This window comes from Lathyrus oleraceus, chromosome 1, assembly GCF_024323335.1.
Source record: "Lathyrus oleraceus cultivar Zhongwan6 chromosome 1, CAAS_Psat_ZW6_1.0, whole genome shotgun sequence".
Lineage (NCBI taxonomy): Eukaryota > Viridiplantae > Streptophyta > Magnoliopsida > Fabales > Fabaceae > Lathyrus > Lathyrus oleraceus.
The window spans coordinates 232,724,545-232,796,633 of record NC_066579.1 but is presented as its reverse complement, the minus strand read 5'-3'; the positions used below and the strand labels follow the sequence as shown (position 1 = coordinate 232,796,633).

At 38.2% G+C, this 72,089-nt stretch overlaps 1 protein-coding gene and 1 long non-coding RNA gene across 2 annotated transcripts; both read right to left on the bottom strand.

Moving 5' to 3' along the window:
- Nucleotides 1-39,924: 39,924 nt before the first annotated feature.
- Nucleotides 39,925-43,031, bottom strand: LOC127101224 (uncharacterized). Its single transcript, XM_051038588.1, has 7 exons — nt 42,364-43,031; nt 42,088-42,214; nt 41,860-41,985; nt 41,708-41,818; nt 41,500-41,601; nt 41,160-41,216; nt 39,925-40,416 (listed from the first exon to the last, which is right to left on the bottom strand). The coding sequence occupies exons 1-7, from the start codon at nt 43,029-43,031 to the stop codon at nt 39,925-39,927; spliced, it is 1,683 nt and encodes a 560-aa protein (XP_050894545.1).
- Nucleotides 43,032-43,067: 36 nt separating this feature from the next.
- LOC127115633 (uncharacterized) lies at nt 43,068-51,435 on the bottom strand. The gene is made up of 4 exons (XR_007800819.1): nt 51,322-51,435; nt 51,182-51,233; nt 50,974-51,090; nt 43,068-43,148 (listed from the first exon to the last, which is right to left on the bottom strand). It is a non-coding gene; the product is annotated as an uncharacterized LOC127115633 (long non-coding RNA).
- Between the last annotated feature and the right edge of the window lie 20,654 nt (nt 51,436-72,089).

Genomic DNA, 72,089 nt, shown 5'->3' with positions numbered 1-72,089 from the left:
ACCTTCCTTTTCTCTTGCCCTAGTTGCAATCGAGACCCTTGTTCCCGTAGTTAGCTGAACTACGTTTTGCTCTGATTCTCATTCCAGATGAGATACGTAGGCATAAGACGCGATGTCTTACCGAGCACATTTCTCCTTAACCCATAGGTAGTCGAGCTACGAAGACTCTGATTCTCATACTCAGATGAGATACGTAGGCAGTGGATGCGACATCCTTGCGAGTCATTTTCTTTTAACCTTCTTTTAATAAATAGTACATTAGATATACCTACACCCTTTAGACTAGAACAACAAGAGTGGATCCCGTAGAGTACTACAGATGCGTAGGGGTGCTAATACCTTCCCTTCGCATAATCGACTCCCGAACCCAAGATTTGGTTGCGAGACCTTGTCTTTTCCTTCTCTTTAGGTTTTCTTTGATCGTTTCCTTTCCCTCCTTTGGGATAAATAACGAACGGCGGCGACTCTTCTATTTTCTTTTTTTCATCGGTTGTCTTTTTCGCACCAGTTGCGACAATACTCATGTCAATTTTTCAATCAACTAGCCTTAGGATTTTGAGATATCATAGGCCAAATGGAATGAATGAATAAAGAAAGGGAATAAGATGAAGTGAGAGGGAAATGGATCAAAACACAAATTGGTCAAAGGAGGACTTTTACCAAATTAATATCATCCATTCATTTTGGGAGATGGAATGTACATTCCATCAATCCCCTAAATCCAATTATATTAATTTGACTTAGTCAAATCAACCTTGACCAAGGCCCAACAACAAGAGTCAAACATAAACAATTCACCACAATTGGTCAATAAATTTATTTGGCATTTATTCAAATTAAAAATACTAAAATAGTTCATTTAAATTAAATATGGTTTGTCCAATTCCTAAAATCTCATCAAAACACCAAAGAAATGGCCATGAGATTTATCATAGGTCAAACATGGTCAAAGGACCTTGGAGAAAAAATTTCATAATTTTTGGACATTTAAAAATATTTTTAAACAATTAAAAACAAATGCAAAATCAATTAATTCATGAAAAATATTAATAATGATCCAAAAATTAATTTTAATTCAGAATATGAAAGGGGAAAATATTTGAAATTTTTTGGTGAAAGTCCCATATTTTTTTGGATCAATATTAAATTTAATATGAATTATTGAAAATAAAGCAATTAAAATGAAAATTGAAATATTAGAAAAAACGTGGACCACTTAATCTCCCTCATTAATTGAGGTGGCAGATCAAGTTGATCAAAACATGTGTTCCACCGTGCACTTGAGTCAGCACGCCACACAGTTGGTATTCAAAAGGAACGCTCATGATTAGATCATTTTTAAAGGATCATATGGCTCAGAACCATCCAGCACACCACCGGCGGCCAAGGACCGGTTGTCTTCTCCGGCGAACCTCGCCGGACTGGTTCTGTCATAACCGTCACCAAAATTAAAAACAAGGACATGATTTCAAAGTAAAAATGGCACTGAGTTCGAATCTAGCCTCAATTCACTCTAACTCCAAGTATATAGAGAGATACATGGAGTTGAAATTTGAGGTACATGAATTGAGTTGATTTTATTTGGCCTCTAAGCAACTCAATCTTCTTGCCTACATTGGTAAGACTTTAGACAACCAAAGAATCAATGGAATTGAGCCAGAATTAGAGAGTATCTAAGAGATCAAAATTTCTGAAGAATACCTTCAATGGAGGTCTGGATTCAACTAATCTTGCTCTTGCTCGTGCTTGATCTCACTCCATATGCTTGCAGAAGAAGGATTAAATGCTCAAAAGGTTGTGGATCCCTGGTGTTTTGAATTTCAAAACAATGGAACTTCAAACTTAAATTCAAGTGAATTTTTCAGGATTATCCTTTGCAATGTGAGAGTTAGAGATTGGGGATCAAAGTTGGCGTGAATGTGTATCCAATGTTGAGCATATGAGGCTCTATTTATAGCTGAAACCATTGCTTTTTGCACACTTGAAATCCACTTTCCAAATTTGGTATTGATGATGCATGGGTGCATGGGTGCGCATAGGCCCATAAAATCATTGCCCTAAGTCCACAAATGAGTGTGAGATATTCTAAATTCAACTTGGGTTGCAAGGCAAGTGTACATGAAGATTTGAAGTTTGATCCTTGCCAAGTGATGATAACATGTTCATGCCATGCGCAACCTATGCATTCCTTGTCCAAAATGGATGAATTTGAGCTCTTTGGAAAAGTGAGATTGAGAGGAATAACTTTCATGTTCAACAATATTCCATTTGGAGTTTGTATAATGAAGAAATTTAAGGTGGAAGTTTGGAAATTTTTGACATATCAAATTTTTTCTAAGTGTCAAGCCATATGTCACAATGTTCCACCTTGCATAACTTTTCATATGAGCTTCAAATGAGAATAGTGTCTTCATCAAAGTTGTAGATATTTCAAAGAAATTAAAAATGGTCACCAATTTCATGTCATTTGGATTTGAAATGATAGATTTATGCATTTTTGAAGCTTGGAAAAATCACTTGATCAATGGTATAGGTCAAAAGTGACCTATAATGTAACCTCATATCACATGCTCAAAAAATTTGAATTAGCTCCCACTCTAAACATCAAAGTTTAGGTAGACACATTGAATTTGATTGTGCAACTTGGAAACCTTTCATCTCATAAAAATTGAGCAAGTTATGGCCTTGGGAAGTTGACTTTCAAATTAGGGTTTAGACAAAATGACCTATAATGTTTCGACATAGAAAATGATTTTCCAAGCAAAACTATCTCTAGGTCTCAACATGAAAGTTGTTTGGAATGTCATTTATAGTAAGTTTTCTCTTGGAATCATTTTCATATGGTGAAAATTGCAGGAGATAGGATCTAGGGAGACCTAGTTTGATCAGATGAATTCATCTGGCCAACCACCATCAACCAACTTGCTAACTTCCAATTCTCTTGACTTTAGTGGTTCATGGTAGATCATATATGCATAAGATGATGAATTTTGAAGTGTCCCTTGAGAAATTTTATCAATCGGTGAGATAGCTTGTTGGAGAAGTTACTCAAGATACTTAGTCAAACTAGGGTTTCCAAGGCAAATCACCCTCAAACTCTTGAAGAAAACTTGATCAATATAACATGTAGAGAACATTGGGACTCATATATGATGCTTATAACAATTCTTGGATCAATTCTTGGTTGTGCTATTTGTTCATGAGGGTCTCAAACCCTAGATGTGAACTTGATGAATCAATGGGATCATGTCGTTCCTACAAAAGAGTTAGGCAAATACAAAGACATATTTTGGGTATTTTGGTTAGTGAAATGATAAAATACAAGTATGTACAATCACAAAGTATTTGGTGATCTCTCCCAAAATAAACCCAATGAAAAATGGGGAAGGAGGATGCCAAGGTATAATCACATGCTAATGCCTATGATGAAGTTACATGAGGGATCTTAGGTTCAAAATTGGGGTCTTACACATACAACATATGATCCAGTTATATATTCAGCCTCACACAATGACAATGCCACCACATGTTGCTTTCTCGAGCACCATGCGATCGGGGCACCAAACACTTGAAAGAAATAACCAGTTGTGCTTCTTCGATCTTCCTTATCTCCACACTAATCTGCATCTAAATAACAAGTAATCATAGCTTCTTTGTTTTCAGATTCTATTCGAAATAGAATTATATAGTTTATCGATCCTTTTAAGTATTTCAGGATTCTTCTTGCAGCCTTTATGTGTGACACCCTTGGTTCACTCATGTATCTGCTCACAAATCCGACCGAGAACCCTATATCAGGTCGATTGTTTGAATAAAGTTGCATTGACTTTGTCTTCCTCTCCATACTTATCCAACTTCGAATTTGGTTCAACAAGTGAAGATGCAGGAGTCGAATCATCCATCATGAATCTCTTGAGTATCTCTTTGACATACTTTCTTTGATATAGCATCATACCTTGCTTCAACATTTGAAATTCCATGCCTAGGAAATAAGACAAGTTTCCCAGACCTGACATTTCAAATTCCTTCTTCATCAGCTCTTTGAACTTTGATAAGTTCTCCAAGCTACTTCCAATTACTAACAAGTCATCAACATATTAGCAGATGATTGTTATATCTTGTGTCATAACCTGAACATAGACACCATACTCATATTTGCATTTGACGAATCCCAGTTCAACTAAGTATGAGTTGATCTTCTTGTTCCATGCCCTAGGTGCCTGCTTGAGACCATAAAGTGCTTTGTGAAACTTGTATACTTTCCTTGCTTCCTTCTGAATCACAAACGCGGGAGTTTGTGTGATATACACCTCTTAATCTAAAGGTTCATTCAAAAATGTGATTTCACATCTAACTGAAATGTCGACCAACCATGCTTGTATGCCAAAGCAACTACTAGTCGAACAATCTTCAATCTTGCTACTGGTGTGTATACTTTAGAGTAGTCGACACCTTCTCTCTGAAGAAAACCTCGAGCTACCAATCTCGCCTTATGTCTTGCTATCGACCCATTATCATTGTGCTTCAACTTGAACACACACTTCACTTTGATAGCTTTTCGACTAACTCCCATATGTTATTCATTTTGATTGCTTGTAACTCTTCGACCATAAGTGGCTTCCACTTTTTATTGTTTAAGGCTTCACTGTAGTTGATTGGTTCAACACCTGCAAGTAAGGAGAAATGAACTAATTCTCCATCTGGTGTGACTTCATCATCACCAGTCACTTCATAGTCTTGAAGTCTTGTTTGACGAGCTCTGGTTCTTTTAGGTCTTTAACTAGTACTATCTACACCATCTTTGACTTGGACTGTGTTGGGTATGTCAGCAACTGATTCGACTTTGACTGGAATATCAACAATATCTTTGACTTCGACATAATTACTTGCTTCGTCGAAATCATAGCTAATTAATGGTTTGTCAATTTCATCACTATTCCAATCCCAAGCATAATTTTCATCAATCACAATATCTCAACCCATCACGATCTTCTGATTAATTGGATTGAATAACCTGTATGCACCATTTTTATGATATCCTACCAGAATCATAGTTTCACTCTTGTCATCAAGCTTCTTTCTTCTAGCATCAAGAACATGCTTGTAAAAAATAGAGCATGTTTTCACCAATGGCATCCTCTTCAAAAGGACCACATACATCTGAATTTACAACTTCGAGTATGCAGGAGGATCTCATAAGCCTAGTCGAAATGAAATAATTTCTGGACTACTTTCCTACTAGACAACCTTCACGAAATTTGTCGGGCATCTCCAGACTTGGTATACCAATTACCATATCTTGATTAATCAGTTGATTGAGTAGTCGAAAGTTCAAATGTCCAAACCTCAAATTCCACAACCAACTATGCTTGTGGTCGACAACAATTTTTAGACATTGTACTTCAGTTGAACTGATCATGGTCTTAAATGTCATGTTCTTCGACAAAGAAGATTTCAAGACTAAATTATTTTAAGTGTGGAATAGTTCCAAGGCTCCATCTTTCATAATCACTGAGAAAACTTTATCGACTAGTTGTCCAACACTTAGTAAATTGCACTTCATTTCAGGTACATAGAGTACATCTTTTATCATAGATTTTCCTTCATTTCTCCTTTGAATAACTATGTCGTCAGTACCTTCTGCTTGTAACAAGTTATTATCAGTAAGTTTGACCTTGATCTTCTTCGATGATTCGAAATCTTCTAACCATATTTTTCAACCAATCATGTGATTCGAGCAGCCCAAGTCGAGGAACCAGATCTTGGATTCGACATGGTCATCTACAATGCATCCATAACCACCATATCTTTATAATCATCTAAATCTTGGCGTTCAAGGTTTGCTCCTTCCTCTCGCGCCTCCAACGAAACAACCAAATCTTCCAGTTTCATGGTTTCAAGATTGTTAGATTCTTGAATAGATACGATGATGTGATCAAAGTGAGAGGTTAACATACATATTACCTTCTCAACTATCATCTTATCAGTTAGGGTTTCACCACAACCCTTCATGAGATGGACGGGATTCTGCACTTTCGACATATAACCTGCAATCTTCTCATCTTCTCCCATTTGCAGAAATTCATATTGCCATTGCAAAGTCTACAATTTGATGACTTTGACTTTCTCACATCCTTCATAGTACTTGACAAGAATATCTCATACCTCCTTCATCGATTCAACTTGAGAAATCTTGTCAAAATTTCCCAAATCTACCACTGATGGAATGCAATATATGGCCTTGCAATATTTCTTCTTCGCCTCCTTGTTAGCGACTCTTTAAGCATCTGTTGCATTCTCAGCAAGCTCAGGGACACCATTAGTAACCACTTCTAGGGTTTTATGAAAGTCGAACAAGTACTACATCTATTTTCTCCATCATATCCAATTCTTGCCGTCAAGAATTAGAAGAGAATTCAGAATTCCATTAGTACAATTCATCTTTGTAGTGATTGATTAACAACCCACAATCTAAAAAACACGATCATCGATGTTTAATTCTTGAAAACACGCTCAAGAACCTAACTGGAGCTCTCAATACCAATTTGTTAGCGTGCGATACACTTTTGTGAGGAGAGAAAAGAGAGAGAGAAAGAGAATATGAAAATAAGGATTCTATTATTGAAGAATGATTATGTTACAAACTGATTTACATATGCATGTATTTATATACAAAGTTACTTGAATACTAAGTAACAAACACTAAACCCTAATTAACTTTGGACTTAAGTCCCACAAAACTTGAATTATAGTTTACATTTCAACAATTGTATCATTTATTTATTTTTAATGTGTCTAAATATAAGTTAATAAATTGTTTGATTCAAAAATTAGTTAAAAACTCCTACAAAAGCGCATGTAAGGGTTATTGTATTATTTAGGATTATTATTATTAACTAGCGGATAATGGTAATATTATGCATAATTAAATTATAATAAAACTAACAATTTACTATTTACAATAATTCGGAAAATCAATATACGAAATACAAAAAATAATATATATGGTATAATTATAATTTTAAAAAATGATAAATTCAATGGAAATAATAAAAAATTTATGGATTTTGTAATGTTGCACACTATTTTTCATAGTTGAATATACATGACATCAAGTTCCTAAATCTTTGATCTCTATAAAACAATTTGACAAATGTAATTAATATCTCAATTATAATTTTAATGTGTTTCAACTTTATAATCTTTTAAATTCCAATTTTCTTCAACTCTTCTAAAAACCTGGTAAAAAAAGAAGCATGGTTTGATATGTTAGAAATAATATAAAACAAGTTAAAAAATATGTCAATAATAAAATATAATCACATCATCATAAAAGTGTCTATAGTCTACTCTCCCACAAATATAATGAATAAGAAAAGACAACTATTTTATTTAAACATAAAAGATTGTAAAATATTTATAAAACAAAGGTATGACATGAATAAAAGGTTAAATAAACTATCTATTATCTATTTAATATTATGAAAAACTTCTTTGAAAACAATATTTGTAGTATTACACAATGATCTTTTATCTTTGCCGTGTATTAAAATTATCAATTATTGTTGCTAAAATATCTTGACTTTGAAAAAAATGATCATCAATATAATGGTGCATTAAATCAGGATATATAATTTAAATAATGTGTCGATGAGGTCATTAAATTCAAAAATCAAGGGTTAATAAGGAATTGACATTTAATTAAAGTAATAAATAGAACAATGTTAAATCTTAATAAATAATCATATAAAAAATAGGAATATATAGAAAACTATAAGTTTGTACTTGTCAAAAAGTACATAATGTGTGTCACCTTATGCTGATAGGGGTGACCTTAGTGAATTTTCGTGGTTGATGGCTTGCTCACATTGGTGAAAAACCTTGTTCGGTGGTATTTTGGCTATGAAGAGAGCAAGTCCGCGTGAGATGAAAAAAATTGTATTCTTAGGGTATTTTGTCTGTGTTATTAATTTTCTCTCTCAACTCTAGAGTTGATATATTTATAGAGGTGAATGAGCTTAGGTTAAGGGAAATTTACTTCCTGTCCACGACTAGATCATGGAGAGGAATCAGTTATTCTTCCTTTGACCCATTCTTCTAATTCATTGTAATTGGAAACAACATCTCCCACATCTACGAGGTTTATTAAAGGGCAAATATTTAATTAACTTTGCGTCGGGGGAGTTTAGGCATGTAAGTGATGCATTCAGACAATCCTATATGTCGAGACTCTTAATCAAGTCCTTCAGGCGAGACATTTATATTAGCCTGTCTTGTGAGACTTTTTTGTTCCTTAGGCTAGACATTTAGATTATCCTTCCTAATGAGGCTTTTAGTCCCTCAAGTGAGGTGTTTAGATGAGCCTGCTTGATAGAACTCTAAGTCCTTCAAGCGAGATTATATATTGAGTTTGTCTGACGAGACTCTAAGTCTCTCAGGCGAGGCATTGAGTATCTCGGGAAAGACTTCGACTGAGACCCTCAAACAATGTTAAGTCTCTTGGGACAGGCTTTAGTCGAGTCCCTTAGGAGAGGCCTTAGGCTAAACCTTGTTTGAGGAAACTCTAAAACCCTCAAGCAAGGCGTTTAGATGAGGTTATTTGATGGGACTTTAAGTCCTTAAGGAGAGATTATATGTTGAGTATATCTAATGATACTACAAGTCCCTCAAACGAGGCGTTTAGTCTCCTGGGTAAGACTTTGGTCGAGACCCTCAGGCATGACTTTTAAGTTAAGTCTCTCGGGTCAGACTTTGGTCGAGTCCCTTTAGCGAGACCTTAGACTGGATATCTTTTGAGGAGACTCAAAGTTCCTCATACGAGGCATTTTAGATTATTTGATGGGATTATAAGTCTTTCAAGCGAGATTATACATTGAGCCTTTCTGATGAGACTTCAGGTCCCCCAGGATAGGCATTGAGTCTCGCGTGTAAAACTTCGGTCGAAACCCTCAGACAAGACTTTTAAGTTAAGTCTCTAGGTCAAACTTTGGTCGAATCCCTTAGACGAGATCTTAGGTAGGTCCTTACACGAGGAGACTCTAAATCTCTCAGACAAGACGTTTAAATAAAGAAAATTAAATATTAAAAGAAACTTGTGAAATGATGTAGAAATAAAATACCAAGTTGTCTTGGGTAAAAAGAAATTCTTATAATAATAATAACTTAGTATTTTTTTCAATAAGTTTTTTAAATGATTTTGTTTAGTTTTGTTTAGAGTAAAAGTTGAATTTTTATTTTAAATCAAATCTTGTTTATAACAACAAAAGAACTGACATCCATGAATCATTATTTCATTGTTTATTATTATTAATATGATTATTAATATTAGTTAAAGAGTAATTGTAATACTATGTGTAATTAAATTATAACAAAATTAATAATGTATTATTATTGGTTGTCGAGAATGTTAATATACAAAATACAAAAAATATTATGTACGGTATATATTTATAATCTAAATAATTACATCAATTTCTTAAATCTCCAATCTTCATAATCTAATGGCTTAATACATGTTTGAGTTCCTTAACTTAATTTAATATTTCGTTTTAGTCCATTAACTAAAAAACGTTACAAGTTAGTCTATTAACTTCGTTTATGTTACACTATTTGGTCTCTTTCGTCAATTTATAAAAAAAATTTGAAGTTATTGTGACATGGATATACAACAAGACTCAAGGTTCAAACGTGACTCAATATTTGTACTATAAAATAGGATTTTCACTTAAGTTTCTCTCCAAAATTTGTCACATTTGAACCTTTAGCCTTGCTCTACATTCACGTCACTGTAACTTAATGTTTTTTTCTCTCCAAAATTTGATGGAAGAGACCAAATAGAGTAACGAAAGTTGAGTTAAGAGAGTAACTTGTAACATTTTTTACTTAAGGGGCTAAAGCGAAACATTAAATTAAGTTAAGGGACTTGGAGGCTAAATATGCCTAAACTAATTTGACTAATATATTGAATATCTCAATTATAATTTTAATGTGTTTCAACTTCATAATCTGGAATTTTTTTAAATAACCATGTTTTTTAATTTTTTTCTCTAAAATAATCATATTTTTAGAAAAATTACCAAAGTAATCATGTTTCAAACAAAAAAATCCGCCCACAAGAGGAGAAGCCACATACAATGGCACATGCACTCATAATTTAAACTAAGGCACCATAGGGTATGGCGTATGCATTCATGTCATGCCACTGCCTATGGCGCATGCATGCATCCTCTAAGAGCATGTGCCATAACCAATGACTACTATGTTATATATATATATATATATATATATATATATATATATATATATATATATATATATATATATATATATATATATATATATATATATATATATATATATATATATATATATATATATATATATATATATATATATTGCATCTCCTCCCCATTATTTTTCACCCATCTTATAATTCTCTCTTTCAAATTTTCTTCAAAATGTTGTGTTATATTATAAAGAGAAATGCCAATTTAATTTATTCAACAATAAAGCCTCCATTGAAGATCCAACTATGGAACACAGAGACTTTCGAGCATCTTTAGAGGAGCTTGATCCATTGGTTAGATGAAGACATTATAGACAGCGAAAAGATTAGAGGAATTCAAAGGCTTGTTACGGTGTACAACGACAATAGAGAAAGTCGTTTCTGGGAGTCAGTTAAAATTGACATTGATTATCGTATTATGAAGCATAGTTGTGAAGAAATTGTCTTGATAGTTATAATCGCATATATATGTTGTTTAGTCATTGTATTTTTTTTTCTTGTTGTTTAGTCGTTGTATTTTTTGTCTTGTTATTTAGTTGTTGTTTAAATTGTTGTAGTTGAATGTTATGATATTTATGAAATGAACGTTGTTTTCAATATCGAGTAAAATGTTTACATAAAATGAATTACATATAAAATCCAGGACTAAAATGGATTATTGAATGATGTTGTGGAGCTTGCTCCGACATTGAGACAGTTTGTACGATTGTGCCCGAGCTCACAAGATGAAATACATAATCTCACCATTTTGTACGTCATATCCATTTCGGTTCAAATACACGTGCTATTAGGGAGACTCTTTTTCTTTCTTCGCATATTTTCATTATGCCAAACTATCTCCCCTTGATATGCAAGCTAATAATCCTCCTTTGCTACCATCGGAAAGGTATTGTTGTGCATATTGCATAAGTTATAACTTTGTAAATGGAAGATAGTAAGTTAGAAAGGTCCCGCCGAGCCTTTGAGCACATCGCTATGAAATGGGAGCAAGGCATACAGAAGGCTTGAAACTTTACGCAATCGCACTAACCTCTATCTAATTTGACTCGATAGTATCCCCTTGGCCTCCCCTCGTTGTGGTTCATTTCCCTATCTACAAGGAACCAACCTTTACGATGGTAAAACATTGTGACCACATGTGTGTTAGCTTTGGCAGCTTCCTCCTTAATGAATTTCATTGAATTTTCATTAAACAACTGACTCGATTATAACACTGAACTCCATTTTGAATTTCTATTCTCAAACAGTGACTCTAGCCTAAAATAGGTTGCTCTCACTAAAGCAGTTATTCGTAGGTTTCAGATGACTTTGAAGACATAATTCATTTATTCCACGAGATTTCTTGTTATATGGCCCCATCGTTGATCATTGTCGAATTCCCTGGTTCACTTCTCCAATGGAATATTATCGATCCATCTTACTACATCCGCATTTGTCAATCTGATCTCTTCGGGGTAGTGTTTGAAGGAAGGTTTTGTTAATGTACACAACCTTCTTCCGTAGTGGTCTTTGATCTCCCACATGAAATTTTGAGCGATGTGTTTAATGCAGTAGATATACGTAAAAGGAGGATCTTGCCAGCTGTTATCAAGGTTTTTATAAGCACTCTCAATTTTCGAATACTCATTCAACCGCCTTAGTCCTAGCTATCCATGCCTTCTTGTATGAGGGAATATAATTGTATCGTGTAACAATATGCGATATTATTGTACTCACCTTCAATGATAGGTCCTTGCTAATAAGAGACAAATTTTCATCTCATATTAACTAAGAGTTAAGTTTGAAATGATCATGCATCGGATTAGTGAGTATGCAAGTGTGAGCTGGACCCACATAACCTATCTCCCAAGAATCACTCCTCTTCTAGTAAGATGTTGTCATCCGGAACATGCAGAGCACATTACGATACAAGATCTTGTACCTCGTCACATTAGTGCGATCAACAGTATAATCACCTGAGATTTTCATGTCATACTTTTTTATAGCTCTCACACAGTCTTCTTTTGTGCGAAACTTGTCTCCCACTTTTAAAGATCCTTCTGTCTCCATATACAGATGCTAAAATATACCTGAAGATGGTTAGTCTGCACTCAAGTTCAAGTTTGCCATGTGTTGAGGCGGACAATACACATGACCTGGGGGTAACGACTCTTGATCGTGGTCGATAATGTCATCGTTCACCATATGATCAACCAATATCTCATCTTCTTCTTCTTCCTCGTCAATAATGTTGGTTCTAAGTGTTGGCAACAATTTTGGTAAAACAAAGAGTGTTCACAAGATGTTGTGTGTCATGTCTTAACATAAGATATCATGTGTACCTGCTGGAGTTCAAGAACACAATCATGCAGGATTGTTTCAGAATGTCATACATAATGTCATGGCATCTGATAATGTGTACCTGGTGGAGTTTAAATGGAAAACATAATTATGCAGGATTGTTTCAGAATGTCATACACGATGTCATGACATCTGATGTTTATGTACCTGCTGGAAATTATAAAAGGATTTATGGAATTATGCAGGATTATTCCAGGATGTCAGACCCGATGTCATGACATCTTGTACACAGAACATTCAGTGCGAATGTCTGGTGTTATGTGATTGCGCAATTAATGGCAATCTATGTATGATTGAAGATCTGATTTGCAGGCGCATTCAATCATTGATTACAACCTGATTTACTTATTTTCCAAGGAGATCTAACTAGCTGTTATGAAAAGATTTAATTGGAAAATAGTTTTAGGTTTTTCAAGATGTCCAAGCCCAGTTGAAAGCTTCTATAAAAAGGGATTTGGAAAACCTATTTTAACAACACAACCACTACTGAGCGAAATACTGAGAGAGAGCTAGGGTTTGTGTCTTGTTTAGTCGTGAGACTTGTAAGCCATTCAAGTCATCCATTGATGATTGAATTGGTCTGATTTGTGGTTGTAATTTGTCACTCTAAAGCTTGTAAGCAAGAGTGTGTGTCTACTTGATCAAAGTTGTGAAGCAAGATCAAGTGTGTGTCTACTTGATCAAAGTTGTTAAGCAAGATCAAGTGTGTGTCTTCTTGATTGAAACTGTTAAGTAAAATCAAGAGTGTGTTATTGAAAAGTGTCTTCTTTTCACAAGGAATTGTTGGTTAAAATCACAGGTGTGATTGTAAGGGAGTGAGTGGGTCCAATACTTTTTGTTTGTTCCCTAGCAAGTGATATATTTTTCCTTGTATTCAAACAACACTTTTTGTGGGTCCCATACTCATCCTTTTAGGACATTTGTCCATCTTGTGAACCAAGAGTTGTTTAGCTTGTACCCGAACACCTAATTCATTATTTTTGTTAAGACAATACAATGGGTATGCCTTTGTTCCTCCACATCTTAGTATGTACCTTTTTACTCTTGGGTTCAAAGCCATTTTGCCTTCGTGGGTTCCCATGTTACCAGTATGTTGGTGAAAGTTATACTTTCAATCACTTCAATCATACTCTTGAAATTTTTTGCCTTGTTAGTCCTAGTTTCCTAGGCAAACACTTCTTTTTCCTTCCTTTGTTTTCGTAGTTCTACGAACTACGATTGCTCTGACTTTCTCATGGCACAATGAGAATACATAGGCACGAGGATGCGAATGCTTGGCGAGCGTACTCCTATTTATTCCTTCTTTCATCTTAAGGCACCATTCATATCTTTCATGATCCACTATCCATCTTCAATCATTAAATCGTTCACCCTAGTGACATATTGTTTCTCTGAAACCGAAATACAGTTTTCTTTAGAATTCCATATATACCCTTTAGGAAGCCTAATGAAAAGTTCACGTTTGTACCTAAAGTTGTTTGGCTTGTACCCATACATTTAATTCTTTATTTTTCGGCCCAACCATACAGTGACACCATGCCTTAGGCCCATCACTTATGGTTCATGCCACCTTCCCTCTATGGTACAAGTTCTATTTATCCTATGGATTCCAATAGACCTATACCTTCGGCTTCAAACTATACCTTTTTGGTCACTTGTTACCAAAACCCCGATTCTGTGAATTTGGTCCTTCATTCCATTTATTTCCATGATACATTCATATTATACCTTCATTCAGTCCATGTGATATACCTATTATTTGAGTCAAATACACCACCCTTTGAGCTCCATCTTATGTCAGCTTGTGAACCAAGAGATGTTTGGCTTATACCCAAACACCTAATTCTTTCTTTTTTGGTATGTGATCGGTCACCATTTCCATTGAATTCCCGCCGTTAATCCGACATATTGTCATCACTTTGGTAAGATTTATGTTTGTTTTTAGTTGCTTTGGAGTCATTTATCATGTTTTGTTGGTTTGGTATCGCATTGCATTCGATTACAAGTTTATGTCAAAAAGATCTCGTTTATGCTTCGTTTGGTAGTGTCATTGTTACAGGCCATTGCACAGGTTTAAAAGCAAGAATGGTGAAGTTATGGACACTCTGAAAGGCAAAAATATGAAGAAACAGCAGGTCAACACGGGCACCCGTGTGCCACAACACTGCCCGTGTTGTTGATCAGGCAGAGCAAAAGAGGAGAAGAAAAACAGAGATCAACACGGGCACCCGTGTGTCACCACACGGTCGTGTTGATTAAAACAGTGCATTAACACGGGCACCCGTGTGGGGGAACACGGCCCGTGTTGTTGCCTCTGTAGCTTGTGCTGAAAATAATTAATTATGGAGAACAACACGGCCACCCGTGTGGTGACACACGGCCGTGTTGATTGGACGCAGCTTGGAAAACCTAATTTTTGCTTTCTGAACCGATTCTGCTCATTAAGGGTAGTTTGGACCTTTTGCTTGGAAGAGATGCATCTGAAGCTATAAGAAGGCTTGGAAAAGAAAGAAGAAGGCACTTTTTGACGGACGAAAGAAAACATTGCATTGGAGAAGATAGCGAATACGAAGGATTTGAAGACGGCGAGATTCAAGGGCATCAACCATTGAAGATCAAAATCTCCTAATTCTTTGTAATGTCTAATCTTTAGATTATGAGTTCTTTAAGTACTATGAGAGGCTAAACCCCCTGATGCTAGGGGGTGGTCCTGATGTTATCGCATGTTATGAATTTGAACAAATGATTTCTTGATTACTATGTTACGTATTTAAATTCAATTGTGTGATGTTATTATGCTTTTGTATCGGACAAATACAAATTGATCTGTGACTTTCAATAACAGGATTGTGATTGTTAGGGTTTTCACACAATTGGGTTTATGAATGCATCATCTAGGACTAGTAACTTTCGTAAATCACCGTAAACCTTGATATTTTGTATGATTAAAACCAATGATTAATTGAATGGACATTTGAGTAAGAATTGGTAGTTTAATAGTTTCTTCCTTAAGGAATTAAGTAAGAACATTATGAGGTTAGGTGATTGAATGTTTCATATGTATTCAGGAAATCTTGACTGAATTCATAACAGGTTAACTCAACCACTCACCCTAGCATCTTTTATCTTAATCAATTATTTTTACTATTTTTGTGTAACTATTATAAATTCCAAAACAACCAAACTATTATCTTTTTGTTCTGATAGAATCAAATTAAAATAAGTATTTCCTACGCAATCCTTGAGATCGATACTTGGAAATAAAACTCCTTATTACTACATCGGTAAAAATAGTACACTTGCTATTTTTCTGATCAAGTTTTTGGCGCCGTTGCCAGGGATTGCCAAACTACCTATTTTAATTTTTATTCTATTGAAATTGTGTTGCTCGTCAACCAAAATTTTATCTGTGACAATCTTGTTAGTCAATTCTAATATTTGTCTAACTTGTGTATGCAAGGTAAGGCCTCAGCAGATTTTTCTTTTGACGCAGATCCCGAAAGAACTCTTCGCGCTAGACTAAGACAAGCTAAGCGAGAAAAACTGGAAATAGCAGAAAAAGCAGAGAAGGAAGTTGTTGCAGTGCACTCAGAGAATTCAGATTCAGAAGCAGAAACAACTCCCGAGGTCATGGCTGCAGAACCACCACCACCAGAGAGACTTCTCGGTGACTATGGTGGAAACAACACTCCGGGTGGTCGTATGACAATTGTCAACCAACCGGTTAATGTAGAACAATTTCAGCTGCATCCCAGCACAATTAATCAACTCGAAAGGCGGTCCTTTTCTGGAAGAGTGAATGAAGATGCCAACAAGCATCTCCAAAGGTTTTTGACTATGAGCACAATGCTGAAAATGCCTGGACATAACGAAGAAGCAATAAGGCTTTGTATGTTCCCATTCACTTTAGCAGATGAAGCCGAAGAGTGGTTCTATTCCTTACCTGCTGGCAATATCACTACATAGGAGCAGATGGAAACAACATTCTTGCAGGAATATTTTCCCGCATCTGTGTCACTGAGAAAAAGATACGAGATCCTTAACTTCAAGCAGAAGGAGGGTGGGTCACTAGGAGATGCCTATAAAAGATTCAAGAGAATCCTAGTGGCTTGTCCTACTCACAACATAGATGAAACTGAGCAGATGCAAATGTTTGTTAATGGTCTTCAAATTCAAACGAGACAAATCCTTGACTCAGCAGCTGGTGGCTCAGCTAACTTTGCAACAGCCACCGGTATGAAGAAGATAATTGAAGCAATTGCCTCAAATGAGCATCTGGAGTTGTATGATAGGGTGTCAAGCAAATCTACGGTAATTGATTTGAAGCTTGAAACAAACAAACAGGTAAAAATTGAAGAAGCAGTTGCTGCAGAGGTGGAGAAAAGGTTGAAGGCACTAAACATAGGTGCTCAGAAAGTGGCTCAAGTACAACATGCACCAAACGATGTGTGTGGCATTTGTAATGGACCACACAATACTGTTCATTACTTTACAACACCACAGCAGATAGAAGATATAAAATTTTTAAAGCAGAATAATCCCTACTCCAACACATACAATCCGGGGTGGAAAAATCATCCCAACTTTGCATGGAAAGATCAAAGAGGGAACGTGCAACAGCAGGCACAGGGTCAATATCAAAATCAATATCAGCAGCAACAACAACAGGTACCTAAGAAGGCAGATTGGGAGATTGCAATTGAAAAGATGGTAGCTCAAAATATGCAATTTGAAGAAGAGACTAGAAACAATCAGAAAAATACCACCGCCTCCCTAAGGAATCTCGAAGTTTAGCTGGGACAGATAGCACAGCAACTGGCAAGTTCTCGAACACCAGGGTCCCTACCAAGTGAAACAATTCAAAATCCGAGAGGTCAGGAGAATGTTAATATTGTCACGACGACAGAGAAAAATGTTGCTAAAAAGAAAAAAATGATATCATCGAGCGAGCCGACTAAAGAAGAAACTACAAAAGGAACTAAACCGGTGATTAAGTTGCCCTATCCTCAGACAATGACAAAGAAGGAACCTAGTGAGTCAGACTTGGAGAAATTCATGACAATGTTTAAAAGGATTGAGGGTCATATGGCTTTGTTTGAAGCACTTGAAAGGATGCCCATGTACAAGAAATTCGTGGAAGAGGTAATGGCTGAAAAGAAACCAACCACTGAAGAACAGGTATCTGGTAAGGAACAATATAATGCAAACTCCCTGGAGCAGAACATTCCTAACAAACAGAAGGATCCAGGAATCGTCACAGTACCATGCACAATCAAAGAAAGAACCTTCAAAAAGGTACGAATAGATTCGGGAGCTAGTGTGAATCTGATGCCATTATCGGTCTATCACAGGCTGGGTATTAAAAAAATCAGTGATATAAAGACCAATCTGAAGTTTGCGGATCACTCAAGAAAAGATGCATATGGTATAGCTGAAGATGTGCTGGTAACAATAGCGGACTTGACTTTCCCAGTCGATTTTCTAATCCTAGACATAGCTGAAGACAATGAGGCACCCATCATTCTGGGTCGACCTTTCATGAAGACGAGTCGATGCAAGCTCGACATGGATGAGTGCACGTTAACCTTGAAAGTTCACAACAAGGAAATAACATTGAATGCTATTGAAAACCAGGAGATGGAGGAAGATACAAAATCTCAGTATCAAGTAGGCTTAATCAGGACATTGAATACTATCAAAGGCTCACCACTGCCAGTAGCCACCCGAAATGGAAAGATTCCGAACACTGAAAGGATAGTTAAAAAGGAATCGTGGCACAAAGGAGTCCACACTGATAAAAGAGACAATGTCCGTGTTGTAGACAAGAGGTGCAACAAGGTTTTGAACCTGAAATACCCCCCATGATAAGGGAAATGAACCGTCGAGCCATGCGACGTTAAACGAAGCGCTTCGTGGGAGGCAACCCACGCGTTTGATTTCTAATTTATTGTGTTTTTATTTTTCTTTGTGTGTGCTAAAATTTTGTGTAGGGGAGGAGGAGAATTAAAAAGGCAAAGTCACAAACACCTCCAAATGGAAGGAAACCACACAAGTGCAGTAAACCAACAGTAGTCGCTGTGAGTCCCCTTTGTATCTGGATTTAAACATTGAGGTCAATGTTTAGTTCAGGTGTGGGGGGGGGGGGGGGTTTCCTTTCATGTTTTATTTCCATCGCTTTTGTTTTGTTGTCATCGTATTGTTTTTGTTTGTTTTCGTTGTTTACTTGTGTGTACAGAGTGATGAAAAATGGTTGGACGAATCCGGGATCAATGGTAGTGGATGAAAGACACCCCTCATACTTATTCTGATAAGGCACCCCGGAAGTTGATGCAACCATGAGAAAATAAGTCGGACACAATTTGGGGACACCGGACCAAGAGAGCGGTAGGGAAAAACCAAGTCAGAAAAGAACCACATAACACGAGGAGGCTTCAGAGCTTGCAAGCAAACCAACATGGTGAGATCACAAAAAGCCAAACACTAAATATCAGCATGAGAGTTCAGCCAGGTATGACTTTATCACTCTGATTTTGCGTATGTCCTGTTGACACGTCACAACATGACAACACACACTGAGGCAAGTTGTTTGTTTAGCCAGGGCCTTTCTAACCATCCCTATTTGTATGTTTCTCTTCGTAAACCCCGCTGAGCCTTAGCCATTTTATTCATCGTAAACCCCATGTTAACTTTTAAGCGTTATTCATCACAAACCCCCTGTTAATTTTTAATCATTCATTTCCTTTTGTGTCATAACTCGGTATGATTGTGTGAATTGCAAGATGTGCAATAAAACTAAGTTTGGGGTGGAAATCTTGAAAGAGAAGGCAAGTGCATAATAAGAGATCATACAAAAAGAAAAATAGTATGTATTTTCTTTAAAAGAAAAAAAAAGAGAAAAAAAAAAAGAAAAGAAAAACAAAAGAGAAAAATGCACTTGCCGAGACTTAAGACTCTAACACAAATAAAATGCTCGGAAAATTTGAGTAGAAAAAGAGTCAAAAGAGTGAAATTAACCCCCAGAATATACGTGATGCACGAGAAAAAGAGAAAGAAAAATCACACAACGTGACTACCGAGTTCAAAACCCTTTGTTATCCAATTTTGTTGTTTATCCCACCGTACCCAAGCCCCGTTACAACCCAAAAAGACCTCGTAAAGTGTGTGGAATCTGTTGTTGTCGTGACATTAGAATGTATTCAAATTTAAGAGTTTGGTATTGCATACTGTGCTGTGAGTGTACACACCTAACCCTGAGAGATATTGTGAGTGTGTGAAAAGCTTGCAGGTGAAGAGGTTTCTGATGTGGAAATATGGTAAACTGCCTGAATCGGAGAGACCTGAAACTCGATTGGAAAGGAAGAACACAAATGGTGAAAGACTAGGTTGCATTGTGGAAAATGAATTCGGGGGTGACCTTTGTAAGGGCAAATTGTCAGACAACATACAATCATGAGTTTCGATGATGACAAATGACCATCATGGATGAATCGGCATTGTCGATTCCACGTCTACAAACAAATGCAACATATCACTTATCATATCCTTCTCCATGCTTATCTAAAACTGCTATATTTCATAAAACATATGTGGATAAAATGTGATCATGACGAAATGCATGAAAACCATAAAATACGAATTTTTGCAGATTTGCAGGCCTTGAGTCGACCATAGGGGTCGGCGCATTTCCCACGGGTCAGCGCATAACACAGACCAGTTGGTGACTGGTCAGCGCATGATTGCTTGAGTCGACCACAGGTCGGCGCATGGTATAGTGCAGTTGGCCACGGGTCAGCGCATGGAATACTTGAGTCGACCATAGGGGTCGGCGCATTTCCCACGGGTTAGCGCACGCCGACCTATGGTCGACCGCTCGTGCGTAAACTCAGTTTTTTGAAAATTTTCCACTGTTTGAAAAGCTGTTATTTTTGGTTGGTAAGTTGGTTACTATAAATAGAAGTCAAATTACTTTTATCAACTAACATTTGTCAAATTGATTTCAAGTGTTCAAAGAAACAAGAAAAAGTGAAATAGGTGTCCAAGATTCATCATCTTCATCTTCAACATCTCACAACACATCAACTACACACAACCATTTTTGATGTGCTTCGTGATCGGTTAAAGGTGATAAGGTTCGAAGCCGAGATTGGGGAATCCGGTTTGGGTTGAAGCTTGTGGCAGGTTTTTTCTTGAATAAAAACGTTAGGGTTTTGTCCTTCAAGACCGGTTTGTGTTTGGGGGTTTTTGGACGAATTGCTTCATCAATATTCAGCTGAGCGAAGGTGATTGAGAAGAGGAAGTCTTCATCAGTCTAGTAGCGGATTCGGTGATATTGAAGGGAAGAATTCGGGTTCGATTTGTTGTGGTTGAGATCATCCGGGCCGAGGGTTTGAAGAATGGAAGGTTTTTCAACAAAGGGGCTGGAATCGGAGGTCTATCAACAACAATAAAAGGTCTTGATTCATCTTGAATCAAGGAACAAGGAGAGGAAGCAACATTCAACATCTTGAGAGTTCAGTTGTTTACTTGCTTTGCAATCCTTGTATAAACGGTTAAATTCAACAGGTGATATCTAATTAAATCATCTCAATTCTAGTTTTAGAATTGAGGGAAGACGTACCCCGAAGCGAGGACGGCGGGGGAACTGCCTCATCAAATCTGTGTCTTCTTTATTTTTCTGCATAATTGATTTTCAGCTTAAAAATTAAGTGATTTTAGTATAAGCACTTTTATCAAACTGATATTAATTGAGTAAGAGGTTAAAACTCTGTTTTTGAATCCAAAGTACAATAGGATATTGTACTAGATTAATTGGAATCACTTACTCAACACAAATATCACTTGGAGTGTTTTCGCACACCAAGTGTTTGATAATTTGCCTAAACCAAAATTATCTTAAGTGTGCATCTTGTTTTATTTGGTATTTGAATCATTGGAACTAGGAATCCTAGTAAGTGAAACAAATCATTGATTGTGTAACTAGTGTAGTGATTCGTATTTTACTTAATCACTAATCCATTGGCTTGACGCATATCCGGTTTTCCAATAACGGTTCGTTTTAGACTATATTTTTCCTCGGCCGCTTCCGCACTTAAAACAAATTTTCAAAACCAATTTTAATTGATAGCGCCGACTCAAATTTTAATTGGGATCTATTCAACCCCCCCTTCTAGATCCGTGCCATAGTCTAACAACCTTTGTTTGGACTCAATACATCACTTGAGGACAAGCAATGAGACAAGTTTGGGGTTGTGATCGGTCACCATTTCCATTGAATTCCCGCCATTAATCTGACATATTGTCATCACTTTGGTAAGATTTATGTTTGTTTTTAGTTGCTTTGGAGTCATTTATCATGTTTTGTTGGTTTGGTATCGCATTGCATTCGATTACAAGTTTATGTCAAAAAGATCTCGTTTATGCTTCGTTTGGTAGTGTCATTGTTACAGGCTATTGCACAGGTTTAAAAGCAAGAATGGTGAAGTTATGGACACTCTGAAAGGCAAAAATATGAAGAAACAGCAGGTCAACACGGGCACCCGTGTGCCACAACACTGCCCGTGTTGTTGATCAGGCAGAGCAAAAGAGGAGAAGAAAAACAGAGATCAACACGGGCACCCGTGTGTCACCACACGACTGTGTTGATTAAAACAGTGCATTAACACGGGCACCCGTGTGGGGGAACACGGCCCGTGTTGTTGCCTCTGTAGCTTGTGCTGAAAATAATTAATTATGGAGAACAACACGGCCACCCGTGTGGTGACACACAGCCGTGTTGATTGGACGTAACATGGAAAACCTAATTTTTGCTTTGTGAACCGATTCTGCTCATTAAGGGTAGTTTGGACCTTTTGCTTGGAAGAGAAAGAAGAAGGCACTTTTTGACAGACGAAAGAAAACATTGCATTGGAGAAGATAGCGAATACGAAGGATTTGAAGACGGCGAGATTCAAGGGCATCAACCATTGAAGATCAAAATCTCCTAATTCTTTGTAATGTCTAATCTTTACATTATGAGTTCTTTAAGTACTATGAGAGGCTAAACCCCCTGATGCTAGGGGAGTGGTCCTGATGTTATCGCATGTTATGAATTTGAACAAATGATTTCTTGATTACTATGTTACGTATTTAAATTCAATTGTGTGATGTTATTATGATTTTGTATCGGACAAATACAAATTGATCTGTGACTTTCAATAACAGGATTGTGATTGTTAGGGTTTTCATACAATTGGGTTTATGAATGCATCATCTAGGACTAGTAACTTTCGTAAATCACCGTAAACCTTGATATTTTGTATGATTAAAACCAATGATTAATTGAATGGACATTTGAGTAAGAATTGGTAGTTTAATAGTTTCTTCCTTAAGGACTTAAGTAAGAACATTCTGAGGTTAGGTGATTGAATGTTTCATATGTATTAAGGAAATCTTGACTGAATTCATAACAGGTTAACTCAACCACTCACCCTAGCATCTTTTATCTTAATCAATTATTTTTACTATTTTTGTGTAACTATTATAAATTCCAAAACAACCAAACTATTATCTTTTTGTTCTGATAGAATCAAATTAAAATAAGTATTTCCTACGCAATCCTTGAGATCGATACTTGGAAATAAAACTCCTTATTACTACATCGGTAAAAATAGTACACTTGCTATTTTTCCGATCAAGTTTTTGGCGCCGTTGCCAGAGATTGCCAAACTACCTATTTTAATTTTTATTCTATTGAAATTTTGTTGCTCGTCAACCAAAATTTTATCCGTGACAATCTTGTTAGTCAATTCTAATATTTGTCTAACTTGTGTATGCAAGGTAAGGCCTCAGCAGATTTTTCTTTTGAAGTAGATCCCAAAAGAACTCTTCGCGCTAGACTAAGACAAGCTAAGCGAGAAAAACTGGAAATAGCAGAAAAAGCAGAGAAGGAAGTTGTTGCAGTGCACTCAGAGAATTCATATTCAGAAGCAGAAACAACTCCCGAGGTCATGGCTGCAGAACCACCACCACCAGAGAGACTTCTCGGTGACTATGGTGGAAACAACACTGCGGGTGGTCGTATGACAATTGTCAACCAACCGGTTAATGTAGAACAATTTCAGCTGCATCCCAGCACAATTAATCAACTCGAAAGGCGGTCCTTTTCTGGAAGAGTGAATGAAGATGCCAACAAGCATCTCCAAAGGTTTTTGACTATGAGCACAACGCTAAAAATGCCTGGACATAACGAAGAAGCAATAAGGCTTCGTATGTTCCCATTCACTTTAGCAGATGAAGCCGAAGAGTGGTTCTATTCCTTACCTGCTGGCAATATCACTACATAGGAGCAGATGGAAACAACATTCTTGCAGGAATATTTTCCCGCATCTGTGTCGCTGAGAAAAAGATACGAGATCCTTAACTTCAAGCAGAAGGAGGGTGGGTCACTAGGAGATGCCTATAAAAGATTCAAGAGAATCCTAGTGGCTTGTCCTACTCACAATATGGATGAAACTGAGCAGATGCAAATGTTTGTTAATGGTCTTCGAATTCAAACGAGACAAATCCTTGACTCAGCAGCTGGTGGCTCAGCTAACTTTGCAACAGCCACCGGTATGAAGAAGATAATTGAAGCAATAGCCTCAAATGAGCATCTGGAGTTGTATGATAGGGTGTCAAGCAAATCTACGGTAATTGATTTGAAGCTTGAAACAAACAAACAGGTAAAAATTGAAGAAGCAGTTGCTGCAGAGGTGGAGAAAAGGTTGAAGGCACTAAACATAGGTGCTCAGAAAGTGGCTCAAGTACAACATGCACCAAACGATGTGTGTGGCATTTGTAATGGACCACACAATACTGTTCATTGCTTTACAACACCACAGCAGATAGAAGATATAAAATTTTTAAAGCAGAATAATCCCTACTCCAACACATACAATCCGGGGTGGAAAAATCATCCCAACTTTGCATGGAAAGATCAAAGAGGGAACGTGCAACAGCAGGCACAGGGTCAATATCAAAATCAATATCAGCAGCAACAACAACAGGTACCTAAGAAGGCAGATTGGGAGATTGCAATTGAAAAGATGGTAGCTCAAAATATGCAATTTGAAGTGGCTGCTCCTTAGAGTTCGATGCCAGATCGATAATCCCAATGCCAGATCCATGGTTTCTTTCCTTGAAGCAGAACCTCGGTACCATATCAGTGTTTGCTCCCCCTGCTGAGTCATCTCTCGCAAATCGTGGTTGCCAGAACCATTGTAGCTTTCCTCAGCAACAGGCTTCCAATGCCATTCTTTCCCCGATCAGAGTCTCGGTATGGCCAGAACACCGCATGGCTAGTCATCTCCCCACAGAGTTCATTGTGGTGTGTATCTCCAGCAGCCTGGCCAGAGCCCAGAGGATGGTAATCATTTCTCCAGCAGATCCCTTGCCTCAGCTTGGCATTCTACCCAGCATTTCGCATCCCTGCATGTAGAATCATATTGCATTGCATCCTTCCAAATCGCGTAGCATTTCCATTTTCATGGAGCATTACGCCATTGAAAAATTCAAACATACGCATGTAAGCATAAAACATTCTCGGTATCCCAAGTGATAAGCTAGAAGTTGTTTCCAGTACTCAGACTGAAGATTGTTCATGACTTACCTTTGTTATCCCTAGCAAGTGTCATTGGCCCATGCGCCGCCTCTATTATCATTCCCTATTTCTGCCAATGCTGACAGGCATGAAGTTTTACCGGTATCCAGACCGAAGTGGCGTTCAGGCCAGTTTTCCGGTATCCAGACCGAAGTGGCATTCAGGCCAGTTTTTCGGTATCCAGACCGAAGTGGCATTCAGGCCAGTGTTCCGATGTTCAGATCGAAGAAGTTTCCGACGTTCAGGTCGATGCAACTTGTGGCATTCAGGCCAGTTTTCCGGTATCCAGACCGAAGTGGCATTCAGGCCAGTTTTCCAGTATCCAGACCGAAGTGGCATTCAGGCCAGTGTTCCGATGTTCAGATCGAAGAAGTTTCCGACGTTCAGGTCGATGCAACTTGTGGCATTCAGGCCAATTTTCCGATATTCAGATCGAAGTGGCATTCAGGCCAATTTTCCGATGTTCAGATCGAAGAAGTTTCCGACGTTCAGGTCGATGCGACTTGTGGCATTCAGGCCCATTTTCCGATGTTCAGATCGAAATCCTTTCCAGTATTCAGACTGATGAGCGGCATTCAAGCCATGGTTATTTCTGTGTTACCATTTATTTTGGTATCCAGTTTAACATTCTTTTTCGATATTCAAACTGACTCTCACCGTACCAGACGAATTCTTCTTTCAAGACCACCTCTTTGCTGATTCTGACAGACATTGTTACTTCACTTCACTTCAGTGCAAATTTTTGGGCTTTTATTGTATTCAATCCCTTGATACCTCGAAAGTACGAAAGCAGCTGCCATCTTCTTTCCGGGTCTCCAGTTGATTGAATAGGGGCAGCTGTAATACCCCAAAATTTACCCTTCATTTTTCCCGGAAAAAAAAAAAAAAATTTAATTAATTAATTAATTAATTAATTAATTAAATAAATAAAATAAATAAATAAAATATAACAAATTATTTTGGACTTGGGTCTCCCTCATTTGAGCCCATTACCCACGAAAATCAGTCTATAAATACTGAAGTTTCAGTAGAGGAAAACACACTTGGAGTTACACTTGGAGTTACACTGGGAGATTCACTGGAGAAAGAAGGAAGAGAAGCAAAACCTTGAGGAAAAGATAGTGAGAGAAAAACCAACAGAGTTCAGAGCAACCTCCAAACCCTGAAGGGAACTCAACTTGTAAACCTCACGGGTGCAACTCAATTTCAATCAAGCTCTCCAATCAGGTTTGCCCTATATCCATCATCTTTATGCCTTTTATTTGAATGCTCTAAATGTATGAGGTATTATGGGTGAATTTGATACCTTTTTTGTGAGCCTTTTGTGAATTTTGATGGAATTATTCATGTGGTTACATTTTGATTTAGGGGCAACTCTGGGTTACCCTATTTTGTTTATTCTAACCTGTCTTGTGTTTCCATGGCATTGTTTTCTCTTGATTTCATCCTGCTGCTCTAACCCTTTGTCGAGTTTTGTGAGGGCTCACATGGCTTTCGCAGAGACACTCGCGTGGTTTCCCACTTTATTTGTGGGATACCCCCTGGAGTTTTATTCTGATTATTCGTGTTGATTGATTTCCTTTGACGGTCCAGCTGGAGACATTTCAGGGTTTCTTGCCCCTTTAACTGCTATAGCTTCGGATCTTTATCCGTGTGGTAATTTTTTCCCTTTCTCATACTTTATCGCTTTCTTAGCTGGAAGACCTCGATAGGAGGCAATGTTTGAGCCCCTTGGTGGAATTTTACTTTGAGATACATGTTTTGTGTTTTGTATTCATATCCCTGCAGGTAGCGCGGTTCCTTCGTCAAGGACTGCCTTTTTGCCCTCGAGCATCCCAAACCCTAAAACCCAAAGCAACACGTTTACTCCTTCTACTACAGGCGAGTAAGTCTCCAAAGGTCGAGGATCCGATAAATTGCGTAGTGACGTCGTTCGTCCAAAACCCAATCCATAACCCCGTAGTTAGCCGAACTACGGCTTGCTCTGATTCTCATTCCAGATGAGATACGTAGGCATAAGACGCGATGTCTTAGCGAGCACACATCCCCCAACCCATAGGTCAGCCGAGCTACGAAGACTCTGATTCTCATATTCAGATGAGATACGTATGCAGTGGATGCGACATCCGCGCGAGTCATTTCTCTTAACCTTTTTAGTAAATAAACACATTAGATAAACCCACACCCTTTAGACAAAAACTACAAAAGTGGATCCCGTAGAGTACTATGGATGCGTAGGGGTGCTAATACCTTCCCTTCGCATAACCGACTCCCGAACCCAAGATTTGGTTGCGAGACCCCGTCTTGTCCTTTCCTTTTTCAGGTTTACTTCGAGCGTTTCCTTTCCCTCCTTTGGGATGAATAACGCACGGTGGCGACTCTTCTGTCATTCTCTTTCGCCGGTTGTTTTTTTTCGCACACTGTATTTTTCAGGTCGCGACAAAGAGAACCACAGAAAGAGGCAACAGAATGCCAATCAATGGACTTACATCCAACTCCTAACCACAAAACAGGAAACAGAACGCCAATAGATGAACTTATATCTAACTCCTCAAAACAAACAGGAAACCGAATGCCAATAGATGGACTTATATCTAACTCCTCAACACAAATAGGAAATAGAATGCCAATAGATGGACTTATATCTAACTCCTCAAAACAAACAAGTGAGCAAAAGCAAACACATGCAAAGCAATCAAGCAAACAATGCATCACACACTATATACAAACAAGAGGCTCAATCAAATAGGCGGGCTTTAGTCAAGAGGGGTCATATCAACCTCGACAAACAAGCCAAACTGTATCAGGTAGTCCGTGACCTCTTAACCACTAACATTGAGAGTTAGGGTGAAGCCGATTAAATATGGAAATGAGGATGAGACCTCATGCTCTTAACCCTAGCCTGGGTGAGCTCAATGATAATGAAAGCGTGGGGATCCAGAATGTGGGATCCTATTCCACTTGACAGACTCTAAACAAGATCTTGGGTATTTATTCAAAAGCATCAGCATGTAGTGCGAGCATAATGAAAGACTCACTGAATAACAGGGGATTGATTGCTAATCCCTTCTATCTGTCAATTGCCTCTTCACTTAGGAGGACTTATCAAGTAACATGCCTCATTTAGAGGTCTTTGGCACAAATGTAAACAATCACAAACAGAGCCTCATAAGGAGGACTTCAGCCAAAATGCCTGCCAAAAAGGTGACAGGACTTCTAGACTACATGGAGTAAGAGAGTAGCTACCTAAGTGGTGTATCAACCATAATCCAAAGCTCAAGCAAAAGTTAAAAGCTAGCAACTAATGTACCTGTACAAAAGCTAATTAGTTAGTATTTCAGACAACCAATCAGAAAACAGATAGTGAAACCGTCCAATATTTACAACTCAATGAACAATGCTCAAGCACTCAAGTGAAGAAATGAGCATAAATTAGAACATACAAAACAGCAAGAGTTAGTACTCAAAGGCATTTGTATCTCACAAAGTGAGATCAAACCAAACATCAATGCTAAATGTCCAAACCTGAAACACAAAGCACAATTAGTTTATGTACAAAACACTAGTACAAAGCCTAGGTTCAAAACCAAACCAAATGATCAAAATAGAAGTCAATCTTTTGCACAAAGCAAGTTCAAACAATCAAGAAAATGTTCTCAAAAGGACCAACATCAATTCACAAGGCAAAGGCATCAAACAATTCATGTCATGCAAAGGCCAACAAGTGAGCACAAAATGGACAATCAAATTAGAAAATCCAAATCAAAATAGAAAAGCATCCAATGATCATGAAATATTTTATGTGAACTCATCATGTCATGAACATACATCATGCAAAAAATTAGATCCAGAAGAGTTCAAATGATAGGTAAACAAAAATGCACAAATTGAATACCAAAAATGTGACACAAATTGTCACAACATATCTTCATGTGTCCAAAACAGTGATAACATATGATTAAAATTCCAAACCAAAGCTCAAAAATCGTATCACATGTGAGGATCAAGCATGCAAAATTTCAGGTCAATTGGACTAAAGATGAGCATTTCACAAAGCAATGGACATAGCATATCAATTTGGCATAAGGTTCAAACAAAAATTCCAAACTAAAAATCCAGAATCAAACAAATCATGAAATAAATCCTATAAAAAACTAGAGATCAAAACAAGAATGTGAAAAAAAATGGGATCAATTTGGACATTTTTTCAATTTCTTAGTGATTTTCTAAAGTTGAAGAAAATAATGTGAAATAATGAAATGAAATGGAGGGAAAATAAGTATTCAAATAATATTCAGAATGAGGCATGCTGCCAGGTTCGAACCCACGCCAGGCCAGGGAAATGATAATTCAAAAATTAAATTCAGAAACATGCATACGCCTGGTATCGAGCACACGCATCCAAGGTTAACGAGCGTTTCAAAAATTAAATTAGCAAAGTGCATACGCCAAGATTCGAACGCGCGCTAGCCAGGTCCAGAAGCTTAATGAAATGCTGCGTTTCATTCAAAAGCCAGGCGAACCCCTAGCACTTGCAGACGGCGGAGCAACCGTCTTCTCCGGCCGTCTGCGGCGGAGCTTCAATGAGAAATTTTCTAGAAATGGATGAAATATATATATGGTTGGAAAGCTCTTTCAACGAGGATCATGAATATCATATCAAATCAACCTAAAACCTCATGTATTTCACAGATCGAGCAAGAACATATTTGGTGTCAAAACTTTAATTCCACATGGCATGTTCATTTCTTAACCAAATTCGAATATAATCATATCAGCATTCTCAGTGTAACAAGCTCTACATGTTTATGGCAATAAATTGGCAAAAAGAGAGAATCGAATTTCATCTACCTGAACTTGCAGTGATCCAAACTCGTGTGTTCAAGCTTCCAAAACTTCCAGATCTTCTCCAATATCCTTGCCTTGAAGCTTGATGCAAAAAGTAATGGTTGAAAGCACTTGGATCTAGCTCAATTTCAAGTTTCCATCTCCATGTTCATGTGCTTGTGTAGCTCAAATCTGAACCGAATTCTTCAAACCAAAGGTTGATTCCTACTCAATGATACATGATGAACCAAATTATGCAAAGAAAATGAAGGTTTATGTGAAGAATTGAGAGATTCGAAGAGAGAGAAAAAATGGAGGGAATGGAAAATTTCAGATCTGAAAATGCTTCTTCTCTTGAAAACAGTTATGATTTAGCTTATATACCACCTGCTAATGACTTTGCTAATCACCATTTGCCTTGGCTAAACATGATTAAGGAGATGTGAGGTGTTTTGCAAAAATGGCAAGTGTGCTTAGCATGTACATGCTACACGTGAACAGTGCCATGCTGAGGTCAAATTCACTTAAAATCATTCAACAATCATGATGGAAGTGTTAATTTGCTTGCATGATCAACCAAATTTGAATTATCAATTTTCCCTCCAAAATGCACATGTATGCACAAGTGATCATATGAGCTTATTTCATGCAAGGCAATGATTCATTTGGAAAGTATTGGTCACAAGGAGCATTTTGCAAAAAGAGTGGACCAATTTGGAGTTTTGAATCAAAAGTTATGCTATGTTGAACCTCCATGCATGCTTTGTGATCATAGGCCATAACTTCTCAACTAATTATCAGATGATCATGAAATAGGACTTTTTGGAAATGGGAGAGAAAGATCTTTAACTTTCATGTTCACCAAAAATCCATTTGAAGCTTCTTTGATGTTGGAAAGTCAAGTTGAATGTGGACCAAAAACTTGCCATTTTTGGAAACTTGAAATTACAGGTCACTTTTCATTTTTGGAAACTTTTGCAATGACTTCAAAATCTTCAAGATAGATGTTTGACATGATGAATAGGCCTTGTTTGAACATGAATGGGATGTCTCAGATCATTTCCCACACCTCAAAGCCCTCAGTTGACTGCACAGTTGATTATTTGGTCCTCAGATGACCTTGACATGCTTTGATGAATTTGAGCCTTCACCACTTGGGGAATTTGCTTCAAAATGAACCCTAGCTCATATAAGCTCAATATAATATCATGTGGTCCTCATCTCAAGAAAATACCTCAGCTCTTGTACAAAGGATGCTCTTAAATTGCTTGACCTGTGCTTGCTTGAACTGCAAAACAAAATGTTAATGACATATTTTTGTGCTTTTGGTTAGTGATTAAAACAAGAAAAGTAATGATATATAATGCAAGCATGCCTGGTGATCTCAAATCACTCTCAAGGAGATCCCACCCAAAGGGAAAGGAAGCCAAGATGCTTAAATGATCCTTGAGGCTATGCAATGCTATGCTATGATGCCATGAGGGATCTTAGGGACAAAATTGGGGTCTTACAGATGCCCCTATTTAAGATCATTCTAGCCGGAGAAATGAAGGTTAAAATCTTCGTCTCGACGAGGTAGAATGGGCTTAAATAACAACAAAGAGGCAAATTTTTGGTCCCTGAGAGACCTCATGATGCAAATGTATGTATGCAAAACAAACTATCTCTGTGGGGATATGTGTCCACAAAGAAGAAAAGAAATCTGGAGAAATTGAAAATGCATAGGAGTAATACACTCACTGATGGAACAAAGACTCTGACAGGGACTCTTATGGTGATAAGAAAGCAATAAAAATGCGTGAGCAGAACACGACTTCAAGCTGGAGACCTTACTGGGGAGTAAAGGACTGAAACTGCGTGAGCAAGTCACGACTTGACATTGGGGAAAAGAATTCCAAAGGGAAAAAAATCCGATGGAAAGACTCAAGCTGACTCAAAGATGCATGTGCTGGGGAATACGCCAACACAGCGAAACTATCCATAAAGGACACATCGGATAAAAATCCGGACACGGGCTGGGGAAAAAGCTGACAAGACAACTCTGTCGGGGAAAATGCATGTATTGGGGAGTATGCCAACACAGCAAAAAGCGAATCACAACAACAACTCCGCTGGGGAAATCTAAAAGACTCTCCAGGGGAAGCAAAAGGATGAGGTGTTACCGGTTAGTGGGTAACAAGCTCGGGAAGAATGAATATCTATGACCGGTGTACGGGTGAGAGATATCAATCGACCAAATCATCCGAGGAAGACCTGAAAAAGGTATGTTTCAACTCAGGAAAATCTGACTCCACAGGGGACTGAGGTCATAATAGGGAGCAGAAAGGAAGGAACACCAGGGATACCGGGTGCTGGGTATATAATAGGTGACCGACTAAGGCGTGAATTGGTGTGTGTGCCAAAACACTCATCATCCTGAAGAAAGCTGGAAAAGCAGATTTGTTTATAGGATTGACATTCGATTCCACAAGGAATACGAATCTTACTCGACTAGGGAAGACCGCAAGGCTTCAACAAAAGAGTGCATGAGATATATTATCTATTACTGTCAAAACGTAGATAATATACTCGCATGGAAGATTATCCACAACCGGGTAGTAGGTTAACAAAGGATAAATCGACCGAAATGTGAATTGGTTTATGTGCCAACACACTCATCATCCTGAAGAAAGCAGAAACGCAAACTTGTTTATAGGATGGACATTCAATTCCGCAAAGAGAATACAAATCTTACTCAATTGGGGAAGAACAAAAGACTTCGACCAAGGAGCGCATAAGATATATTATCTATAGCCGTCAAAACGTAGATAATATACTCGCATGGAAGATTATCCACAACCGGGTAGTAGGTTAACAAAGGATAAATCGACCGAAACGTGGATTGGTTTGTGTGCCAACACACTCATCATCCTGAAGAAAGCTGGAAAAGCAGACTTGTTTATAGGATGGACATTCGATTCCACAAGGAATATGAATCTTACTCAATTGGGGAAGAACAACAAAAGACTTCGACCAAAGGAGTGCATGAGATATATTATCTATAGCCGTCAAAACGTAGATAATATACTCGCAAGGAAGATTATCCATAACCGGGTTGTAGGTTAACAAATGATAAATCGATCGAAACGAAAGGCATCGAGATACCAAACTAGGTATATAATGATGGCCAATCAAAGGGAAGCAACAAACATCACCCGCAAACGGTAAATGAAAGAGGACCCGACAGGGATAAATTTGCTTACTCGGAGCAAACATCCACAAGAAGGAAGGAATATCAATACCGAATACTGGATAATCATAACCATCAAAGAGGGGATTACATCTACCGAAGACTGGGTAGAAAACCACGGAAGAGTAACCGTCATCGGTTGGGATGAACAACAAGGGTTAACTCTGCAAAGGGGAGAAAGCTAGGGTTTACAACTACCGAATGCTGGGTAGAAGATTAAAGACTCAGCTGAGGATAAAGATAGGGTTTACAACTACCGAATACTGGGTAGAAAACCGCAAACTCCGCTGGGGATAAGATGAATGATTGCCAATTACTGAGCAATTATTCATTTATACCGCGGGGAAGCACAGACTCTGATGGGGAGGGAGAAACAATAGGATTTACGACTACCGAATACTGGGTAGAAGACCACAAAATCCGCCATCAACCAGAATGAACCACAAAGGTTACCTCTTCTAGGGGATGAGAGTAGGATTTACAACTACCATATGTTGGGTAGAAGACCAAAGATAGGACTTACAACTACCGGTTAGTGGGTAGAAGCCACAAAAATCCGCTGAGGATAAGGTGAATAATATTGGTGACCTTAGTGAGGAACACCAAAACAGTCTCAAAGGGCCAATTTAGGATCAAACCAAAAAGGTAAACTGAATCAAGACTCATCCTAATGAGGATATAACTCAATAGGGGAATCCATCCCAATGTGTGTGTTGGGAGGAAACAGAAGCAACCGTCATCCACGAGGATAGAACTTAGTGGGGAAATGGCATGAAAGATAACACTTTCTGCTTAAGAGGCTGACTCTATATTGAAGGATCAGACACACCCATCTGCTTGGGGAGATATACCACCAGATAGCAGGAGACAACAAACAATAGATATATGGAAAAGTGTAACATGAATATCTGAATGTTGAAAGTATGCATGTATATGCGTGGTTTATGTATGATGAATGCTGACAAACAGACATATCTAACACAAACAGGCCCAGGAATCAAACGCCCGGTACTACATCTCAAGAGAGAAAGCCAGAAACTCTGATGGAGAGTATCCAATCTACTGGAGATCCGAGATGCTAGGAAGCAAAGAATCTTGCAGGAGAAATCAGAGATATCAGGAAATCACAAAAATCTCTGAGTGATGAATCATCAATCAATCCGGCTAGGGAAAGGAGTCCACTGCACAGGCAGACACTGCTGAGGAAAACAGAACGCACGAGTAGAATTTGCCACACAAGCAACTCTACTGGGGATACTGTAGCAACTCTACTGGGGAATCAATCAACAACTCCACTGGAGAATTCCACTGAGAGATACAAGAGGAAACCGGTGATCAACCACAAAGTACCAAACTCACCAAGGAGATCACACCCGTCTATTGGGGAAGCAGTGAAATCACAAAATCATCGCAGGGATGAATCATCAGTCTCAGCTGGGGAGAAGTGCTTAATTGTGCAAGTAGAATCTGCCACAAAAGCAATCTCTGGTTGGGGAATCTGTCATCATAGATAAGATCCACCATACCAACAACTCTGCTTGGGATGAACTATCACAGATAAAATCCACCACCAAAAACTCTGTTGTGGATCAGAGATACCAGAAACAGCAATATCCCTACTGGAGATAACATCACAAAAGATAAGATCCAACAGACCAACCACTCTAGCTGGTGGTTTAGATATGCTAGGAAACAACAATATCTCGACAGGGGATAACATCACTAAAGATAAGATCCGACACATCAACAACTCCGTCGAGGATCTATCTGAGGAAATGAAGGAAATCTGGGGATCGACCACCAAATACTGAACCTTTCACAAGAGGGCACACCTGCTGAAGAGGGAAGTACCACTGCTCTTCTGCTAGGGGAGGAATCAATGAACATTCCAACCGGGGATAGGAGTTAATATGAGACCACTTCTACCACATGAGTAGCTCTACTGGGGGAGTCTATCCGAAGGATAAAGGGATTTTGGGGGTCCACCACCAAAACAAGCCTTCCAGGGATAACACATCCGAGAAGAGAAAGTTACTGCTCTGCTGAAGTGAAAAGGGATGAGTCCTCCCAACACTTGGCTGAGGGAAGAAGCCAAGAAAGGCACCCTGCTCGAGAGAAAAACCACAGAAGGTTCCAGAGGAAAAGGATACAATCAAATGCCAGGGATATGAACCAATGTCTTACCCTGTTGTGAATCATACCACCCTTGGGAGAGCATTGAGGATCTCCTAAGTATCTTTTATCGTCGTGAATGTTCACTTTGTTTAAAAACAATTTGTGAAAAATTTGTTTGTTTAAAACAATGACGTTTTATCAATTGAAACATGCGAAACATTTGTTGAATAGAAACAAATAAGAGTGCAAATAATTGGATAAAGGGTCAAATTTATTTGATGGAATGGTATCCTGCAAATGGCAAGACTCCATAGATTTTTACAAGTTTGAAATTGGTGATATATATTGGAAAAGGGCTACATTGAACATAATGACCATTTCTCCACCAATTCCGGATTCGATGTATTCGAAGCTTCAGTTGACAACGAATGAACAAGAATCTTTGACGGATGACAGATGTAGAACACAGTCTTGTCAAGATGCAGTTACTTGTCAAATTCCTAATTTTTGCCTAGATTGCCCCAGGGTGAGGTACTCAATCTAGCGGGATGCAAATATCTTTTTTTTATGTCTATAACTTTTGCCTGGATCGCCCTTTAGGGTTTTCCACCAAGACGCTCATTTTTGCCTAAGCCGCCCTTTCGAGTTTTCAACTTAGCGAGCTATTCTGTTTTTCTTTTTAGGCAAAGTATTTCTTGACTGCATCTGAATTCACAGGACGAGTGAAATACTCCCCATCCATTGTTGTAAGCATCAAAGCACCGCCTGAAAAGGCTCTCTTGACAACATATGGACCCTCATAGTTTGGAGTCCACTTGTCCCTGGAATCGGGCGCGAAAGACAAGACTTTCTTGAGCACGAGGTCACCTTCTCAGAACACACGAGGCTTGACCTTCTTATCGAATGCTTTCTTCATTCTCTGCTGATATAACTGACCATGGCACATGGTAGTCAATCACTTTTCTTCGATTAATTCAGTTGGTCATAACGACTTTGAATCCATTCAGCATCAGTCAACTTGGGGTTTGAGGGCGCCATTTTTTTCTTTTGTATTTTTCTCTACATTTCTTTTCTTTTTTTTTTTTTGATTTTGATTTTTGATTTTGATTATGTTTTTTTTTCACCCCTTTTTTTTTATTACATCTGTAAAACCCCAATTTGACTGTTTCTAGGTTCTCAAGACGCGGCTGAATGATCTTCTTTTCATGCTCAAGAAGACGGGTAATCTCGTCAGGAATCTCTTCAACATCATCCTCCTTTGCTTCGAATACAGGGAATTCAAAATTGGGAGATGACGTTGGATCATTATGTTCAATGGGTTTATAAATCAACCTGCATAATGATTTTGGATACGAAAAGCTTTTTAGAAATCACACAAGGCAATCATTATGCAGATGAAAAGATTGATTTTATTCTTATTTTTAGGTTTTTTGTGATCACCAATTTCATGCAAAAAAGCAAAAAGTGAAAATAATTGGGAAAACAAACATTTAACATGAATTTATTGAATGAAAATATCATTGTATTAAATGTTGCCAACAATGTCATCACTTCTCCTTTTGGCATAGGAGAAGGGTTTTCAAACAAAGTGATTATTACTTTGATTTATGGATAACTGTAGGAACATCCACAGCGACCCAATTGTTGCAGATCCCTCCAGGGATGACAAAATTGTCAGAATCCTTTGCATCCTCTTCCAAGACAGCAGCAGCTTTTTCGCTCTGACCAGTGTGGATGAAACCTCCACTCTTGAACAGCCCTTTCTCGTTGAAGACCCCAGAAGAAAAGCCAATGCCAGCCCGAGACTTGTTGTCTTCAAGCTCAATCCTTTTTCCTAGACCAGCAACTGCACCACATTCAATAGCCAGTTTCGCATCTCGATAGGAAGCAAATGAAGGAGTTCTCTTCTCAACAGGCTCGGCTATAGATAAAGCTTGGAAAGGAGTTCCAACTTCATCCTCATCATCTAAGTATGAGAAGGAAGACAAGTGGCTAACCAGGAGAGCCTTTTCTCCCCCTACCACCACCAGTTTCTTATTCTTCACGAATTTCAGCTTCTGGTGTAGGGTGGATGTCACGGCGCCAGCCTCGTGAATCCATGGTCTGCCTAAGAGACAACTATAGGATGAGTGGATATCCATAACCTGGAAGGTAATCTGGAAATCACTTGGTCCAATCTTGATTGGGAGATCAACTTCCCCAATCACAGTCTTACGTGACCCATCAAAAGCTTTCACAACAACTCCACTCTGCCTCATGGGAGGCCCTTGAAATGACAATCTTGCGAGAGTGGATTTTGGCAATACATTCAGGGATGACCCAGTGTCCTCCAGCACGTTGGACATGGCGTCGTCTTTGCAATTCATAGAAATGTGTAAAGCCAAGTTATGGTCTCTTCCCTCCTCAGGGAGATCAGAGTCACAGAAACTCAAAGTGTTACAAGCAGTAATGTTTGCAACAATGCTATCAAACTGTTCTATTGTGACATCGTGATCGACATATGCCACATCCAAGACTTTTTGCAGAGCTTCTCTATGCGGTTCTGAATTCAGAAGCAAAGATAACACAGAAATCTTGGATGGTGTTTGTAGAAGCTAGTTTACAACACTGTACTCACTCTTCTTGATGAGCTTCAGCATCTCATCACAGTCTTCTTTCAAATTGCCACTAGGGCAAACAAAAGCAGGAGTCTTTTGTATAGAGGAGGGTTTAACAACAAGTGTCGGGTTCGGAGAATTCACCGCATTCCCAACCGGACGCTCAACAGAATCAGCGATAGCCTGAGACTTCGGGGGTGCAGAAAACACACGACCACTACGGGTCAACCCACTGACATCAGCAATATTCACAACAGAGGAGGACGGCAGGGTCACCTCTTTCCCATCTTCCACAGCAACAACATTGTATCAGAATGGGATTTCCTTGTCAGAAGAATAAGGCACAGGACCGGCAGGTTTGATAATCAGCAAAGGAGAAACCTTCTGCTTGCTACCATCATATCTAATGATAACAGGTTCGGGTATCCGAAACACCGGAGAAATCACATTGACCTCTAGCTCATCTTCGTCAACATTCCTGTTTTGAAGGATCTCAATGACTCCTTCGTCTAGTAATTCTTGAAGATCTTTGCGCACCTGGCGACAACCCAAACGGTTAACAGAGCAGATTTGGCATCTATCATGATCGTGCTCCAGGTGACTATAATCACACAGCAGACGATGCAACTCGACCAATGATTGTCGAATATGGCTGACATATTTGACTTTGTACTTGCCAGGGCAGCCCTGGACCATGTTGACAGACTTCCCATGCTCGGGCAATGGGTTCTTCTTAACATTAGGACTTGCGTCCTCAAAGCTCAAAATGCCGCACCTCATAAGGTCTTGAACCTTAGTCTTCAGCTGAAAGCAGTTCTCCACATAATGCCCGGGAGCACCAGAGTGATAGACACAATGCAAATCAGGCTTATACCACCACTGAGGGTTAACAGGTATAGCTGGCGGGTCTCTCGGAGTAATCAACTTCCTCTCTATCAAAGAGGAATACAGTTCTGCGTATGACATTGGAATCAGATCAAAAGTGATCTTCTTCCTCTCATAACTCGTGCTGACCTGATTACTATTGCGAGGCTGGTAGGCCTGCTGTTGAGGACGATGCTGTTGTTGATGATGATATTGCTGAGATGGTTGTTGATTATTGCTGTGCTGATGATACTGTTGGTTGTCTCTGAAGACAGGTGCTATATGAGCCACCTGATACTGATTACCGGCTGGGCTCACGGTCTTCCTCCTCACAGAGGGTCTTCTGGGTTTCACACGGGAGGTCACAGCATGTGCCACTACTAGAAAAACAGTTATTAGCGTCGGCCAATTTCAGACGCTAAAGGTGAAAAAACAGACACTAATGTGTGGTTAGCGTCGGTTTAGCGTCGGTGTCGGGCCTTGAATAAAAGTTGCGAAGCTACTGTGTAACGTCGGCTAAAGATACACCGAGGCTATGTAGCCTCGGTGAAACGGAGGCTAACGCGGACACTAATGGGACCGACGCTATATTGTTTCAAAACCATGAAAAGTCAATATTATGTTTAGCGTTGGCCTGTCCTACTCTAAAGTCAACAAAAAAAGTCAACTTTTTTGTATGCATCGATAGACTGGCATTGAGGTCAATTTATAAAACTCAAGAAAAAAACAGATAGCGTCCGTAGCACCGACTCTAAAGTCAACATAGAAAAGTCTATAATAATATTTAGCCTTACATAGACCGACTCTAAAGTCAACAAAAAAGGACAATAAAGATGTTTAGAGTCGGGTTGCAACATGACAACCTCACTCGAACAAATTTTTTCAATCCACTCCATCAACCGAACAATATCATATTTATGGTAAAGCATTTGGAAACAATTTTAAACATTCGTGAAAGAAACTACAAAAGTTCTACCCACATTAACTTTCAAAAAACATACACAAAAAGTAATCACATCCGAGATTAATTCGTTCTACTAAAAGTACAAGATCAATCTTCATCTAATGATTGATCATCCAAATCGTCATCATAATGATGAGAATGTGATACAAAAGTTGAAGTGTCAAATTTCTTCATCATAAATTCCTTCCAAGCATTCATCTCCCTCTCCATCCTTTGTGCAGTCTCGGTAGCAGCTTTTGCAGCCTCGGTAGCAGCTCGCATTGCTTCGTTAGCCTCTTGTAATTGGGTCGTTGCAGCCTCGGCAATTTGTTCAGCTCTAATTCTAGCTGCTCTTTCAGCTTCTAATGACATCCCAAACATAGAGTGTTGAGGAGTTTGAGATTGTTGGGTAAAACTTTTTGATCCACGTTTTAGATTAATAGCTAAATCTGCAGCGCCATAAACCCGACCACGGTTACGGCCCCCAGCAGCCTCTGTCCATAGCTGATTTACACGCTCTCCATCTAACACTTGAACAACCTCTCCATTCCCTTCTTCAGTTGGCTGAAGTTCTACATCAAACTTCTCTTTAAAAGTCTTCTGCATAATAGAAAAAGTAAGGAATACTTAACAGCAAGATAACACAAGCAATTGTATCATTCTTATACAGCTATGCCAATGAAACTCAAAATGGTTATGCCAATGACTCACTCACTCATAGGGTGGTTTGATTTATTCACATGTAAACAAAGGTACAAATTTGATATCTATCTAAGAAAAGAATCAATAATAATAATAGTATTTGTGCGCTGTCTCATGCATTGTCACTATAGCAATCGACACATCCACGTTGTGCTCAGAAATCTAATGGGACTGATCATTATTTTGCCTGCGTAACAGCAATCTGCAAGCATGTTGAGAGACATGAAGAATTTTAACTTAATTTGAGTTCATCAAAACAAGACATATATCTATATTTTAAATTGTCCTTAAAAGTATAAAAGTACAGTAATTATATACATCAGTTAATATATATCTATCCATATAAAAAATAATATAAAGACATGTAGTCAAGTTATAAAGTAGTAATGTACTAGAATTGATTTTATTGATTGATACTCCAATATTATTTAGTATGAGATGGAGTCAAGTTACACAAATCCATAATTTTAGTTCCTATTTTGAAAAGCAGCAACAACAAACAGTTTATGGGACTTTAAACTGTTTTTCTGTAATAATAGTTAATAAGGCTGAATCTTGGTGGAATAAGTAGCACCTGCCTTCCAACCTGCAGGTATTGTGAACCGTGATCCCACCCAATTGGACCCAACATTGCTACTCACTTGAAACCTCAATCGGATTTCATTTTCAAACTGATAGCAGGAAGTAGGAATTTCAAACTGATAGCAGGAATTTCAAACTGATTGCAGGAATTTCAAACTGATATCAAACAGCACAGTAAATATTGATGCAGAAATTTCAAACAAATATCAAACAGCACAGCAAACTGATTGCAGGAATTTCAAACTGATAGTTAAACATAGGACTTGTGCTATTATATCTAACTTACATTAGACTATAAAAATGGATAACTAGATCCTTTTTGGAGAGTTTAATTTGAATAAGTCTGCTTCTGAAAGCATGGATGCAAATATTGATGCAGTAAAATTTATGAGAACTTACATAAGTAGATGCAGCACGACTGTCAACCCATTCACCATTTTTCCTCTTGTGTGTTTTTAAAAATAACTCATTGGGACGCAGATCCCTTTGAAGTTCACGTGACTACAAAAATCAAATAATCCAATAATCAATACAGAATACGAGTAAAACTGTCAAGATATAAAGAATCTTCATAATAATAATAATTTGTTAGGATTTTATTACTTACAAGTTGAAGTGCAACATCAATATGAGCCGTACGGCCTGTGGTGTGGACTGCTCCGCCTCTTGCGGAAGCTCGATTGGTCTTGTTTTGAGAAGACACAGCCAAAAACTCGGTCTTTTTCCAATAAGTTTGAAGTTCAACCCAAGCATCATCACCAATCTATGAAGGTCGAGTCCCTTTTCTCCTCGCCTCCCCAACATGTCGTTTAATCGTTTTCTTCCTTTTTTTTCAAATGCGCTATAGACAAATGCATGATCGAAAGGATCCCACGAAACCTTCTCCTAAAAATAATTAAAATCACATAATTAATATTAATAACCAATTAGTTACTTTTTTAAATATAATTTGATCAACTTAAGTGACAAAAGTCAATAAATGCTTACTCCAAACAACTTAAACCAATCAGCTTTCGTATCAGGATCGAGTGCAGACCAATGATGTATAGGTTTATAAAATTGTTTGCGTATCGCATAATTCATGGCACCAGCAACTTCTTTGGCAGGAACTAGCCTACAAAATACAATAATAAAACTACTAAATTATTAAGAATCATATGGATAGTAATATTCTCAACTTTCTTAACAGGTTATATATATTTTAGACAAAATACAATAATAAAACTACTAAATTATTAAATTATGAGAATATATATGACTTACCCAGTACCAGATGGTTTTATAATAACTTTCCCATTCTCATCTATTGTTGGCACAAGAGGGGTAATAGTTTCTTGACCCACCGCCTCATCCTCATCAGCATCCACATCTTCCTCCTCTGCCAAATTTGAAGGGCTAGCCATTGTTTGAAGGTTTATACTTTGAGGGCCAGCCATTGTTTGATGGCTTAAAGTTGGAGTAGGCATAAAACTGAATTTCTCAGAGGTAGTGGCATGAACAGGTACTACAGTTGGAGCTGGTGTTGGCATCGACGATGCAGCCTGCACAGACGATGCTGCCTGAGCTGGTGTTGGCATCGACGATGCAGCCTGCACGAACGATGCTGCCTGAGCTGGTGTTGGCATCAACGATTCAGCCTGCACACACGATTTTTTAGAAGCTGATGTTGGCATTGATGATGCAACCTGCACGGACGATGCTTCCTGAGCTGGTGTTGGCATCGACGATGCAGCCTGCACACACGATTTTTTAGAAGCTGATGTTGGCATTGATGATGCAACCTGCACGGACGATGCTTCCTGAGCTGGTGTTGGCATCGACGATGCAGCCTGCATAGATGATTTTTTCGAAGCTGATGTCGGCATCGACGATGCGACCTGCACGGACGGTGCTGCCTGAGCTGGTGTTGGTGCCGATGATTCATCCTGCATAGACAATGTTGTTTGAGCAGGTTTCCTAACGACATGCTTCTTGTTAATTATGCGATTTCGTTCTTCTTGAAGTTTTCCTGGTGCTAATACCTTAGCTTTTCCACCTCTTTTAGTCATCTGTTGTCATAAAAATAAAAGGATTAGTCAGTCTCACACTCTTAACATTATCATAACATTATCAAATGCAGTTTCTGATAAAATTAAAAGTAAAAGAAAAGAAACAATGTTGTTTCTGATAATTCAAATGCAGTTGCCAAACATTATCATAACACGCAAAAACCCCTCCAAACATCAACAACAGCAAAAACCTCTCCATACTGTGGCGAGTCCGAAAACTGCCACGTATACCTACCATAGCGCCGCAGTTACGGATATTTGATAACACAACACTGCTCTACAGGAAACAATTTGAGCAATTTATAGTACGGATTCTTAATGGAGAATCCAAAATGCCCCCTAGTTTCAACAGAGAAGATGTGGATTTTTTATTATATGCCAGAAGACAGATAAAGGGAGGCGGCTGCTTGCTAAATAAAAAAATTTCATAAAACATATAAAGTGAATTCTAGTTCTACTAGAAAACAAAACATTCATTGTTGTTGTACGATATTCTCATACATCTCCAAACTTTATAAAAACAGGACTCATATTAATCAATCAATAAAAAAAGTTAAGAGAAAGATATGCATACTCTATTGTGGTCCTAAAGTAATAATAACTAAAAGATTAACAACAACTTCATGATAAAGCATGCAACGATCTAATGCAAAAACATGTAAAATGATATTGCAAGGTGTAGAAAACTGTATTTGACCTTTAGAAAGTATTATACTGCATGATAGCACAGGGAAGAACTATAGTGATTCACTACATAGCCAAATTATTGGATATTAGAAATGGAGCCATTCCAAATACAAAGGAATGCTGCTAACAAAGGAGGGGTAAACAAAGAAAAAGTTCTCTACAGGGAAAAGATAAATGCACAGCGACTTAATTTATCTTACATAACTTGTCCAGAATTGATTCTAGCTGAGAAACTAGAAAGAGAAACTAGAAAGAAAAGAAAATTTAGTTCTGCTTCACCCTTTTGTTTCTATTTGAACCCTCATTCACGTCACATCACACTTATCTTCATCAATGCCCTCTACCTGCTTCACTAGTAGAGCAATCAAAAATCTCTTCAAACACATCTAATTGTGACATGTCACGCAAACAAGATATTGCTTCAATTTCTACATTGGGTAGCGCCGGTAACATCCCATCAGATTGATAAGGTACTTCATCCTCTATGTTGTCAATCTCTACGCGACCCCTTGGTTTTGTGGTGATTGCCGCACACCATCCACGCATATCTCTACACATTTCTGGATATGGGACATAATACACTTGTCTTGCATTTTGCGCAGGGATGAAAGGATCATAAGGACGATAACGTTTATCCATCTTAATATCCACAGTTTTATATTGTGGGTGAACCTTTGTGCCCGTATTCCTTGTTGGATCAAACCATTCACAATAAAAAACTGGAATCTTATGCTTCAGACCAAAGTAATCTAGCTCAAAGATATGTTTGATTATTCCATAAAAATCAGTATTTCCTCCTTCTGCAAGACCTTTCACGTGCACACCACAATTGCTAGTTTTTCTACCTTTGCTCCATTCTTCAGTATGAAACTTGTACCCATTGATAAAATACATGTTCCATGATATGGCCATTGATGCAGGACTGCGAGACAAGGCAATTATATCTTGGTTAGTAACTCCATTTGTCTCCTCATTTACATATTTCTTCAGCCATATGGGAAACTCTATATGTATGTGCCCAGATGAATCTTCTATATCTAGAGAGTGGTTCTCTAAGAATATGCTGAAATAAATCACACGATTCATAAGTAAATATCTATTATGATATGCATCAATAATTTGATTGAATATATTATGATGCACACTTACTCAAGATATGGTTTAACCTCATCACAATTTATCAAGACATGCACATGTGAAGACTTCCATTCCTTATCAGATAGAAAATATTTTCGTGACTTCCCACTTGGTCGACCGCCACTTTGTAGAATGGACATTGTAGGTAGAATGTCATCATTGTCTAAATGAGGTTTGTTACTAAGATTTATGGTTGGCAACAAACGGAAAGAGTTGAAATAATGAGAGCAAAAGTAATTTGTCTCGCGATGTATATAATCACTGCATATGGAACCTTCAACTCTAGCCTTATTTGTCACTGCCCTCTTTGAGACTCCCATAAATCTGCACATTCAATCATTCCACGTTTATTAATTTATGATAAACATGCAATAACTTAATAAAATCAACCACAACAATTACCTTTCGAATGGATACATCCATCGGTACTGTACTGGACCACCTAGAATTGCTTCTTTGGCAAGATGGATTGGAAGATGCTCCATTGAGTCAAAGAAACCTGGTGGAAAAATCCTTTCCAACTTGCATATGATAATTGGAATATTCTCATCCAACTTAATTAAGTCGTCCATTCTCAATGTATTGCAACAAAGATCTTTAAAGAATCGACTTAGCTCAGTTAATGGTTTCCAAACCAAATCTGGCAATGAATGGAATGCAATTGGGAGTAAACATTCCATGAAAACATGACAATCATGGCTCTTCATCCCATGCACCGTACCCTTTTCTACATTGGCACACCTACTGAGGTTTGAAGCATAGTCATCTGGCATTCTCAATTCCTTAAGCCATTTACAAACCAACTTGGCTTCAGATTTGGTTAGAGTGTAACTAGCCTTTGGTTTACCATTCTTTCCGTTTTCTAAGGGTTGGAGCTCCAAGTCCCCGCGAAAGCATAATTTAGCCAAGTATTCTCTTGCCTTTTCATTATCCTTTGTTTTATCCTTAACATTCATGACAGTATTAAATATATTATCGAAGACGTTTTTTTCTATGTGCATCACATCGAGGTTATGCCTTAACAAGTTATCCTTCCAATATGGGAGATCCCAAAAAATACTTCGCTTTTTCCAATTGTGATCCACTCCATACCCTTCGAATTCTTTCCATTTCGCCTCCCATCCAATTTCAGTAACTTTTGGAAAATTACTTATTACCGCCCATATATCTTTCCCTGTGGAAATGGGAGGTGGCTCATTGGTCACAACCCTATTTTTTAGGAAACTTCTTTTACTCCTTCTGAAGGAGTGATTAGATGGCAAGAAACGACGATGACAGTCAAACCAGGAATTCTTATGGCCACTTTTCAAGGTGAAAGCATCAGTGTGTTCCATACAATGAGGGCATGCCAATTTACCTTGTGTTCCCCATCCAGATAACATACCATAGGCTGGAAAATCATTAATTGTCCACATCAAGCAGGCTTTCATGATGAAGTTTTGGTTTGTAGATATATCATAGGTCAATATTCCATTGGACCACAATCGATGTAGATCATCAATCAATGGTTGCAAGTAGACATCTATCTTTAATTTAGGGTTTTTAGGTCCAGGTATGAGGCATGCCAAAAACAAGTATGGTTTGGTCATTCACATTTCAGGGGGGAGATTATACGGAGTAACTATTATTGGCCAACATGAGTATGGAGAAGCAGACGCTTGAATGTAAGGAGTAAAACCATCTGAACACAGACCCAACCTTACATTTCTGGGTTCCCTAGAAAAGTCAGGATATACACTATCAAAATGTTTCCATGCTTTTCCATCTGACGGGTGGCGAAGGATGTTGGAACTATTTTTGTTCATGTGATGCCATCTCATTTCACTTGCCGACTCAGTTGATGCATACAATCTTTGTAATCTGGGAATGATTGGGAAGTAGAACATTCTCTTCACTGGGATATCTTTGTACTTTCCCATGCCAGTCTTGCGAGGAATGAACCTAGGAGCATTACAAAATTTGCACTCTGATAGATTGCTATCATCCTTGTAATATAACATACAACCATTCTTACAACAATCAATCTTCTCAACCTTTAGCCCTAACTTAGATACCAACTGTGTTGCTTGGTAATAGTTCTCGGGCAAGCATTTTTGAACTGGACATACACTTTTAAGCATTTGTGCAACAAAATCTAAACCTTTTTGTGGTACATGCCAATTAGACCTAATTTCAAGAAGTTGAGTAGATATTGATAATATTGATTGGGTAGCTCCCTCATAAATGGGCTTGTTGAAAGATATCAACTTGTCATAAAATCGTTTGGCATCTTCGTTGGGAAACTCATCCTCCGTATATTCCTCAACTTCTATGTTATCATTCACGTGAGAGACTACTCCATAAGGCCTAAAAGCATCATACACCATCTGATTCATTGCCTCAATTTGGTCATCATGATGCACATGCTCACTACTATTTGAATCATTCCTTGTATTAACATTGAGCTCTACTTCTCCATGTTGAGTCCAAATCCAATAGTCTGGTTGAAATCCATCTCGATACAAGTGAAGTCTAACATTAGTTTGTGTTCTTATCTTGAGACACTTGCAATTTATACACGGACACCTTATCCCTCCCTCAGATTTACAAATAGGTTGTTTCAAAGCCCTCTTTACGAAGTCTTTAACCCCGCGAACATACTCTTCTTTCAATCCGTGTCTATTGGAATATACTCTATCGTACATCCAAGTACGATCCATTTTCTATAAGGCAAACAATTAACTCGTCAACCACTGAAAATTAAAACATATATTAGACAAAAATGAATGGCTGATAAGTTCCTAATGGGTATTAGGAGAAAATCAGATAACTTCCTAATGGGTATTAGGAGAGAATAGAATACATGCATTCCAAGGGATTTTTATTTTATTTTCAGTGGTTCAAAAATTAAACATGAAGAACATACCAAATTTTAATACTATTGTACATTATTATTTCAGACCGTAAACAAAATTGCTGCACAGATTTATAAATCTATTAAACTGCTGTATATTTTAACAAATCCAATAAGCTATTGTACTCACTTCCTGAAATCTAACTAAAACAATGTAAGCCTTAATTCTTAGTTTATTTTTTAATGTAAACCGAACCAAAACTACATGTTAATGGAAATAACTAACAACTTGCAGTATGTAGTCACTATATAGACTGTCATGTACAGTAGTACCAAATTATTACCATGCCAACACAAATCAACATACAAACCAAAACAAAACTTCTACCTACAAACATACGCAACCAAAACGCATAAGGTAGCCGATACACAAAGCAACCGCCTCGAAACCAGAAAAAAAACACAACACTGGGACAGTGATCACAACAACAGAATAGAACTTAATTCGAAATATAAACAAAATCTATGCGAATCAAATGCCACAAAGGTGAAAGGTTATATCCCGATGCTAGAATTTCATTTACAACATAATCAATTCGCAATCCAAGGGAAACCGAAAAGAGAAAAACACAACATAGCCAATGCGTGTTCGAAATCAAAATAAAGTTCAAAAATTTGTAAATCATACACTTAGCTCGAACTATGAGTTTAAACAAGTGGTAACCACAATCAAACAATTCTCTTATAACAATTAGAGTTAACGGTGCCGACAAAAACTAACGGTAACTATAACCAAACCGTCTACGCAAACAGAGCCGTACAGTGCAAAAAGAAGAAACAAAATAGATTATGATTATTTACAATGTTATTCCAAAGATAAAAGATCCAACACTTATTCTGAGAAAAAAACCAACACTCCGACATAAAGACATAGGTAACCGACACAAATTTATTCACAACATGACGGATACGCGATAGATAAATTGACATCCATGCTCAAATGAATGCCCATTAATCAATAATTGTATTAAAAGAATAGTTACCAGTGAGATTTTATTTCATTTATGATATGAGTTGCAATCAACCTTATCTTGCTGATGCCAAGAAGAAAGTTGAGGAAATAAAATTTTATTGCAAGTTTTACATAACGTGGATGAATATTTTCTATTATCTTAGGCTTTCTATGTTGTTTATGACGTTTCTTACTAAGCTATCTAACATGGTAACATGCCTCACGCCTTATTCTTCAATGTAGAATTCATAAGCATAAGTCAAATGTAAGAATGAGATAACTTCAAAAGTTGATTGATGCTTATTTTAACATTGTTGAAAAGTTATAGTTAAATACTAAATTAAAAAACTGGTTTTCTTCCAAACAGTGAAAGGAATAAAATGATTTTGAAGACTCAGACCAACACATAAGGAATAAAATGATTTTGAAAGGAATAAAATGATTACAATGAAAGGAATAAAATGATTTTGAAGACTCAGACCAACACATATCACCTAACATGTATACAGATTTAACTACCAGCATTCATCAAATTTCACATGATTTATTTTTCATGCAAGGGAATAAAACACCAAATAGCAGAAGCATTACATTGAATTGTATAATAACTAAAGTGTTAAGTATTTCAAACTTCAAACATTGCAACAGTAAAATTATTCGACCTCACTTGGTCTAATGGTAGGAAAGGTAGGCAATTAACAGAGAAAAGGTTGGATCGGGAAGCCTATAGTGTGGATTGGCTTTAGGCTGTCTTGTGATTTTCAAGAAGCTTTAGGCTGGCTTTACGCAACTCAAGATGTCGGACGCAGCCCCGTTTTAAATTTTGCTAGACCTTTTATTCCAATAGAGTTAGTCTTCTCATTGTAGTGGATTTATGTTGTATGACACCATTATTTTTGCAACAATAGTTTCTAAGTTTAATAACCTTGGTACAACAGCACTACAAGTTCTGCAAAGCTACCCAACGATACATACCATGTTACCTCTTCATCGTATAATATATTGCCCAAGTTAGTTATATAACCTTGGTACAGCAGCACTACAATAGTTTCTAAGTTTAATAACCTTGGTACAGCAGCACTATAACCTTGGTACAGCAGCACTACAATAGTTTCTAAGTTTAATAACCTTCATCGTACAGCAGCACTACAATAGTTTCTAAGTTTAATAACCTTGGTACAGCAGCACTTATATTGCCCAAGTTTTAGATTACTTCTATAATACCCTATAACATATTGAAACAATGGTTTTTGATATGAACATACGCTTATGATTAGAACATACCATATAATATATTGCCCAAGTTTTATGATTAGAACATACGCTTATGATTATCTATTTTTGGTTGTACCTGCAAAAAAGTTAGAGGGCAATGACTATGAAGAAATACTTGCCATAACTTAGTTATATATTGCCCAGTTTTTGGATTACTTCTGAAACAACATTTAACATATTCAATCAGAGTTTGCTGCTTTAATTGATTAAATACATCATGTTATGATTTTCTGTTTTTTATTGTAATTGCCAATGTTATAGCAACATGACTATGAAGACATATCTTTATTGGTATGAGTTATCTGTTTTTGAAACCGTTACACTTATTTTACATTTTTCATTAGATTTTTCATGTCTCTACTAGCAATGAATCTTACACGACATGTTCCGGAAATTAACAAATACACACTTCATGATACATCTTTCAAGCAACCCTGAACCTCATCACACAATGCGTATGTTGCAACAAATTTTAAACATTTAAAAGTATTTTGGTTATTACATAAATTATATTTTCCATTTATTTATATTCAAAATCTTGGATTTAATTTACTTAGTTTAAAATAAGTGATGCTTATAAGATACAAGTAGAAACTATACAGCTTTCACAAACACAGGTAGAAACTATATAGCAGAGCAATCAAAATCACATTTAACACCACACATATGTTCATAACAGGAGTATCATAGAAACTATATAGCTTTCACAAACACAACTTTCACTACTGATGCAAACAGTTAATAAATTTGAGTCCAGAAAAAACATTTCCTTCAAAATAAATTATAACCCCAACCTTGAGAAATACTAACTGATGCAAACACTAACTATTGCAAACACTAACAGTTCAGTCTGGTTCCAAATTAACATAGGGATGACTAACCTTGAGAAAGAGTTGTCTTTGCAAAATCCCGGATGATATAGTGCTTCGGTTCCAAATTAACTTGCATTCAACAACTGCTTACTGCCTCCACTAAGTAAGATGAGCATTCTTGAAAACCTACATTCAGAAAACCAATTAGCAAATAATTTGATTTTTGTAGTTTCAGACTTAAAGGAGACTTTAAACATATTTGGAAACAATACTAAACTTGCAAAGAAAAGTTGATTCCAGCATCCACAAAGCCGATAGTTCTGGAAAACCTACATTCAGAAAACATAAAACATATGACTATCTCATACTCATTAAACCAAAACTCCATGGAAATCACTTGAGATGAATATGCATTACCTTTGATGATTCAGAAACCCTTTAACGAGGGATTTTGAATTAGGGATTCTTCAATGGATTCACGGATTAGGGATTCACGAATCGGTTCACGAAATAGGGAAAAAAGGGATTCACAATTTAGCATGGAATTAGGGTTTTCGTTTTGTGAAATGAAATGGAGGGAGAGTGAAAAATGACGAGGGAAATAAGCTGTCGCGCAATTTTTGGTCCGAAATAGAAAATTACATAGAGTCCGCCAAGCGGACTCTAATTAATAAATAAAATACTTAAACCTTAAATATATATATATATATATTATAGATAAATAAATGGAAAATGTATATGTTATAAGAATAGAGTCGGCTCAGCGGACTCTAAGTAAATAAATACTAATTAAAAAATAATGCTACTAGATAGAGTCGGTCTCACCGACTCTAAATAAATTAATCAAACATTCTTCAAAGGTAACATAACAAGTAGTGTCGGTTTTGCCGACACTGATAAAAAAATAACTTGTCTTACAAGATGTACCTAGATAGAGTCCGTTACTGTAGGCTTAGCCGACACTAATAGTGTCCGTGTCGGTGGCCGACTCTAAACTAGGAGGCTAAAATGACTTATTCTAGTAGTGTGCGTCTCCATCTTTCTTCTTTGCAAACGCCCCATATAGTTTGGTAGAAGAGCCTTCATCTTTGGTCAGACGTCCTTCACGGACTCCCTCTTCTAGACGCATCCCCATATTCACCATCTCGGTGAAGTCAGAAGAAGCGCTAGCAATCATCTGCTCATAATAGAATGAACTCAAGGTCTTCAGAAAGATCTTGGTCATTTCTTTCTCTTCTAGCGGAGGCACAATCTGAGCTGCCAACTCTCGCCACCTCTGGGCGTACTCTTTGAACGTTTCCTTGTCCTTCTGGGACATGGCCCTTAGCTGATCCCGATCGGGAGCCATATCCACGTTATACTTGTACTGCTTGACGAAGGCTTCGCCAAGATCATTGAAGGAACGGATGTTCGCACTGTCGAGACTCATATACCAACGCAGTGCAGCACCGGACAGACTGTCCTGAAAGTAATGAATGAGCAGTTGATCATTATCTATTTGAGTTGACATCTTCCTGGCGTACATGACCAGGTGGCTGAGAGGGCAAGTGTTCCCCTTGTATTTTTCAAAGTCAGGGACCTTGAATTTTACAGGAATTTTCACACCGGGAACCAAACAGAGCTCGGCAGCAGATTTGCCAAAGAGATCCTTTCCTCGAAGATTTTTGAATTCCTTGCGCATCTCAAGAAATTGATCATTCATCGCATCCATCTTCTCATGAACATCTGGGCCCTCAGACGGCTCAGAATGATAGATGGTGTCGTCTACCCTAGGAACGGTATGCACGACAGGAGGAGGAACAGCAAGGACCGGGCTAGATGTCGGCATCGAAGCAAAGGTTGGAGCGGGAATATCAGGCATAAAGCTGGGAGGCATCCCCCACGGAAACCCGGTTGGCATGGCTGTTGTAAAATGCGCATTGGCAGCAAGCACAGCAGAGGAAACAATCTCAGAGATGACTGTCCTCTGGGGAGGAGTTGAAGGTGTTGGAGACGACTGGCTCTGGGCAGCCAAGAACGATTCCATCAAAGCACTCAGTCTGGCGACTTCCTCTTCGAGCTCATGGTTCTCTTGCTCTAGATGATCCATCAATCTGGAAGAGTTGGCTCTGGTGTAGTACCAGTGAGTCAGCTTGTCTTCAAAATAAATGAAGAGCACAGAGAGTTAAACCACAAGACCAGAGGCTGAGAACAACACCTGCTTATGCAAATGATGCAGGCAATGCTCGTGCACATGATTTGTTTTTATTTCAAAGGAACTTTAGAGTTTTGTTTGCAAATTTTGGAAATATTAAGCATTTTATCGCATATGGAAATATCTCATCAAATATATCAGGGAAAAGAAGTACAGCATTGTCAATCATTATAAGAGAAAAGGAAAATAATCATCCTATGGATCCCTAGAAGCTCGGGACACCGGAAGATAAGCTGCACGAAGCCTCTTCACCTCTCTCTTGTAAGCTGCTTCCATATCCGCCTTCTCTTTGGCGAGTCGATCATACCTCCTTTTCCAGAACTTGGAAGACTGAGGAAGTAGAGAAGTCCATGCATCGTTAGGATCATCAATGACCTGATGCTCGAGGAACTCGATCAAGGCATCCTTCTCCTTAATCTGCTGAAGCAACTCTTCCCTTTCACGGATCCAGGCACGTGAAAGGTCTTCATCTCTCAACTCCTCTACGCCTTGGTTAGGGAGGGTTGAAGGCCCCGCCACAACCAAAGGTGTAGGTCTCGGATAGTCGTAAGGCATGAGATACTCAGATGCTCTCTTCCTTACCCAAGCAGTGTAAGGCTCCAAAGCGATGCAATTCTTAGGACCCAACTCATTCCTGCCTTTCTTATGGATCTTGCGCCAAGCGCGAACCATTCTGCTCTTCAAGCCTTGGGGATCTTTACCCTCCTGAAAGAACACACCTTCTAACAGAACGTTATTAGGTTTATCCTTTAGGGGGAACCCAAGCTGACGACGTGCTAAAACAGGGTTGTAGCTAATCCCACCGCATGTACCAAGAAGAGGCACATTGGAGAATTCACCACAAGAGTCGATAATCTGCACACCGTCATACACACGGTTATACCAAGAGATATCGTCATTAGTGAGAGACATAAGTCTCGTGGACCACCTCGACATCCCTTATTCTCCTTGAAGGCGAGCGTCTGAGGTAAGTGAGAAATAAACCACTTATACAATAGAGGCAAACATCACACAATGGCACCACCACCCGTTGCATTCCTCAGATGCAAAGAGAAATAGGTATCACCCAACAGAGTCGGAACGGGATTAAGAGCAGAGAAGATCCTAATGGGGTTCACATCCACAAATTTGTCGATGTTGGGGAACAATACCAATCCATAGATGAGAAGTACAAATATGGCTTCAAAAGCATCCTCACTCATGGCCTTCCCATAAACAGTAGCTTGAGTGACGAGGAACTCCGAAGGGAGACCTTGAATTCCACCTTTGGTCGTCATATGAGCACGAACCAGAGATTCATCTATGTGCAACAGGTTAGCTATCTCTTGAGAAGTAGGAATACTCTCCAAGCCACGGAACGACACCTGATCCAGAATCGATATACCCACCAGATAATCGTACTCCTCAAGGGTAGGCAACAACTGAAAGTCCGGAAAAGAGAAGCAATGGTACAGAGGATCATAAAACTGCGCCAACGTACTCATCAACCCTTCATCCACCTGAGTAGTCAGAAGAGGAAGAAGTTTCCCAAAACGAGCTTTGAAACCCAAGGGATCTAGTACATAGGATGTCAGATTCCTTAACTCTTTCAGATCGGGTTGTCTGAAGCTGTACTTCTTGGTAAACCTTCTTTGTCTTTCCATTTGTCTGAAAATTTTGCAAATAAACCCCTTAAGTTCCTTGAAAATTTTCTTTTTATCTGATGATATGGATGCAGATGAATGCATGAATGCATGGATGCAACAATCACACTCAAGGATCAAGCAAAGCACACTAAACAAAGGTCATGGGATGGCTCATAATATCCTTAATATCAATCATCCATTTTGGTGGATTATGGTTTACACCTTATCGACACCCAAGTTCCATTGAAATTAAGGATGCATGAACGGATCAACCATGAATCATGGGTTTGTTGTGAGTCACGAGCATGGAGTCTCGGTTAAGAACCACCCAAAGGGAGTGTACTAGGGTTTAAACCTGCCGAACATGTTCTATCAGAGGTTCCCATAGTCATCATCCCATCTTTCGAATATTATCGGAGAAACGACTAGTCGTATTCCAAAAATATTCTCAAGAGAGACTCTTATGAGTGTAGTATCGCGTAACAATCGTGTCAAATCTTACATTTGAACGACCTCCGCACTACGTCCTAAAAATAGGCCAAGATGGGCTTCGTAAACTAAGGTCATTGGCTTCTAAGGCACATATTGGAAAGAGTAATGTCTAACCACAACTTACTTGGGTGACATTATTATCCCAACATAACCTCCACCAAGTGAATGGACTCGCAAGTCAACTTGCTAAGGAATAACTCCACACAAGTCGACGAGACTACGCCATTCTTCTATTCTAAGTGCACTCGAGTTCGGGTATAGAACTCATCTCACAAAGATCACCAAGCAATGCAAGCAATTGATATATCAAGCAATTCAATCATTACAAACAATACAGTAATCCCAAATTGCACAAAAATATATCATAACAATATAATACAACAAGTGTGAAAAGTTGGCAAAACCCACCAGGCCTTTCTTCCCAGTAGAGTCACCACTTTTCTGTAGCGGTGTATTCGTTACAGTTGGAGATATTAACTAAATCCAAGGTAAATCATACAAAGTCGAGTCGCCACAGCGCTTCTATTTATCCAAAGGAATGGTTAGAAAGTGAACAAAAACCTATAAAGTTTTACAAACAAAACTAGTAAAAGAGGGTCAAAGATCTGGGTAAGGGGGTTGGTTATGTCATGGGAAGGTGTTAGGCACCCACAACATCCTAGGTACTCCTAGGGAGCCCTTTTCACACTTGTTGCAAAAGGTTATTGTTTATGAAATTTATTTGTGCAAACATGATTGAAGAGATGAGAAAAGAATATACAAGTTTATTTACATTTTGTGTTTGGATGGATGAACCCATTGCCTACGTACCCTCTCATGAAAGATAAGGATCAAAACCCCGTAGTTCGGGTAAAAGATTTCAAAACAGTGAGTGGATTGATTGGTCCAAAAGCCTTAAGGTCTTTTGTTATCAAAGGGAGAAAACTCGACCTGAAAAAACCACAAGTCCATCATGTGAGGATAGCTTCGACATGCTAGTGAGGGATTATGCCCTATAATAAGCATGGTAGACTTATTGTCCATCACTAAGGACATAGGTGAGTATTATATCTACCACAAAGATAACTCAAACCTAATAACTAAAGGTTATGAAAAATTTGATTAAGAAGTGGGCATGGAGCCACAAAAGAGACACATTTGAGTGGGTTGCATTAAACAATTAGAAGTATGTACAAAAATGGTCAAAGTTGATTTAAAGATTCAATTCAAAATGAGTGATATGAAAAGAAAGTTTGAAAATCAGAGGCATAAGGCCTAGGTTTCTAATGTTGAAAACAAGTCAAAATGTTTGCACAAAAGTTTTTTGGTTTAGGTTAAGGATGAAAAAGGATCAAGGTTAAGCATGCAAGAGGTGAGGGTTAAGGAAATAAAACCACAAACAAGAGTTCCTTTCTCGAGATCATAGAGATGATCCAAGTAAGTTCCTTTGGAATAAAGCAACACAAGGTATAAGAAATAAGCAAGTCTCATAAGAGAACCATAGAAAGAGGAAACAGAATGCCAATCAATGGACTTACATCCAACTCCTAACAACAAAACGGGAAACAGAACGCCAATAGATGGACTTATATCTAACTCCTCAAAACAAACAGGAAACAGAATGCCAATAGATGGACTTATATCTAACTCCTCAACACAAAAAGGAAACATAATGCCAATAGATGGACTTATATCTAACTCCTTAAAACAAACAAGTGAGCAAAAGCAAACACATGCAAATCAATCAAGCAAACAATGCATCACACACTATATACAAACAAGAGGCTCAATCAAATAGGTGAGCTTTAGTCAAGAGGGGTCATATCAACCTCGACAAACAAGCCAAACTGTATCAGGTAGTCTGTGAGCTCTTAACCACTAACATTGAGAGTTAGGGTGAAGTCGATTAAATATGGAAATGAGGATGAGACCTCATGCTCTTAACCCTGGCCTGGGTGAGCTCAATGATAATGAAAGCGTGGGGATCCAGAATGTGGGATCCTATTCCACTTGACAGACTCTAAACAAGATCTTGGGTATTTATTCAAAAGCATCAGCACGTAGTGCGAGCATAATGAAAGACTCACTGAATAACAGGGGATTGATTGCTAATCCCTTCTATCTGTCAATTGCCTCTTCACTTAGGAGGACTTATCAAGTAACATGCCTCATTTAGAGGTCTTTGGCACAAATGTAAACAATCACAAACAGAGCCTCATAAGGAGGACTTCAGCCAAAATGCCTGCCAAAAAGGTGACAGGACTTCCAAACTACATGGAGTAAGAGAGTAGCTACCTAAGTGATGTGTCAACCACAATCCAAAGCTCAAGCAAGAGCTAAAATCTAGCAACTAATGTACCTGTACAAAAGCTAATCAGTTAGTATTTCAGACAACCAATCAGAAAACAGACAGTGAAACCGTCCAATATTTACAACGCAATGAACAATGCTCAAGCACTCAAGTGAAGCAATGAGCATCAATTAGAACCTACAAAACAGCAAGAGTTAGTACTCAAAGGCATCTGTATCTCACAAAGTGAGATCAAACCAAACATCAATGCTAAATGTCCAAACCTGAAACACAAAGCACAATTAGTTTTTGTACAAAACACTAGTACAAAGCTTAGGTTCAAAACCAAACCAAATGATCAAAACAGAAGTCAATCTTTTGCACAAAGCATGTTCAAACTATCAAGAAAATGTCCTCAAAAGGACCAGCATCAATTCACAAGGCAAAGGCATCAAACAATTCATGTCATGCAAAGGCCAACAAGTGAGCACAAAATGGACAATAAAATTAGAAAATCCAAATCAAAACAGAAAAGCATCCAATGATCATGATATGTTTTATGTGAACTCATCATGTTATGAACATACATCATGCAAAAAGCTGAGATCCAGAAGAGCTCAAATGATAGGTAAACAAAAATGCACAAATTGAATACCAAGAATGTGACACAAATTGTCACAACATATCTTCATGTGTCCAAAACAGTGATAGCATATGATAAAAATTCCAAACCAAAGCTCAAAAATCATATCACATGTGAGGATCAAACATGCCAAATTTCAGGTCAATTGGATTAAAGATGAGCATTTCACAAAGCAATGAACATAGCATATCAATTTGGCATAAGGTTCAAACAAAAATTCCAAACTAAAAATCCAGAATCAAACAAATCATGAAATAAATCCTATAAAAAACTAGAGATCAAAACAAGAATGTGAAAAAAAATGGGATCAATTTGGACATTTTTTCAATTTTTTAGTGATTTTCTAAAGTTGAAGAAAATAATGTGAAATAATGAAATGAAATGGAGGGAAAATGAGAATTCAAATAATATTCAAAATGAGGCATGCTGCCAGGTTCGAACCCACGCCAGGCCAGGGAAATGATAATTCAAAAATTAAATTCAGAAACATGCATACGCCTGGTATCGAGCACACACATCCAAGGTTAACGAGCGTTTCAAAAATTAAATTAGCAAAGTGCATACGCCAGGATTCGAACGCGCTAGCCAGGTCCAGAAGCTTAATGAAACGCTGTGTTTCATTCAAAAGCCAGGCGAAACCCTAACACTTGCAGACGGTGGAGCAACCGTCTTCGCCGGCCGTCTGCGGCGGAGCTTTAATGAGAAATTTTCCAGAAATGGATGAAATATATATGGTTGGAAAGCTCTTTCAACGAGGATCATGAATATCATATCAAATCAACCTAAAACCTCATGTATTTCACAGATCGAGCAAGAACATATTTGGTGTCAAAACTTTAATTCCACATGGCATGTTCATTTCTTAACCAAATTCGAATATAATCATATCAACATTCTCAGTGTAACAAGCTCTACATGTTTATGGCAATAAATTGGCAAAAAGAGAGAATCGAATTTCATCTACCTGAACTTGCAGTGATCCAAACTCGTGTGTTCAAGCTTCCAAAACTTCCAGATCTTCTCCAATATCCTTGCCTTGAAGCTTGATGCAAAAAGTAATGGTTGAAAGCACTTGGATCTAGCTCAATTTCAAGTTTCCATCTCCATGTTCATGTGCTTGTGTAGCTCAAATCTAAACTGAATTCTTCAAACCAAAGGTTGATTCCTACTCAATGATACACGATGAACCAGATTATGCAAAGAAAATGAAGGTTTATGTGAAGAATTGAGACATTCGAAGAGAGAGAAAAAATGGAGGGAAGGGAAAATTTCAGATATGAAAATGCTTTTTCTCTTGAAAAGAGTTATGATTTAGCTTATATACCACCTATTAATGACTTTGCTAATCACCATTTGCCTTGGCTAAACATGATTAAGGAGATGTGAGGTGTTTTGCAAAAATGGCAAGTGTGCTTAGCATGTACATGCTACACGTGAACAGTGCCATGCTGAGGTACAAATTCACTTAAAATCATTCGACAATCATGATGGAAGTGTTAATTTGCTTGCATGATCAACCAAATTTGAATTATCATTTTTCCCTCCAAAATGCACATGTATGCACAAGTGATCATATGAGCTTCTTTCATGCAAGGCAATGATTCATTTGGAAAGTATTGGTCACAAGGAGCATTTTGCAAAAAGAGTGGACCAATTCGGAGTTTTGAATCAAAAGTTATGCTATGTTGAACCTCCATGCATGCTTTGTGATCATTTGGCCATAACTTCTCAACCAATTATCAGATGATCATGAAATAGGACTTTTTGGAAATGGGAGATAAAGATATTCAACTTTCATGTTCACCAAAAATCCATTTGAAGCTTCTTTGATGTTGGAAAGTCAAGTTGAATGTGGACCAAAAACTTGCCATTTTTGGAAACTTGAAATTACAGGTCACTTTCCATTTTTGGAAACTTTTGCAATGACTTCAAAATCTTCAAGATAGATGTTTGACATGATGAATAGGCCTTGTTTGAACATGAATGGGATGTCTCAAATCATTTCCCACACCTCAAAGCCCTCAGTTGACTGCACAGTTGATTATTTGGTCCTCAGATGACCTTGACATGCTTTGATGAATTTGAGCCTTCACCACTTGGGGAATTTGCTTCAAAATGAACCCTAGCTCATATAAGCTCAATATAATATCATGTGGTCCTCATCTCAAGAAAATACCTCAGCTCTTGTACAAAGGATGCTCTTGAATTGCTTGACCTGTGCTTGCTTGAACTGCACAACAAAATGTTAATGACATATTTTTGTGCTTTTGGTTAGTGATTAAAACAAGAAAAGCAATGATATATAATGCAAGCATGCCTGGTGATCTCAAATCACTCTCAAGGAGATCCCACCCAAAGGGAAAGGAAGCCAAGATGCTCAAATGATCCTTTAGGCTATGCAATGCTATGCTAGGATGCCATGAGGGATCTTAGGGACAAAATTAGGGTCTTACAGCAAGGCCATGGATGCATGAGGTTGGAGCAGTGACATCTACTCTACACCAAAAGCTGAAATTTGTGAAGAACGAAAAGCGTATTGTTGTTGGTGGAGAGAAGGCATTACTAATGATCCATTTGTCATCTTTCACATATGTTGATGCTGAGGAGGAGGTTAGAACGCCGTTCCAAGCCTTATCTATTGCTGATGAATTGAAGAAAACTGGGGCACCCATGTCTTCTTTGAAAGATGCACAAAAGGCTATTCAAGCTGGCAACATTGACAATTGGGGTCGTGTTGTAGATGTCACCAAGAATAAGAACAGAGCTGCACTCGAATTTCAACCAGGGCCGTTCGATGCTAAAGCCAAAGTTATGCAACCAATTTTCCACAGTGGATGGTTCATTCATGGGAATGATCAACACTCAGCTTCCATTATTGAAGACAATGGTGATGAAGACGAAACTTGCACCAACTTCGTGACGCATGGCCAGACTTGCAACAATTGGGTTGTTGTTGATGTTCCTGTTGTCACTCATCGTTTTAAGTAATTTGTTTTATTGTTTTAAGAAAAATCCTTCTCCTATGCCTAAGGGAGAAGTGAACATTGTTGGGCATTTTTATTATTATCATCAATAAAATGCAATTTTATTCATCCACGTCTATGATGTTTTATTTTTGCTTTTTGCTTTTTCTGAAAATGGTAATCACAAAAAAACATAAATAAATAATGATCTTCCATCTGAACAATATTTATTCGCACTCCACTTCTCTGAAATCAAAATATCAAATCATTATGCAGGTTGGTTCTCAAACCCATTGAATACAATGATCTTACTCCCTTTCCAAACTTTGATTTCCCTGTGTTTGAAGCTAAGGAAGAGATTGATGATGAAGAAGTATCTGATGAATTATCTTGTTTACTTGAGCATGAGGAAAAAGCCATTCAGCCATTTGAAGAACAAATTGAATTGGTCAACTTGGGTTCCGAGGATGATGTGAAGGAAGTCAAGATTGGGTCTCAGCCGTGTCTAGAAGCTAATAAGGGGTTGATCGATCTTCTTCGAGATTATTCTGACGTGTTTGCTTGGTCCTACGAAGATATGCATGGTTTTGATTATGAGATTGTGGAGCATAGATTGCTGTTGAAGCCATAATGCCCGTGCGGTCAAGCAAAAGTTGAGAAGAACTCATCCTGATATGGTAGTGAAGATCAAAGAGGAAGTGCAAAAGAAAATTGATGTTGGTTTTCTTATAACCTTTGAGTATCCGCAATGGGTGGCCAATATTGTGCTTGTTCCTAAGAAGGATGGAAAAGTCTGCATGTGTGTTGATTATAGAGATTTGGACAAAGCTAGTCCGAAAGATGATTTTCCTCTGTCACACATTGATATGTTGGTAGACAATACAACTAAATTCAAAGTCTTTTCATTTATGGATGGATTTTCCGGTTATAATCAAATCAATATGTCACCTGAAGATATGGAGAACACCACATTCATTACACCCTGGGAAACATTTTGTTATAAAGTGATGCCTTTCGGTCTAAAGAATGCTGATACAACGTACCAGAGAGCTATGACCACTCTATTTCATGATATGATGCATAAAGAGATTGAAGTTTATGTTAATGATATGATTGCTAAATAAAGTGATGAAGAAGAACATGTTGAGCATTTGTTGAAGTTATTCCAGCATTTGAGGAAGTAAAAACTCCACTTGAATCCCAATAAGTGTACTTTTGGTGTTCGTTCTGGTAAATTGTTGGGCTTTATTGTCAGTGAGAAGGGTATTGAAGTTTATCCTGCCAAGGTCAAAGCAATATAAGAGATTCCTGCGCCCAAAACTAAGAAGAAAGTCAGAGGTTTTCTCGACCGCTTGAATTATATCTCAAGATTTATATCGCATATGACTGCCACATGTGCACCTATATTCAAGCTTCTTCAAAAAGATTAGTCTTATGATTAGACCGAAGAATTCCAGAAAGATTTTGATAGTATCAAAGAGTATCTACTTGAGCCTCCAATTTTGTCTCCGCCTGTTGAAGGAAGACCGTTGATTATATATTTAACTGTGCTTGAAGAGAGTATGGGTTGTGTTCTTGGTCAGCAAGATGAATCTAGAAAGAAAGAGTATGCAATTTACTACCTCAGTAAGAAGTTCACCGACTGTGAGACACGGTATTCTATGCTTGAAAAGACATGATGCACATTGGCTTGGGTTGTTAAGCGTCTGCGCCAGTATATGTTGAATCATACTACTTGGTTGATATCCAAAATGGATCCAATCAAGTACATTTTTGAGAAGCCTGCTTTAACTGGGAGGATTTCCTGTTGGCAGATGTTGTTATCCGAGTATGATATTGAATATCGATCTCAAAAATCTATCAAAGGTAGTGTCTTGGCTGACCATTTATTATCCGAGTATGATATTGATTATCAGTCAGTACAGTATGATTTTCCTGACGAAGAGGTTTTGTACTTGAAGATGAAAGATTGTGATGAATCATTGCTTGAAGAAGGGCCAAAACCTAGTTTCCGTTGGGGCAGGGGATTTGATGGAGCTGTTAATTTGTATGGTAATGACATTGGGGAAGTGATTATTACTCCTCAAAGCCACTTATTTTCCTTTTATAGCTAGATTGACTTTCACGTGTACAAATAATATGGCTGAGTATGAAGCTTGCATTATGGGGCTTGAAGAGGCCATTGATCTCAGAATCAAATTTCTTGACGTCTATGGAGATTCAACTTTGGTTGTGAATCAGATCAAAGGTGAATGGGAGACGAATCAACCCGGTTTAATACCATATAGAGACTATGTGAGGAGGATTTCAACTTTCTTTACAAAGGTTGAGTTTTATTATATCCCTCGAGATGAAAATCGGATGGTAGATACTCTTGCAACGTTGGCTTCAATGATTGTGGTGAAATTTTGGAATGAAGTTCCCAACTTGACCGTAATGCATCTTGATAGGCCAGCTCATGTGTTTGTTGTTGAAGAAGTCAAAGATGAGAAGCCTTGGTATTTTGATATCTAATGTTTCCTCCAAGGTCAGATTTATCCATTTGGGGCATCTTTGAAAGATAAGAAGACTTTGAGAAGATTAGCTGGCAACTTTTACCTGAATGGTGATGTGATTTACAAGAGATATTTCAATATGGTTTTGCTCAGATGTATGGATAGACACGAAGCATACCGGTTGATGACCGAAGTCCATGCAGGTTCCTTTGGTACTCATTCCAATAGACATGCTATGGCAAAGAAGATGCTGAGAGCAGGTTACTATTGGCTGACAATGGAATCTGACTGTTGCATGTTTGTGAAGAAATTCCATAAGTGTCAAATTCAGGCAAAGAAGATGTTGAGAGCAGGTTACTATTGGCTGACAATGGAATCTGATTGTTGCATGTTTGTGAAGAAATTCCATAAGTGTCAAATTCATGCAGATAAGATTCATGTTCCTCCGACACTATTGAATGTCATTTCCTCTCCATGGCCTTTCTCAATATGGGGAATTAATATGATTGGTATGATTGAGCCCAAAGCTTCGAACGAACATCGTTTCATTCTGGTGGCTATTGATTACTTCATAAAGTGGGTTGAAGCGGCATCATATGCAAATGTAACCAAGCAAGTTGTTGTAAGTATTATCAAGAATCACATTATATGCTGTTATGGTGTACCAAGTAAGATCATTACTGATAATGGATCTAACTTGAATAATAATATGGTGGAAGCCCTTTACAAAGACTTCAAGATTGCACATCATAATTCTTCTCCCTACAGACCCAAGATGAATGGAGTTGTTGAAGCTGCAAACAAGAACATTAAGAAGATCACTGAGAAGATGGTTATAACATATAAAGACTGGCATGAGATGCTCTCAATCACTTTGCATGGGTATCGTACATCCATACACACTTCAACAAGGGCAACCCATTTCTCTCTTGTTTATGGTATGGAAGTTGTGCTCCTCATGGAGGTTGAGATCCCGTCACTGCGTATGCTAATGGAAGCCAAGTTGACAGAAGCTGAATGGTGCCAGACCAGATATGATCAGTTGAATTTAATTGAAGAGAAAAGATTGACTACCATGTGTCATGGTCAGTTATATCAGCAAAGAATGAAGAATGCTTTTGATAAGAAGGTCAAGCCTCGTGTGTTCAGAGAAGGTGACCTCTTGCTCAAGAAGATTTTATCTTTCAAACCTGATGCTAGGGGAAAATGGACTCCTAATTACGAAGGCCCATATGTTGTTAAGAGAGCCTTTGTAGGCGGTGCATTGATTCTTACAAATATGGATGGTGAAGAGTTTATGTGTCATATGAACGCCGATGCAGTCAAGAAATAATTCTCCTAAAAAGAAAAGAACAACTCGCTAAGTTGAAAACCTGAAAGGGCGACTTAGGCCAAAATGAGCGTCTCAGTGGATTGAAAACCCGAAGGGGTGATCCAGGAAAAAATTAGAGACATAAAATAGAAAATTTATCCCAGTAGATTGAGTACCCCACCATGGGGAAATCTAGGCAAAAATTAGGGATTATGGCAAGTAACTGCATTCGTCTGGTCCCGGAAGCAGCTTCGAGCAAGTCATTTGATTCTGATCCATCATTCTCAACTGAAGACAAGCACAATGGATTTTGAGATTGGTAAGGAGAGTAGTGATCATTGTTTTCAATGTACCTTTTCCATGTAAATTGAAATTCTGGTATCATTTATAAGATGTCGAAGGTAATGTCACGACACTAATATCTGGTAATAAACAATGGATAAATAAAACAGAATGGTAAAGCGAATAACACAAGCAATTTTAACCCAGTTCGGTGCAACTCACCTACGTCTGGGGGCTACCATGCCAGGAAGGAAATTCACTAAAATAGAATTAGTTCAAAGACTTTCAATTCATGACGATCATAAGTTGAAAGTTCATATTCTTCAGTCATTGATAAACAATTTGTTGGACAATACTCAATACAGTTACCACAAAAAATACAGATTCCGAAATCAATACTGTAATTTAGCAATCGTTTCTTTCGAATATCCGTTTCCATTTTCCAATCAACAACGGGTAAATCTATAGGACATACACGAACACATACTTCACAAGCAATGCATTTATCAAATTCAAAATGGATTCGCCCGCGGAAACGTTCTGATGTGATTAATTTTTCATAAGGATATTGAATAGTTACAGGTAAACGATTTGCGTGAGATAAGATAATCATGAAACTTTGCTCCGTACACTTCAACAAGTTACAGTCTTTATCACCTAATCTCTACCCATGTAATTTCTACCTAAGCACTCTTAGATATGAGAACCCACTCACTTCCCTACAATCACGCACCAGTGATTTTAAACAACAATCCCTTGAGAAAAGAAAATACTTTTCAATTACACACTCTTGATTTTACTTCACGGTTTCAATCAAGAAGACACACTCTTGATCTTGCTTCACAACTTTGATCAAGATGACACACACTCTTGCTTAACAGCTTTAGAGTGACAAATTAGAACCACAAATCAGTCCAATTCAATCATCAATGGATGACTTGAATGACCTACAAGTCTTACGACTAAACAGACACAAACCCTAGCTCTCTCTCTATATTTCGCTCAGTCTTGGATGTGTGTTCAAACAGGTTTTCTAAGTCCCTTTTTATAGAAGCTCTCAGCTGGGCTTGGACATCTTGAAAACCCTAAATCTTTTTTCCAATCAAATCTTTTTATAATAGCTGTATAGATCTCCTTGGAAAATAAGTAAATCTGGTTGTAATCCATGATTGAATGCGCCAGCTAGCCATATCTTCAATCATCCAAAGATTTCCATTAATTGCGCAATCACAAAACACCAGACATTCATATTGAATGTTCTATGTACAGGATGTCATGACATCGGGTCTGACATCCTGGAAAAATCCTGCATAATCCAATAATTCCTTTTATAACTTCCAACAGGTACAACCATATCAGATGTCATGACATTGTGTATGTCATCTGAAACAATCTTGCATGAACATGTCTTTCATTTAAGCTCCAGCAGGTACATCCAATATTAGAAGCCTTGTCATTGTATGTGGCATTCTGAAACAATCCTGCATGCACATGTTCTTGAACTCCAGCAGGTACATAGGATATCTCATGTTAAGACATCACACATAACATCTTGTGAACACTCTTTGTTTTACCAAAATTGCTGCCAACACTTAGAATCAACAAACTCCCCGTTTGGCAAATTTTGGCTAAAACATATATCAGTCCTTTTTGTTCACAAGGTAAACTATCAGCAGTTAAACAACATAACAGTAGTTTAATCAGCAGTAGAAGCAAAACAATTACTAGCTATGGCTACTAGTAATACACACATGCACAAGGGCACTTCTCCTCCCCCTAAATCTGTGCAACAAACAACAGAATTACTAGTTATGGATGCAACTAGTAAGACACACAAATGCACAATGCACCAAGGTACTTCTTCTCCCCCTAAATCTGTGCATTCATCAAATAACAGCTACTGTAACTCCAGCACCTGTACCAACCAGAATGTCATACTGACATCTGCTTCAACATCAACACCGGTGCATCATATCAGACATCCTGTTTGACATCTGTAAACAGAACAACATTCTATTGTAGCACCTGTGCACTTCTTTCAATAATAGCTGTCCTTCTTTCCAACCATATACAACTTCCACAACAGCTTCCATATCAAGCACTTCTCCCCCTTTTTAGTCAAAATTGACCAAAGGTGACCAATTAGACAAAATAAATGTCTACTAGCCTAGCAGAGAATGGTAGATCAGATGTTATAACATTAAGCATGTTAAAACAAAATATTCAGGAAGTACACACCATCATTATACAAAGTTGAGAGCTGAGATAATGAACAAATTCAAGGAACTCGTTAAGAGCCCTAAATATAACATAACAGGCATCAATAAGGACTGGCACAAAATACATAAAAAAACAATCAAGACAACAGCCTTTCAAACAGCAGCCCAGCTTCCACCACACCTCCCAGTCTTCAATTCAGGCAGGAACCATTAATCAGAAGAAGAAGTATCACCTTCACCTTCATCTTCATCTTCAGAACACTCAGAGCTTCTAGAGCTGCCACTAGATTGTGCTTTTTCATCTGAATCCTTACCAGTCTTCTCTTTTTCCAGCCTACAAATAAGAGCTTCCAAAGCTTCTTTTCTTGCCTTGGCCACCTTCATACCCTTCTCCAATTCCTTGCAGGTATCTTTCAATTGATCAATTAGGCTTCCTTGAGATGCAGGCTCTCTTCTGTCAGATGTCATATCAACATCATTTATATGATTTCCCTCAAACAACTTATAATGAATGGATAGAGGGGTTTTTCTTCTGCTTGGCATGTCATTTGTATTGAGTATGCCTGGTTGTTGGCTCAGGATAATGCCACACATAAGGGAAAGGAAAGCAATAGGTAACTTCACATCATTTGTAGAAGCATGTCTGATGGTTTGATCAAATATAAATTTGCCAAAATCATAGTTTATCTTGGTTCCAATAGCATGAATGATTCTTCCAAGGACAATGGAGATGGTAGAGACATGATTAGTAGGTACCCAATTTGCTGAACCAATCTTTTGCAGAATGGCATATTTAACAGTGAGCTTACTAGCTGATAGGTGTTTCCTACTAGGCCATTCCTTAACTTGGCCAGCTGTAATAATTCTACAGACCTCATTGTCTGTGGTCTCTAGATCTACTCCTCCATCAGTTCCTCTCCTTAGGAACTTGTTGATGATGGTAGGTGAAAGTTTCACACACTTACCCCTTACAAACACTTTGCAGACCTCCCTGCTGCTTCTTTCATAAATCTCCCAGGGATGTTCACAATGAATTCTTTGACCAACCCCTCATAGCACTGAGGCAGAGCAGTCACAGTTTTCATAAGACCAGCTGCCTTAATTAACTCCATGACTTCTTTTACTTCACTTGCCTCTTTTCCCAATTCTCTTTCAACTGCTACCCTTCTTTGAGTCACAAACTTCCATTTGGCAGCACCATCTTCTACGTGAAAAGAGATATTGTCAAGATGAACAACAACCACTTTGTTTGGAGACTTCTTGACAGACTTCCTTTTAACAGGGGGATGTCTGAGACATCGTATTCGACATCCTCATCAGATTCAGAACTCTCACTTTCTTTCCTCTTCCTGACCTCTACTTTACTCCAAGACTTGGATGGACCTATACTAGCAACCTTTTTCTCTTTCCTAGCTGTCCTTATCTCAGCCATACTCTTCCTCTTTCTCAGTTTATTAGCTACACTTGTTTTCACAAGATTGACCAACGTGTCATCTTCTTCCTCAGACCTTTCTTTCTCAATATCCTGAGCAGTATCAGGGGACATGCTAGGTAAGTTTTTTCCAAGAGAACATAGTCCCTCAGCAGCTACTTCCTTTTCTGTTCTAGATGAGTCTGAAGGTGAGAAAAACAAGAAAGGGGGGGTTTGAATTGTTTGAAAAATAAGCGCTTTGCAAAAAGAAAATCACACAAGGATTTTATACTGGTTCGCTTATAACACAAAGCTACTCCAGTCCACCCGGCCAAGGTGATTTCGCCTTCAACAAGGACTTAATCCACTAATCTTGAAAGATTACAAACAACGCCTAAGAGAAAAATCTCTTAGTCCTCTCAAGTCTACAGACTACACTAAGTCACTTGAGGAAATCAACAAACAAAAGATGAAAGATAAATTGTAATCTAGAGTGCTTCTAAGAAAGCAAATATTACAGTGTTAAGAACAAGAGTTTTTCACGTTATAAGCAAAAGCTTCGTGAATATCTTAGAGAGAAAGAGTGTTTTTCTTGACTTGGTGTTTCAGTATAATTTTGGCTTGTTGGCTTACTGATTGTTCTCTCGCGTGTTGCTGAAAGTTGATTTGCAATCCTTTATATAGATCAGTTGAAGTAGTAGTTGAAACTGGTGGATATTGAGATGAAGTTACGCCATCACATAATTAGCTAATGCAGGATGACTTTTTCTTCTTGAAATGACTACTTACCACAAGTAGTATTTTCTTTATTGAGATTGGAGATTAACGTCTCTTTCTCAATTAGGAAATCCATTTGAAAATCTTTACTTATCTTCAACGTTACTCTTTCATGATTAGCAAATCCATAATCAGAGTATTTGTGTTTTTCTTGTTCAGATGCTTCTGATACTTGTTGTTTAGTTCAGAGTTAGACTTTCTTGAGCTTGTTTCTACTTCAGAGCTTCTGATCATTTGATAATATGCTTCTGATCTGATACTCTATCTGATGACATCATCAGATTTCTTACTTCTTTCTTTAGAACCCTGCACACTTAGAAACTTTTCGTTAGGGTGCCATTTTTGGTTTCATCCTTTGTTATCATCAAAATCAAGGAATCTGTTGTAGAACAATTTTTGTTCTTACAATCTCCCCGTTTTTGATGATGACAAAACAACTTAAATTAGCAGATGAAACATGAATAAAATTAGATCAGATGGACAGAAGCTCCCCCTGAGATAATGCTAGGGAGTTCAGAAGTTCTTACCAGAGTTTCTTAAGTAAAGAGGTTTCTGAAGTTCTCTGCAATTTCTTAAGTCCAAGTTAGATAATTTTATTTATATAAAAAATATGTTGCAGAATGCTTAAGGTTTTAGACAATATTTTCATCAGAGCTAATAATTACTTCTCCCCCTTTTTGTCAGAATCAAAAAGACATAGTAAAAAAATAAAGAGAAAATAAATAAAGAGAAAAACTTGAAATTCATAGATAGAAGCACAAAGGCAACAAACAAAACATCAGATTCAAAAGGAACAAGAAAAACATCAGATCCAAAAGAAGACAGAAGCAAAAAAAAATAGGCAAGCAAAAAATAAAATCCTAAGTGCCTAAGGGTTCGGAGGCGGAGGCATTCTCTGAAGCAGCATAGCAAGCATGTTCTGGATGTTTTCGTTGACAGTATCTTGCTTGTCCATTCTGGCCCGGAGTTCATTCTGATCTTGCTTGAGTTCTTTCAGAGTCTGAAGAACCGTAGGGATCACAGAAGAGGACTCCCCCAGAGTCAGAGCCTGCTGAGCTTCAGCTTCTGCAGCAGCTTGTGCTTCTGCATCTGCCAGAGCCTTGGCTTCAGCTTCCTTTTGCCTTAGGAGTTCAGCTTCCTTAGCAAGTCTTTCTTCTTCTAGCCTTTTTGCTTCTTCTTCAGCTTCCTTGGCCAGTCTCTCTTCCTCCAGCCTTCTGGCTTCAGCCTCTCTGGCAAGTCTCTCCTGGAGTCTTGCCTCAGCATCTCTGATGTAGTCATTTCTGACTTGTTCAGAGATACTCTTCAGCCTAAAAGACTCAGATGTCATCCAGCCAATGACTCTGTTCCAGTGTGTCCTTACAGATTTAGGATCATCACTGATTTCAGAGTTAGTGACCAGAGAATCGATCTTTTGAACTGAAGCCTCTGCAATCATCATAATGGCTTCTTTAAGGGTAGGTTTAGAAAGTTCAGGTTCAGGTTCTGGTTCAGAGGTATGAGGAGGAGGGCTGAGATTCAAGGTTTGAGGTTCAGATTCTGACTCAGGTTGGGGTTCAGATTCTGCTTCTGGTGAAGGTTCAGATGTTTGGGATGAAGCATAAAGTGGGTTTAAATCTAAAGGTTCGGATTCTGGTTCTGGTTCAGCGGAGATAATTGGTGGGTTGATAACAGAAGTGGGATGGTCAGAGGGTTGGTTTTCAGAAGGTATGGTGGTTGTTTGTTGTGGTGGAGGTGAAGTTGCTTCAGATTGTGTTTGTGTTTGTTGTTGTGAAGCAAGTTGATGAGCATAAATTGTGGCTATGGTTGGGGATTCAGGGTCAGAAAATTCAGGGTCAGATGAGAGGGAAACATATGGGGGTGATTCTGGTGCTGAGGATGAGGAAGATGAAGTGCTTTGGTGGGTTTGTCTAGGTTCAGAGGGAGGTATGAAAGTACGGGCTATATTTAGGACTGGTGTAGGTTGGGAGGTTCTGATGATTGAGGGTGAAATATCAGAGGTGGTATAAATGGGTTGAGAGGAGAGAGGGTTAGAGGAAGCCATCATAAATTCAGAGGTAACAGGAGGAACAGACTTACCAGTTGAGATATTCAGAGGCGCTGAAGATTTGCTTCCAGAAGTTTCTCCGAGTCTGGCCTTCTTTGCCTGAGATGCTACCTTCTTTTCAGAAAGACCTCTCTTGTATCTGACGAAATCTTCTTCAGAGTCCAGACAGTCATCGAGGCTGAAATCAGAGACATCAACACCTTCTTCCAGCAGACGATGAAGATAGATAGCTACAGCGTCTCTAGGTTCATTCTTGAAGAATCTGGCAAGGCCATGAGGCATCTTCCTCTGATCTTTCAAGCTATCCCAGGATGTTTCCAGAGTTGGCCTGACTTGAATTTTCTTGATAATCCCCATACTCTTGAGGTTTCTGGCATTCAGAGGCTTCCCCACATCAATTGCCAGATCATCCATCAGTTTTGTCTTTTCCAGCTCGTCTACCAGTCCATGCTCAATGAA

What these genes read in the sequence shown, in the direction of transcription:
- LOC127101224 (XM_051038588.1), bottom strand. Translation starts at nt 43,031, where the DNA reads ATGCAGGATGAATCATCGGCACCAACACCAGCTCAGGCAGCACCGTCC. An exon ending in TTGATGTTGCACTTCAACTT is followed by an intron (nt 41,602 to 41,707) that starts GTAAGTAATAAA and finishes TGATTTTTGTAG; the next exon opens with TCACGTGAACTTCAAAGGGA. An exon ending in AAATCCGATTGAGGTTTCAA is followed by an intron (nt 40,417 to 41,159) that starts GTGAGTAGCAAT and finishes TCTATTATGCAG; the next exon opens with AAGACTTTTAAAGAGAAGTT.